Raw genomic sequence first — 72,089 nt, 5'->3', positions numbered from 1 at the left:
TATCCCAAAGAGGTTGACCTTAAGAAACGGATAAGAACATTAATAAGTGACCTAAATGTACAGAAATGTGATAAACTACACATGGTATACTGGGTACAAATCAGCGGTACAGGAGGAGGCCCATGTGCAAGGCCCCTCGTTCGGGCCCCCTCCCCTCCACCAGGGGCAGTGCCGCACTGCACAGTGCACTACAGTGCTCAGATTCTACTGCCCATGCGCAGACCTCCCAATAAATGGCGCGGCAGACAGTTTTCACAGTGATGCCTGCAGCGCTGATGTCCATCACTGGGCTCTGGAGGGTAAGCGTTAAAAAATGAGTGCAGTGTGTGAGGTGTGGGCCCCCCCGCGACTCAGGGGTAGGGTTACCACCTCATCCCTTTAATTCCAGACACATATTACGCATACCCTCCAACTGTACCGAATTTGCCAGTACAGTACCGTTTTTTTAACAGTCTGTACCGGCAAATTATAATTGTACAGAATGTACCGTTTTTTATACATTTATTTTCAGCTGAGCCGGCGTCACTGATTCTCACTCACTCTCATGTGCGCCGCGGCTCCTCCTGGCTCCCGGGCCCTGGCTCCGTGTCTGCTCATCATGCCTGTGGTGCGCGGCCGCCGGCTCCCCGGCTCTCCCCCACCCGTTCTCTATCATGCATTGCGCGGGCGACGGTGCCGTGCGTTATGATGTCACGCGCCGGCACCGCGCACACTGCGCAGTCACTCTGTAATGCTCAGCCCTCCATCAGTCAGTCCTGGCGCGAATCTGCCTGAGGGAGAGGGGTGCGGTGGCAGGCCAGCCCCGGCACGCGTGACTAGGGAGGGACATCATGGCAGCGGAGGAGGCTCCTGGCCCGGCCTGTGGCATCTGAAGTTCAGCACAGTCTGACTGTAAGTGTGGCTGCCCAGGCTACAGACTATATAAATCTCCACACAGTGCGTCTTGCCAAATTATATAAAATCAGTGTGACGCACCAGCTGTGTCTGGTTGCAGCTCATGGTGGCTTTGTGGGCTGCTAAACTATGCGCCGTGTTATATATGAAGGCTGCAGCTTTTTTTTGTCTTGTATTACTAAGAAATATACAGCCTATGGCTCTGCATTAAGTTTTTGGCTATTGACACTGTATGTAACAAAAAGGGTCCCCTCAGGGACTGGCTGGCAACTGGTGGGGGTCCTCTTAAAAAAAAAAGAAGCACAATACACATTCGGAAAGGGGGTGTGACCATGCCCACTTTAACTGTGACCATGCCCACTTCCCTAATGTGTACCGATTTCTGCCCTTCGGATGTTGGCGGGTATGATTACTGACACAGGTTCTGTGGCAGTTTAAAACCAGGTGAAATGGAGTCCTGAAGGCAGCCAGCCACAGAACCTGTGTAATTAATATGTGTCCGAAATTAAAGGGATGAGGTGGTCACCTTACTCAGGGGAACTGTGCCCATTGCACCCATTATAAAGCCGCCACTGGTACATGTATTTACAATGCAGAATCTGACTAGTATTAATAATGAAGTAAACCTACCACTTTACAATGTTCTCCATGACAGCCGTAGTGCAATACTACATGACACCCAATCACTGAGAGGTGGATATAGCAAGGAAAAGATTTATACATTAATATGATTAACATTCCTATCTATGCGCTTGTGTGACCTCCCCCTATACACACATCAACCGTAAATGCCACAACAAATTTGAAAATGCCATTAAAAATTGGTCAAACTTTTTAGTTTGCTAAACAACTGTAAAGTCTATATGGTGAGAGATAGAAACATCCAGCTCCTCAGTGACAAACCCGCAAACCTCCGCCCCCAAAATGTTGTTAACAAATTCCTAATTTTCCTCAAATTCTGTAATATTTGGACGTTACTGTAGCATTACAGAGATAATTATATTAAAAAGCAAAACATCCCTGGTTCTGGTTCTGTTCTTAATATTATTGTCAGCTAAATGCAGCTGCCGAAACCATGGCCACTAAAATGGCGCCAGCATCTCAGTTGTGGCGGCCATTCTAAGTGACGATACGATGAGGCAATGTTTGCGTGACCCGCGTCCGATCATGCGTCTGTGTACACAGTTGTGGACAGCTGCGATGGCTCCAGTCGGAGTCTTAATACAACTTCTGGTGGCTGATACATTAGTATATTTCCATGAATCCAGAGCTACAAAAATGGCTTCTGCCACAGCAACAGCGTGCTACTATGAATCAGTCCCCAGGTGCACAGTCCCTCATACTGGACCCGCAAAGCTTTCAGGTGATATTTCTTTATAAAGTACTTCTTTGTTATTATTCTATAATAGAATATTTTAGGCAAAAGGAGGCTTTGGAAACCCCGTCCTATCGCCGATAGGCCCGCCAGTCTCTTGCCACAGCACGGCTCACAGATGGGAGTTTGGATTTTGTCATATGCCGGCTGTCATCAAACCTAATGGGATATGTATCAAGACTAGCAGAAAAATAGAGAGAAGTAGTTGCCCAAAGCATCCAATCAGCTTCTGTCTTTTCAAAGGCTCTGCTCAATAAATAACATTAAGAAGCCGATTGGCTGCTTCGGGCAACTTTATCTGTCTCTATGGCTTGATACATCTGCTCCTAGTCTGCTGCTAAATCTTGTTCATTGAAAAAGCTGCATTTTTAGCGGCGAAACGCGTAGGTTCTTGCTACAGAAATAGCCACCCCTCCATCTCTAGGAAGCTATTGCCATTTGTTCCAGTGGAGGTTCATCATTGCATTACCATCTGGATAAAGACATACTTGTTTCTTCCTTCCACCGCGGCAAACAACTGGTTTGGAGGCACGCCACCTCCCTAAGGACCCGGTGACATTTCCGTAAAAAAAAGGAAGAAAACTTCTCCTCCTTACTCACTGGACATCAATCCTTCACCAAAACTATTTGGACTTCCCCAATACTGGCGGACATATAAAGGGTGGCTATTCGTGCGCTCGTGTCACTGTACTGAGCACACATATTTGTATGCGTTTTTTATTTCCTCCTCATATCAAGTGTTTGTTATGAGCATTTTTTATTGTATACATTGTCTATTTTGATGTCACTTTTACCAATTAAATGTCATTATTTTTAATTGATATGTTTCTAATGTATATTTAGCGCAGTTTTACCCTTCCTGACCTGTTCTTGTTTACGATTGGGAGTGACTACCCATTTATTTAAACTGCTGCTTGGCTAAAGGCACACTCATTTCAATTGTGTCTTCCCCTGATATCTTGATACCTATACTGCATACATCCGATCCTAGTCTGCAGCTAAATCTTAGTATTAGCATGTTACATTGAAAGCCCTGAACTGTGAGTCCTGGAGGATAGCCGGCTATAGCATGGGGCAGCATGGCAGGGGGTGGGGAATGGGAACCATGTGGTTCTACTTGTTGGGATGAGGGAGACATTTTGGGATGAGGGAGACATTTTGGAGACAAGAGATAGCTGTACAATCACACTGTAGTTGATCTCAAATGTGGAACTTTGTCACATGGAAAGGATACAAGTAGCAAATCCTAACAGCGCCAGCAAGCAGAAAGCGATCTTAAGGTAACTGACAAGTCTGCTGTTGTTGGGCACTCTGTAAAGGATTATAGCCAGGCAGATGTTATATAATAGCCCACAGCCAAATGTCAGCATTGCTCCTGTCAGATGCCAAATGGGATGGGGTCGTACCTGAAATGAAAATACAAACAGTATACATTATCTTATAATCCCCATACTGTAGTCATTGTACGTAGTTATCCTGTAATACATTACACAGGTCACCATAACATCTAATAATCTTCAATTGAACAGACTGTAAGTAAAACATTTCTGTGTAATATGCTGTGATGCAGTATAGCAGGGCTGGGCAACACCGGCCCTCCAGTTGTTGGTGAACAACACATCCCAGCATGCCTTGCATCAGTTTCAGCATGGCCACATAGCAAAACTAATGCAAAGCATCCTGGGCTGTGTTGTTCATTAACATCTGGAGGGCCGGTGTTGCCCAGCCCTGCAGTATAGAGATGTTCAGTAATATTCTCCCACGTTTTACACGTCACTGTTTCCTCTCTTTCATTGTTTGACACTTTTCCCTTAGGGCTAAGTTATCATGGATTGCACGTTGGATGCGATGTGGGTTGGCTCTTACCGCCCAGGATCACATTGCAATATGCCAGCAACGTGGCGGTAGCTGTGGGGAGCAATATTGGTAAATTGGGCTGCGTCATATTCCCAAAGAAACCTATGGGAAATGCGGCTGCAAGCGGAAATGCAAGGATCACAGCAGGTGCCGGCGGACAGGGCATGCGCACACCCAGACACACGTGCGCCCCATTTTCCACTATGGATGCTCGAGCATGAGATGCTTCTGATGCCCACCCTCTGCCAGCAGCTGCCAGATACTGGAATCTGGCATACACTGATACAGGGGCGGAATGGGACTGCAATCCAGCCCGGGAGAAGAACTCTTGCAGCAGTCCAGGGGGCGGGTGCTGGCGGCGGCAGCCGAGGGTTGGGGTGCTGGTGACGGCAGCCCGGGGGGGGTGTGTATGTGTGTGTGGGCTTGGTCGGGGTGCTGGCGGAGGCGCTGATGTAATGCCGGGGGGAGCTAGGCGACAGGCTGTGTTTGTTATGCGGTGCGGGGGGGGGGGGGCTCACCTGCTCTGCTGCCTCCAGGTGAGGAACGGGAGCAGTGGGAACCCACGCTGCTGCCGCACACAAAGTCCCATGGTGCTGTGCGCTATCGCGCATGCACAGCAGCCCTCCCGTGGCCATGTTGGATGTGGGCAAAGTGCCCAGACAGTCCAGTGGGAGCGCGCCCGGCCCGTTTTTACGGCGTTTTGGGCCGGCCCACCGGGAAATGGCCCGGTTTCCCGGTGGGCCAATCCGCCCCTGCACTTATACATACCTGAAATAAAGCAGAGATCATTATCCCCGAACATGATATCCATCCAATAAGCAGAAGGATCTTGTTGATGATTCGATGGATCCGTTTCAGGTCGCTGCTGCGGACTCCCATGTACTTATAGTAAATGTAGGTCGTTTCTGCCCCTGAAACAACAGCAATAACTTATATTAATTCATTAATTTTATACTCGACCATCAATACAAATACCATGTATGAAATAATATATAAATATGTGTACACAACTCCTGAGCACCTGCAGTAAGCTGTTATGTTACAGTGAGAGATACGGTATGGAGGGAGAGAGATAAAGTTCCAGCCAATCAGCTTATATTCACCATATTACAGGCAGTGTTTAAAAAAAATAAAAAAAATAACAGGAGCTGATTGGATGGTACGTTATCTCTCTACACTTTGTCTCTCTCTTAGACTTAGTAAATCTCCCCCGTTGATACGGGTTCTGGCATTCTGCATTTTCATAATAATAAATATTTCCTACACTACGTATATGAGACACTTACCGAGAAGCGCAGAAACGGAAAGCACCACTGTGAACACCGTAGACTCCGGAGTATTTGCTCCAGTACCACTGTGGAAAATAAATAACACATTACTGAATTCATCTGGCGCAAAATACTCCACATTTACATCTCTCCATTGACCAGGCCTAGCCAACCTTCCTGGTATAAGAACCCTATAGATATATATATATATATATATATATATATATATATATATATATATCTTACCTGATGTATGGTATAGTAGCCTTAACATGACCTTCAATAATGGTCATCGATAATGTGATGGCAACACCAACACAAGTCCATGCTACCCAGAGGCACGGTAAGAAAGCCAAGCCCTGGATTGCCATGATAAACGCAACGCAAAGAAAACACAACTTCTCTCATCCACTGTCACTCTACCCTCTCAGATCTGTATTCCCAGCACTAAGGCTCTCATCTGTGATGTCAGAAAGGCTCAGTGATGTCACTGGTTTGTTAAAGCCCTTTGAATTAAAGCCCTTTGAATAATTAAAGGCATATGGTAATTTGTAGTGACGTCTGAATACAAAATGAAATCTCTTGGTCCGCAGAGTTAAATTGGCTTTGCAATTGGTTGCTTTGTTTGAGTGTTATGTGACAAAACGTCTACCAGCCAATCACAATGCATCACCATTGAGCGCTTAAAAATGTGACAGTTGGTCAACATTCCCTTTGCACCTGCTGGGTAACCTGGATCATGTGAGCTGCCGGGTGGTTTGGAAACTGGGACAGTTATGTGTAGCCACCCATTAAGCAGGGCAATTAGGAAGGTGTCAAGTTGTTGGAATCTTAACATTTTGACATAAACTCATCTACATATGGACTGATTGTATCACTGTAATGTAATAGGGAAGTTTTTTTTTTAAAATATGTGATTGCAATTGAGGACTACTATATCGGAATCAGCATGCCGATACTGTCGTTTAACATGTAATCCAAAAATTGACATTATACTGATAATCTTCTATGGACTCAAAAATATTTATCAGAAAGACTGGGTGCACTCAGTGTACTCCTCCATGGGCCCTTCATGCTGCAGTCCAACACTGGTACCTGCATCATATTTACCTTATCAGTGCCCTAGAAGAATACCCACATATGTGACATCATAACATCAAAAACAGCATAGCAGCATATGTGACATCATAACATCAAAAACAGCATAGCCGCATATGTGACATCATAGCATCACAAACAGCATAGCCGCATATGTGACATCATAACATCACAAATAGCATAGCCGCATATGTGACATCATAACAACACAAACAGCATAGCCGCATATGTGACATCATAACATCACAAACAGCATAGCCGCATATGTGACATCACAAACAGCATAGCCGCATACAATATGTGACATCACAAACAGCATAGCCGCATATGTGACATCATAACATCAAAAACAGCATAGCCGCATATGTGACATCATAACATCACAAACAGCATAGCCGCATATGTGACATAACAACACAAACAGCATAGCCACATATGTGACATTATAACATCACAAACAGCATAGCCGCATATGTGACATCATAACATCACAAATAGCATAGCCGCATATGTGACATCATAACATCACAAACAGCATAGCCGCATATGTGACATCATAACATCACAAGCAACATAGCCTCATATGTGACATCATAACATCACAAAAAGCATAGCCGCATATGTGACATCATAACATCACAAACAGCATAGCCGCATATGTGACATCATAACATCACAAGCAGCATAGCCTCATATGTGACATCACAAACAGCATAGCCGCATACAGTATGTGACATCACAAACAGCATAGCCGCATATGTGACATCATAACATCACAAACAGCATAGCCGCATATGTGACATCACAAACAGCATAGCCGCATATGTGACATCATAACATCACAAACAGCATAGCCGCATATGTGACATCATAACATCACAAACAGCATAGCCGCATATGTGACATCACAAACAGCATAGCCGCATATGTGACATCATAACATCACAAACAGCATAGCCGCATATGTGACATCATAACATCACAAACAGCATAGCCGCATATGTGACATCACAAGCAGCATAGCCGCATATGTGACATCACAAACATCATAACATCACTGGCAGCCAGAAGGCGGTCACTGTGGTCTGCCCAGCGTTGAATGAACGTGCCCACAAAAATGGTGGGCGTGCCCGTAGAAACACTGGGCGTACCCCTGCGATCGCGGATCATGTCACATGACATCAGTGCCTGCCCCAATCTGGCCATCAGCGTGCAGTATATAAGTCCAGGCTTACTATCATCTTCCAAGAGAGGAAAAATTATTTGTTAATGAGCGACCATCTAATGATTTTTCCTCTGCGCGAGTTCAAGCCAGCGCTGTGTCAGTATACACAACCAATCACATCATAGTGAGGGGTGGCCGTGTGTACATCGGACAGAGTTTACCTGCTCACTCGGGTGCAAACATACGCAGTGTAGCTACCAGGACTGAATCAGGCCCATAATTTGTTCTCTCATACAGGTGGAGCAGTCCTCAGCCTTGCTGAGCGCTTGCCATATGCCCCTAGCTGGAGAGTGCTCGCTAGGGATGGCCATCGGCCATCGATGGCGATTCTGCACCCAGCCATCGATAGTGGCAAACTATTTTATGGATAACCATTGATAGTTTTTGCTATTGATGGTCAGCCATTATATGTGACTGAATGGCCCCTGGGCCAATCAGTACTCGTGGGCGGGACTTCCGGATGTGGGGGGCGGAGCTATGCTCCGTGATCCAGGCACCTTGAGAAAAAAAAAGAAGGAAACATCTTTTCTTCTTTGCCATCGATGCAGGGAAACTATCTGGTACTCCCACATCGATGGCAAAAGTATTCAACATCTGCCATATACCATCGATGAAAATCATCGATGGTCGATGGCCATAAATAGTGCTCGCAGAGGGCAGCTACGTGCCGGCTGATGGACGGGGACAAGCTCGCACGTTCCCATCAGTAAGGCGGCAGGGAGTGGGGGCAGAAGGCTTCCCTGCCCGTCTCCATTTCAGGGCAGACAGTGAGCAGAGCGGGCAGTGAGCGGGGAGAGGGGCAGAGGGCTGCAGGGCTTCCGAGAGAATGAGACGCGGCGAATGGCAATAGAATCACCAGGAGCCGCTGTAATGAGAGCGGCTTCATATGTATGATTGTGTTGGCTTGGGGTTCCTTTTATGTATAGCTTGGTGTTGGGTATAGAGACCCGCAGCCATCAACTAATGGAAGTATCCATCATTCACATCCCACGAGCTTTGATGTAGACTCGGGTAAAGGCACAGTGTCAGATTTCGGAGGTGTTTACCCTCCCCCACCTTATAATGTGAGTGTTCGGGGGTGTTACATTACTGTCCTATTTGGAAAGTGTCTTTCAACAATACGTAAAACGGTGCGTTCTGTTACTGAGAAAATACAGTCGTTAGTGAGCTGCCCAATGATCTGCGAGCGTGGCTGAACGGCTGAGGACCTGTCACCAGTCTGTCAATGATTTTTCATTTTCTATTTAAAAAAAAATGGATATTTTACCAACTTTATCATCTTTAAAAAGCCTCCAGTCCCTCCAGTTCTCCTAGGAGAAGGCCCAGAAATACTGTATGCCCGCTCAGTATGCTAATATCAGAACTAGGCCACTCTGCGCCTTCAGCATCCCCCCGCCAGCGTGTCAAAGGTCCATTGTTATATAGCTACAGTAGGTTTGCACTGTTTCTGGGAAGTGTGAACTAGTTCCTAATATATCAGTCAGGATTATCATTGTTTTAGTCATGCAAGCCATTGTTCCGTATTTCATTCATCATTCTTTGTAAAATATATCTTATGTACAAATTATGGGGGTTTTCCACCCCACATTTGTCTCTAGCCAACAGCCATGATAGGATTTCATTCATTTGTACTTATGTACGCAGCAGTTACAACAGTAATTGAGAAGCTCGTAGTTGTCAACATTCAAACATTTAAAAGTTGGTCTGTATAAGGTTACGCTCCTGATGTGCTCATCTATACCTGGAGTCAGTGGCACTGAGAGGGGGGGAGTAGGTACTTCTTTACCTGTGCCCAAATCAGCTAGAGGGGCCTGCGTCCCCTGTTGTAGAGTTGGGCAGTGGGAGAGAGAGGACAGGCTGATGCCAAGCACAGCCTCTCTCCTCAGCCTAACACACACTGCTCAGTGCTGTGCGCTGAGCTGCTTATAGAGGCAGCAACAGCCTGCCTCCCTTCCCTGTGCTGTACACTTTCCCCTGCCAGTCCTCTCTCCCTTGTGCTGCAGCCTGTCCTCTCTCCCTTGTGCTGCAGCCAGTCCTCTCTCCCTTGTGCTGCAGCCTGTCCTCTCTCCCTTGTGCTGCAGCCAGTCCTCTCTCCCTTGTGCTGCAGCCTGTCCTCTCTCCCTTGTGCTGCAGCCAGTCCTCTCTCCCTTGTGCTGCAGCCTGTCCTCTCTCCCTTGTGCTGCAGCCAGTCCTCTCTCCCTTGTGCTGCTGCCTGTCCTCTCTCCCTTGTGCTGCAGCCAGTCCTCTCTCCCTTGTGCTGCAGCCAGTCCTCTCTCCCTTGTGCTGCTGCCTGTCCTCTCTCCCTTGTGCTGCAGCCTGTCCTCTCTCCCTTGTGCTGCAGCCAGTCCTCTCTCCCTTGTGCTGCAGCCAGTCCTCTCTCCCTTGTGCTGCAGCCTGTCCTCTCTCCCTTGTGCTGCAGCCAGTCCTCTCTTCCTTGTGCTGCAGCCAGTCCTCTCTCCCTTGCGCTGCAGCCTGTCCTTTCCCCCTGCACCCCCACCCGGCAAAAACAAAGGATTTATATCTCCACAGGAGTGTGGTCACACCCCCTTCCCAGTAGGCATATGCTCCTCTAGTGGCCATGGCCCTTCATTTTACCGGGGCTTGGCTGATCTGTCGGCACCCCTGCCCAGAGTACACTTGCGGTAAATTTGTTACAATTACTATTGCTCACTGGTGCGCTTTTCATTTCTCTTTTTGCATATATATATATATTATATATATATATATCAAGCTTTTCAGCCTCTTTAATCATGCTGAAACAACACGTGCAGGTTGTGTAGACAGGTAAAGAGGGGGATAGAGAAAAGAGAAGGAGCGTAAGAGAAATGGGGGGCGGGGGGGGGGGGGGAGGGCAGGAGAGACAAAAAAGGGAGAAAATGAACAAAGAAGTAAATAAAAAAAGGGAGCAGCGAGGAAGAAAATGAGAGGGTGAGATAGATAGGGGAAGACGGAAATGGAAAGGGGGCAAAAAGAGATGGGAAAGAGGGAGAGGGCAATATGGAAATAAATAAAACAATAGAGAAGGGGATAGAGACAAAGGAAGATAGTGAGAGAGAGTAGAAAAGTGTGAGTCAGGGATGAGGGGGAGAGAGACGGCAAAGTGGCTGAGAGGGGGAAAGCCTGGCAACACAGCGAACAGTGACAGGTCTGTACAATATTTATTTTCCCTTTGGTTGGAATATTTGACCATTGCTCTATACATGATCCTTTCACATGTCCAGAAGAGCTGCCACATACCATCAGACCCCCTCCACGTGCCCCTTACATGCTCATGAGACCACCCACACATGTTACACAGAAGTTAGCCGCTGTCAGTCAGTATTATTCTGTTATGTAACAGAATATAGAATTAATATGAGCATTGGCTGTGTCCTCAGAGAGGATCATTGGCTAAGCCGGGTCTTGGATAAACCATGCAGATCGAAATCTGATCGGGATAGTACTCCAGTTGGCAGGCAATGGCTTCATGACCTTGGCCTTCCAGTTGTTCGGCTCGATCACCGAATAACCACATCCACACAATGTGTCCCATGTGTTTATTTGAAGTCAGTGACAGAGTTCCTCCTGACAGTACCAGATGCCCAATAACACATTGGTCCGCATTGGGAATGAATATCTGACCTTCCAATTCTAAGGCATCGATAAAAGTGGATGTGTCACTATGTTGAGAAATGGTGTGTGACCGGGTTGCAGTAATTAGCTGTAATTAGCCGTTAATGTCTACTAATGTCTTAAAGCCTAACCACAGAGTCGTAGGCACTACTCTACTCAGTGATGGATGAGCCTACCGAAGTTCTATCATTCCTTAGAACATTCATTTAGAATTCCCTAGGGCAGCATCGTCTCTAAATGCGGCTCAGTCTATTTCTAAGTGAGGCTTTTGTGTCACCTATAGGATACAATAAAGCGTGCAAATGCTATAGAAGCTCCTGTGGACAAGTACAAGGCTGGTGGAGTGAATTGTAGACCAGCCAGAGGTGCAACTCTTAAAGGCAATGGAGTCATCTGCCACCAGGCTACTGTTTCCAAGGGGGCACCTCTCCTCCCCTGGCAGTTTGCATCAGTTAATTTAAAGCCATCAATATCCCTTCTGTGGCTGACTCCGTTTCCTAACATCATTTTTGCCACTTTGTATTAGAACCCATGGCCTGTGCTACTGGAGACAGACACCTTACTGATCGAGCTATTTGAAGGCACCAGTGTTTATCATGCCTCCGGGCAACTGGGACGAACTTACGCCCCCGAGAGCAGCCTGACTGTCTTGTAAAAACAACATTTAACATTTTGTGCACATCAAAGAGCCATCGATTCACCATTCAATGCCAGCATAGACTTCCAGGTACCAGCATTTGCTAATTATGGCGCCAGGCAACAAAGCCATAAATGACTATAGGATATGGATCCCACCGCGCCTTTGATCAGTGATTCCTGTCCCAGACTCTCCAAATTAACATTTTCAGTATTTTCTTTTAAGCAAACCGGAGCTGCCCTTCTGGGGATCTGCTTATGCCAAGTCCGTGAACCCTCCCCTTATTTAATTACACGGTCCATTACCAAGTGGCTCCCGGCCAGTTCTGGCTGCCAGAAAACAAACACTTTTCAGTCTGTATTTGCAGATCCTTTCACTATAAACCTGGGGGGGGCATCAGGTAACTAGCTGACTGCAGTGCATCTCGCCTTCTGGACCTGCGAGGGTTAATGCGTTACAGTGTTCTGCGTTGTTTACTGTGGATGTGAGCACTGAGTGTGTGACACCAGGGTGAGCTCATCCGTAGTTATTTTTATCAGGGTCTTGGTGATGATTACTCATGAATATTTTTTATTTAGCCATACGAGCACAGCCAGATGTGGGTTTGGTTGGGGAGGATAACAGGCCTTTATTTAGCTTCCCAAACGCCAGCTACTGCAGTTATTTACAGCAGAGAGGACGAGACGGCAGCGGTGTTAGGGCTGGGGGGGGGGGGGGTAAAGAAGTTTATGTGTGTCTGTCATGCTGGAATAGGAAGGGTGTGCCCGCTGCAAGACCTAGGTGACACATGTGCAAAATAATTCCTGTGGTTTTGAGAGCAGTGTAGATGGAGACCCCAGAGGGTGGCTTAAATAACATCCCACCAGCGCCCTCCACCATTTTCGCCTATCTCCGTCCAGGATAAAATTTAGTATAGACTTTTATCTAGGAACAGAAAAAATCTTTCGACGGTCAGCGACCACCAACTGTTTTGTTCATCTGGTCGGCCGAAAGCGAGGGGGAAGTGTTAGGGAACAACCAATTAGCTCCTAACTGTCACGCCACAGGCTGGGTTTGGGAAATGACAGTTATGAGCCAATTGGCAGGTTGTTTCATCAATCTCCACTTTATCACTTTTTGAAGCTGGATACATCTGGCTCTTATGTATTAATACTTGGGGAGAGATAAGGGGTCTAGGTAATAAGGTTTGGAGTAAAATAAAGTGTATGGAGATAAAGTACCAGCCAGTATGCACCTAACTGGCATTTTTCAAACATGGCCTGTAACATTGCAGAGATGATTGGCTGGTACTTTATCTCTGTTCACTGTATCTCTCGCCAAGGCTTAGGAAACAGAACCCCGAAATCTGGAATGACAATACACCGTTATTTATATTTGTAAATATGCAGCAAATACTTGTTCTAGTGTCCAGCCAAATACTGGGTTCTAACAAATACTAATCCGGACCCAAACCTTAATGTGCTCATTCCATGTACCGGGAGCCGCCCCTCAGTGATAACACTTCAGCTGCGATATCATTCGCAGGAAGCCGTAACTATTCTGTACGTTCTATCCAGTAAAATCAGAGGGGAAATGGAAATCGGATCGCTTCTGCCAAATTCTACGTAAACGACCGTACCGACTCTGGCTAAACACCCCCAGCATTTGGCCAGACATTAATTATAACCTGGATTTATTGCTGTTTTCATTGTCATCATAATAAATTTGTTACTGTGTCATTAAATGTAATGAGGTCTATAAATACAAAGTACCTGGTGTATTCATATATTTAATTTTCATAAAGCCAGCCATACACTTGTGCGATTTTGGCCGATTTCACCCAATTCCGAAGCATCGGGCTGAGAAATAGAGTGAAAAGTTGCAAATCCCATGCGTTTTAAATCCGATCCGATGTGCGATTATGTGTGAATCAAATCTGAGCCGCTAGATTGCAGGTTCTGCACTGAGGATCTGTCAGATCGGAAAGCCTTTGGCAGCACTTGCTGGGATTGCAGGTGATACAACACATGCGATCCTGCCGTCTGGGAAGCTCCCGAGCGGTTCACGGGAAATCTTATGCGACTTCTCCCTCCGAGAAGTCACAGAAGTGTATGGCCAACTTCCATTCTATGTTTGTATTTTCCGTATTCCAATCATACACTGTACACTACCTCCAGTAGTCAGGGAGTGCCACCATATTTTCCGGAGCCTCCTGGCCGATGCGGGAGACTAGGCAAGTATGCAGGTGTTAGTATGCATGTGTACAGGTAGGCTAGATGGGCCAAGTGGTTTTTAGCTGCCGTCAAAATTCTGTGTTTCTATTTACTAATGAGACCACATTTAATTTCAATTAAGCTCACTGGTAAATATCCCTGAGTTTATTTGAGCGTACTGTTTATTGCAGACAGTGTCTCCGGATTTCAGGAATCTGATTTGGCTCAGTTCTATCTGACATTTGGCCGTTAATGTGTCTCCAACGGTCTGTCCTGCTCTCGTCCTGTCTGTAGCATCGCTGGAGAAGAAAGTCCTTCTGGCAGCCTGCGTGTAAAACAAGTGCTTTGCATTGCAGGTGTTAAAACTCCAAGGGCCCCTGTCAGATATCAGATGCAGAAATGGGGGAAAGGGAGAGTGAGTTCTTGCTCTGGATCCCCATGGTTATAAATCATGGCTTTTGTGATGCTGACAGATTGCAATACTAGATGCTTAGAGCCGGCGTAGAGACCACTGGGGGCTGCTTCTAACCCAAACACCGCTAATTGATGAACCAAACAAGATGTTATCAATGGAGGCTGTCAAGCACAGGGAGTGTCTGCTGTGATCTCTACTGTCTAATATGTATATAGACAAAGGTAGAATATACTGTAACAAAGAGGAGTCTGTATTCTGGCCCAGATTCACTCTGTAACGGTATAACCTAACAGCACAAGCTTATACCGGGCACTAAGAAAGAACATTGAAAAACAGATTTGTAGTAGTCGGACCGCATTACTGCATGGCATGCATGTCGGCATTTCCAGTTTCACTCATTGCAAAAAGTTTGCAAGGTTTCTACAAATTAATGAAAGTGCTAAATGTGCATTTTTTTCACCTGATGTTAGGACCAGGCAGGCACAGGTGTGACGTTAGGACCAGGCAGGCACAGGTGTGACGTTAGGACCAGGCAGGCACAGGTGTGACGTTAGGACCAGGCACGCACAGGTGTGACGTTAGGACCAGGCAGGCACAGGTGTGATGTTAGGACTAGGAACGCACAGGTGTGACGTTAGGACCAGGCAGGCACAGGTGTGATGTTAGGACCAGGCAGCACAGGTGTGACGTTAGGACCAGGCATGCACAGGTGTGACGTTAGGACCAGGCATGCACAGGTGTGATGTTAGGACCAGGCAGGCACAGATGTGCCTCGGGACCCAGGTAGCTGGCATTGGCACTTGCCGATGCTGGCAGTGACAGAGACTATGCTGCATTCATGGAGCAGGAGTATGTATCATCAATGACAGAGCATACACACTGGATGATATGTTTCAACCCATCAGAATCTGCAAAATCGTTCATAGTATCTTCTACCCAGCTTTACTGTAAATTACCCTTAAGACCCCCATACACAGCCCCCCATGTGATACTTCGGCAACTCCCCGCAGGGCCGGACTGGGACCAGAAATTGGCCCTGGCATTTTGAGCACACAGGCCTACCTGCAGGAGGTGGGACCCTTGCGTGGCGAAAAGGAAACACCCCGTAATGCCCATTACACATTATGGAACACACCGTAATGCCCGTTACACATTATGGAACACACCGTAATGCCCATTACACATTATGGAACACACCGTAATGCCCATTACACATTATGGAACACACCGTAATGCCCGTTACACATTATGGAACACACCGTAATGCCCGTTACACATTATGGAACACACCGTAATGCCCGTTACACATTATGGAACACACCGTAATGCCCGTTACACATTATGGAACACACCGTAATGCCCGTTACACATTATGGAACACACTGTAATGCCCGTTACACATTATGGAACACACCATAATGCCCGTTACACATTATGGAACACACCATTATGCCGATTACACATTATGGAACACACCATTATGCCGATTACACATTATGGAACACACCATTATGCCGATTACACATTATGGAACACACTGTAATACCCATCACACATTATGGAACACACCATAATGCCCATTACACATTATGGAACACACTGTAATTCCCATCACACATTATGGAACACACCGTTATGCCCGTTACACATTATGGAACACACCGTAATGCCCATTACACATTATGGAACACACCGTAATGCCCGTTACACATTATGGAACACACCATTATACCCATTACACATTATGGAACACACCATAATGCCCATTACACATGGAACACACCGTAATGCTCACTACACATTATGGAACACACTGTAATGCCCATTACACATTATGGAACACACCGTAATGCCCATTACACATTATGGAACACACCGTAATGCCCGTTACACATTATGGAACACACCATTATACCCATTACACATTATGGAACACACCATAATGCCCATTACACATGGAACACACCGTAATGCCCACTACACATTATGGAACACACTGTAATGCCCATTACACATTATGGAACACACCGTAATGCCCATTACACATTATAGAACACCCCGTAATGCCCATTACACATTATAGAACACACCGTAATGCCCATTACACATTATAGAACACACGTAATGCCCATTACACATTATAGAACACACCGTAATGCCCATTACACATTATAGAACACACCGTAATGCCCGTTACACACTATGTAACACACCGTAATGCCGATTACACATTATAGAACACACCGTAATGCCCGTTACACATTATAGAACACACCGTAATGCCCGTTACACATTATGGAACACACCGTAATGCCGATTACACATTATGGAACACACCGTAATGCCGATTACACATTATGGAACACACCGTAATGCCCATTACACATTATGGAACACACCGTAATGCCCATTACACATTATGGAACACACCGTAATGCCCATTACACATTATAGAACACACCGTAATGCCCATTACACATTATGGAACACACCGTAATGCCCATTACACATTATAGAACACACCGTAATGCCCATTACACATTATAGAACACACCATAATGCCCATTACACATTATGGAACACACCGTAATTCCCATCACACATTATGGAACACACCGTAATTCCCATCACACATTATGGAACACACCGTAATGCCCATTACACATTATGGAACACACCGTAATGCCCATTACACATTATGTAACACACCGTAATGCCCATTACACATTATGGAACACCCCGTAATGCCCATTACACATTATAGAACACACCGTAATGCCCATTACACATTATAGAACACACCGTAATGCCCATTACACATTATGGAACACACCGTAATGCCCATTACACATTATGAAACACACCGTAATTCCCATCACACATTATGGAACACACCGTAATGCCCATCACACATTATGGAACACACAGTAATGCCCATTACACATTATGGAACACACCGTAATGCCCATTACACATTATGGAACACACCGTAATGCCCATTACACATTAGGGAACACACCGTAATGCCCATTACACATTATGGAACACACCGTAATGCCCATTACACATTATGGAACACACCGTAATGCCCATTACACATTATGGAACACACCGTAATGCCCATTACACATTATGGAACACACCGTAATGCCCATTACACATTATGGAACACACCGTAATGCCCATTACACATTATGGAACACACCGTAATTCCCATTACACATTATGGAACACACCGTAATGCCCATTACACATTATGGAACACACGTAATGCCCATTACACATTATGGAACACACCATAATGCCCATTACACATTATGGAACACACGTAATGCCCATTACACATTATGGAACACACCATAATGCCCATTACACATTATGGAACACACCATTATGCCGATTACACATTATGGAACACACCGTAATGCTCGTTACACATTATGGAACACACCGTAATGCCCGTTACACATTATGGAACACACTTTAATGCCCGTTACACATTATGGAACACACCATAATGCCCATTACACATTATGGAACACACCGTAATGCCCATTACACATTATGGAACACACCGTAATGCCCATTACACATTATGGAACACACCGTAATGCCCATTACACATTATGGAACACACGTAATGCCCATTACACATTATGGAACACACCGTAATGCCCATTACACATTATGGAACACACCATTATGCCCATTACACATTATGTAACACACCGTAATGCCCATTACACATTATGGAACACACCATTATGCCCATTATAGAATATGACACAATCCATTATGCCCATGCTACACTAAACTTAACTTAACTTTAACACATTTAAAAATAGTGACTTATGTTATAAATGACAAGTTAAGAATAAAATGCTGGAAACAATATTAGGACACTATGCAAGGTGTGCTGGTACAGTATCTCACTCATACACATGAATATGTGTGTGAGAAGAGCATGGTGCATGAGAACAGCATGGCATCACTGGTTGCCATAGCAATTCTTGTATCCTCAATGTGGCATCAGAGTGGCAACATAGCTTTATAAGGGGGCGATAACTCACCTGTCCCGGTGCTCGCACGTCACCTGGTCTCTGGGAAACTCAGAACGAGCGTGCTGAGCCGCACCACTGCCTCCTGCAGTCCTGGCTAGATGTCGCACCGACCGCTCATGCGCCTGCTGGTCTTGGGACCGGGCCCTGTCTATCCACACCACGTCCTGCGTTGTGACGTCGGGCGGCCTACGTCCTGCGTCTTGACATGGCCGGCCCCACAGATGCCCCCACACATGCTGCTCAGACTGGAGAGGGTGGATCAGATGTGCGGCGGTCGTGTCATGATGTAAATATGCAAATAACACGGCCGCCTGGCGCAATGCAGAAGATCGGCCCACAAGGAGATCGGCCAGTCCGGCCCTGACTCCCCGCCTGTAATCCGGTATGCAGTCACTAGGTCCACAAGAGGAAGGTCGACAATCAACCAATGAAGGTCGACATGACTGAAGGTCAACATGGGGTTAGTTCGGCAAGGACATTAGGTCGACACAAGCATTAGGTCTACATGCACAAGTTCAACAGTCAAAAGGTCAACATGGGGTTTTTCACTTTTTTTATGAGTTGACATAAGCCGACGGGCGGTATTTCATGTGGGCCTTTACTCTAAATGACCCTTAGTCATGTTAAGAAAAAAAAAACTTCACTTTTTATTAAATCACTTCTGACCACACAGAGGCAGTTTCTGCAGATGTATATTAAGGCGCCTATTGAATTATTGCGATTAACATTTACCTTAACTTAACTCTGATTACCCCTAGAAATAAATCACACGGACACGTTATCCTAAAATAATCACACGGACAACAACTGCATAAGTTTAAAAGGTCAACAGTATTTATTGATGGTATGACCCTATTGAAAGGGATGGCCAGGAGAGCGCTTGGAGACCAGCTAAATCACAAATGTTAACAATGGCGGCGACTACAACGACCCCAACTTGTAACCAGGGCGATGAACCGCCCCCATTGAATTTAAGGCACAGCCCGCCCCTCCTATTGCATGGTGAGGACAGTTCAAGGAAGTGGCCATCGTCCTCCCTCGGGGGCAGGACTCACCAGCCGTCCTGGCAGAGGGTGGTAATACCGCACAGTGACCTCCTGTACCTCAAAATTGACCGCTGGTCGAGAGCGCCCTCCCGCCAATTAGAAATTAATTTTTTGTGGAGCCAAATTGTGTGAAGGCAGAAAAGGCCGGGTGGTAATTGAAGAAAGCAAGGGAGGGAAGGTGGGAATCCAGACTCAAAGAGGAAGAAGGATCACCTGTCTACCCTTTATATACCCCTGCATAAGCTACCACCCATTCTACACCTGATTGGCTGCACCTATCATCACTGAATTCTATGGGTAAGAAACTGTTCAAACAACTTTATTAGGACAATCACAAAAATTCCAAGGCTCTTAAATGCCCTCATGCCTATACAGCCCTTGCTTAATCTTATGGTAGTCATATTTGCATTCCAGCAACTGTTTCTGGACTTATTATGCCGTTATCATCACTGTTCAGTGGTCATTTTTGCATATTTGTCCCAATATTTGCTTTTATGCTTCTTCTTGCAGAACTTCCTGCGTCTGACAAGGCCCCAACAGCCACGCTCACAGAGGATCTTTCTACGCAGGTCTGTCCAATGCAATTTTCCCATACAATTACAATATTTGTCAATCATAAAAGCAGCTGAAGGTTTTTATCAGGCTCTGAGCAGTCTCTCCTCTGTCTAGATGTAGCTAGTGGAATGCAGGTGAAGTACAGCTCACAATGAGCCAGGTCCTGCTTTCATGGGTGAGGTTATGTGGCCTCATGACAAATAGATCAGGGTTGCCTACTTTTAAAGTCTCCTCTCTGGGAGAAGCCCGGACTTTGGGGGCTGGGCCTGATGTAGATGTCATCAAGCCCTGCCCCCCAATCCCGCAATGTGACAGTCTTCAAGGAGGGGCCGGATTAAGTGACGCAATTTGCATTTTTAACCCCTACCCCCAAAAACCCACTAATTGCGATAATTTACCGCTGCGGCCAGGGAGATTCGGGGGGTTTCGGCAGTATCCAGGAAGGCTGCCCACCTTTCCAGGGGGCTGGGAGGGTGATCCGATTTTTGGGAGCCTCCTGGCCATTCCGGGTGAGTAGGATCTTGAATCTTGATACATCTGGCCCACAATAACTGGAGTGTTACTTATAGATCAGCAATCTCCAGTACATGCGGTAGACATTAAAATAGACACAGCTGCAGTATTTTTGCCCATTATACAGTTGTAAAATTAAAATGGTGAGTACCGATAGGGCAATCACAGCAGCAGAGGAAAGTGATGCAACCCTATTAAAATACTATTTTTGCCATTATTTTGATGCAATTTATTTTTTGCTTATTTTAAACTATGTTAATTGTATGTATGCATTTATTTCATATTTATTTATTCATTCATTTATTGGTACTTGTGAGTTATCCGGGCTGCCGATTTTGTCCTTAAGTTTAGTTAACTTAAGGACACCCGACCGACGCGATGCCCGCGATTTAGCCCCAAATCGGGGGCATCACGTCGGTCGTGGCCATTATAAGGGACCGCGATGCGATGCCCGCGATTTCCCATAGACAGTAATGTTAAAAGACGCGATAGACCCAATTTCCCATAGACAGTAATGTTAAAAGACGCGATGGACCCGATTTCCCATAGACAGCAATGTTAAAATAAAATGACAATGTGAAATTGGCCAATATGGCCATTTCACATTGGAAATGTTTTAAAAAAAAAAGTTTCATGGCCCCCCACCACCGTTAACGCCACCCCGCTATTGACGCCAACCCGAAGCGTGGCGAGCGCAGCGAGCCCGCGAGGGGCGGCGGTACGCGTCCTCCGACCTTTTCATACCCCTACTATCCACTAGGGCGTGGAGTGAGAATAGAATAGTGTGGCGAGCGCAGCGAGCCACCGAGCCCGAAGCGTGGCGAGCGCAGCGAGCCCCGCGAGGGGACGCGGATACCTTCACAGGTATCCGCGTGCCCTTGCGGGCTTCACAGGTGTCCGCGTCCCCTCGCGGGGCTCGCTGCGCTCGCCACGCTTCGGGCTCGGTGGCTCGCTGCGCTCGCCACACTATTCTATTCTCACTCCACGCCCTAGTGGATAGTAGGGGTATGAAAAGGTCGGAGGACGCGTACCGCCGCCCCTCGCGGGCTCGCTGCGCTCGCCACGCTTCGGGTTGGCGTCAATAGCGGGGTGGCGTTAACGGTGGTGGGGGGCCATGAAACATTTTTTTTTTAAAACATATCCAATGTGAAATGCCCATATTGGCCAATTTCACATTGTCATTTTATTTTAACATTGTTGTCTATGGGAAATCGGGTCCATCGCGTCTTTTAACATTACTGTCTATGGGAAATCGGGTCGGAAATCGGGTCCATCGTGTCTTTTAACATTACTGTCTATGGGAAATCGCGGGCATCGCGTCGCGGCTCCTTATAACGGCCACGACCGACGCGATGCCCACGATTTCGGGCGCGATGAAAAAATCGGCAGCCCGGATAACTCACAAGTACCCATTTATTCATTCATTATCATTACTGATGAATTTGCTTTTTATTATGTGAGTCCTTGATAAGTCGGCGAGATGCAATAGTAACTGGCATGCCAACAATGACTTGATCCGGTTCATAGATCCACTGGATTTATGGTTCTGAAGCACAGCTATTACAATGGGGGGATTTCAATCAGTTAATTTACCGGATTTTTAAAAAAAGGGCGGCGTCCTTGAGTTTTAACGCCCGGGGCTATTCAATTAGAATCTCTTTTGATCACCGGGTGAATTACTGTACACTGATTTCGGGCATAAACACAAAAATGCTGGTAAGTTCCCAAGTTATGTGTTAACATGGCCGCGGCACCCGGAAATAGGGTATTTATCCAGGATTTCTTTTCAGGTCTGTTCAGACACTAAATAAATCCCTGTTAGCAGGAAAGGGTTACCAGGAACATTGGTGGAATGCTTTGGACAGGGAAGCAGCTGGTGGCGGCAGAGAGGATGGAGAAGGTGGCAGAGGTATGACTGCTGTAAGAAACCCATGCAGAGCCCCTGGGACATGACCTCCTACCAGGTCAGCGGGGCCATGGGAAGACAGGTGTAACATCGCTGTGTCACCGTCCCTAATGTACAGTGTCACAGACTCTATTCACAAACATGTGTGAGCGTCTGTAATGAGTTCCAGGCCCCTTACACACACTTTCTCCGATGGGGAGGAAGAAGAGGCTTTAATGATGTTGTTGTAAAATGATCTGCTTATTATTGAACTCTAACCCTAACGCTCTCGTGGCAGATAACTAGACCAGTAAGAGATGTGGGGCAAGGTGAAGAATCTCCTGGAGTGGACGAATAATCAGACGTGAACCTGAAAAGGAATACAGACATCAGTGTCTGCCTCTCCTCTGCTACAGTCATAGACCTGAAGGCACTTGCACTCTATTATTACAATCAATGTTGCCGAGAGAGGCGCGGGGGGGGGGGGGGGGGGGTACTAATTACCTAGGGCCCAGGTCTTATAGAGGAGCCCAGTGGGGCCCCATTAACTGACATCAGCAGCTTTTCTCAAACCAGCACATGCTTTTGTGTGCTGTGCAACATTGTGGCTATGAAGGAGCTTAAAGTGCTATTTTTCTCTGTATTTTATACTAAGGGTACATGGCCACACCTCCCACAATTAGGCCACACCCACTGAAAAGTACCCTGGCCCAGCCAGGCTCTCTACTGCTCCGATTACAATTAGCTAGTAGTGGACACCCAGGCATGCCAGTAATGACAAGAATGTACAGCTTAGTGTTGGTCGCACTTCCCTGAGAAATGACGATATGCTCAATCCAAATAGTGCCCTATGCACACTACAAGGCCCATGGCTCTGTACCTGTGTTCTGTGTCCCCTGATGGAAGTTTGGAACCGTCTTTATTTACCATGCACTTGTCTTAAATTGCCTTGAACTGTAATTCGTTATTTGTTAGTTTTTTGGGTTTATAAATAAATGATAATAATAATAATAAATAATGCTGCCTCCCCTGTGCCCTGGGGGACACCACCGAGATCTCATCGGGAGAGGATATAACAAACACCAATATGCATGCGATGAGTAGCCGGATGAATCACATACAAATTTCATGCATCCCGCCATTTATGGGGACAAAATAGAAATGCAATTTAAATAATCCTGGTTTGTGGTCGACCTTGTGGCCAGCTGGGTGGCTGGTCATCGTCATGCGTGTATGGGAATAACATGCAAATTTCCAATGTATTCTGGGATATATTAAGGCAGAGTCAATGAAATCAGTTTTGTTATATGATGACCAGATGAACAGATATACGGACAGTTGGTAGAACACTGAGGGTGGTATTCAATTGTCAAATCGCGTCCAATCTCCGGTCGGTAGATCGTAGGGCGATATTCAGTTGATCTTTTCTTTGCGCATATTGCAATCATTATGGTCAGGTTTAACCACACATCTGCGCATTTCAGCTCACCACCCCCGGGGGTAACAAGCTGAAATGCTGGTAAAAAACAATTGAATACCGCCCCAACTGTTGTGTGTCTATAGGCTGTAATTCAAGAAATCGGAACTTTGATGTACTGGTAGTAGTAGGCTATATTTCTTGTTTAACTGTAGGATGGGGTATGGGTAAGAGCAGGGCTGGGCAACACCGGCCCTCCAGATGTTAATGAACTACACATCCCAGGATACTTTGCATAAGTTTTGCTATGTGGCCATGCTGAAACTGATGCAAGGCATCCTGGGATGTGTAGTTCATTAACATCTGGAGGGCCGGTGTTGCACAGCCCTGGGTAAGAGGGTCGACAGAACTTAGGTCAATCGCTATAGGTTGCTTAGTAAAGTATGAAAAAACACCTTTTTAATAAATAATGCTCACGTTGACCTAATGACCCGGGTGCTGTCTTATGGCCCGGGATTACAGGTCGAGTATCCTGTATCCGAATATCCGTTATCCGAATTATTCCGAAAACCAGACATTCCAGAAAGTGAAAAAAAAAATTTTTTTTTGCTAAAAACTCACTGGGGACATATGTAACAGCATCACTGGGTACATGATATGTAACTGGCACTATATATGTGCAAGACAATGATTGCTTGGCATTCAAATTCAGTGCTGAGATAGTACACACATTTTGTTTCACGTTTTGAAACCTTGTTTTTTGAACAAATAAAATATATTTGTGTGTATTTTATGTGGTAATAAAATATATTTGTGTGTATATTATGTGTTTATACATCATAAGAGCAAGATACTTCAAAATACATCATTGAAATATTAAAATATTCCGAAATACGGAATAATCCGTTATCCAAAATTCTCCTGGTCCCGAGCATTTTGGATAAGGGATACTCAACCTGTATTAAAAGCAGCTGGTGATTACAGGTTGCCAGGAATAATATCTCCGTGCGCCCGTCATATCTGACTTGGTGGCTGGTTATAGAGCCCAGGGCCTGTTGGTCTCAGCAGTCCCCTCATCCTGTCGGTATTGTGGATATGAGGGTTGTAACTAACTCAAACATCTGAAGAAAATTATGTGAAACCAAAGTGTTTTCTTTCTTTTATACTTTAGTTCCCATTAATAAAATGTCCCCCGTAATAGAACAAACATGTGCGCTTGAGTGCTGTATATTTGTTCTCCCTGTTGCTTTGTTTTTCACTCCGCTGTCGACATTGTTCTGCCCTATAATAAATAAATGTTAGGTGACCTTTGTGCAACACAGCGCTTTCCTAAATGTATACACTCTCCTCATTTAATATTATGCTCTTTTTACAGTATATAAAGGAAAAACAGAAGTTAAAATAGTTCCGTGTGAACCCAAAAAAATTATCGTTTTTGGTACTCTTTACCTAGAAGGGCGCCCACGATTTTGATCTTGGGCATCGTAAGAAAAATAAATCGCGTCGGTCGCATCGCATGCGACCAAAAAATCGAATGTGATGCGACCGACGCGATTACCGCGATTTCCCATAGGGAACAATGTTAAATGTCCCAATTGACCCGATTTTCTATAGGGAACAATGTTAAATGACCCACAGAGGCCAAATAGGCACCCTGAAGTGTGAAATGGCCCCCCCAATTGTTAACGCCACCCCCAAGATCAACGTCAACCCGAAGCGTGGCGAGCACAGCGAGCCCGCGAGGGGCGGCGGTACGCGTCCTACGACCTTTTCATACCCCCACTATCCACGTCGGCGTGGAGTTGAGAATAGAAAGTGTGGCGAGCGCAGCGAGCCACCGAGCCCGAAGCGTAGCGAGCGCAGCGCGCCCCGCGAGGGGACGCGGACACCTTCACAGGTATACGCGTCCCCTCGCGGGCTTCACAGGTGTCCGCGTCCCCTCGCGGGGCTCGCTGCGCTCGCCACGCTTCGGGCTCGGTGGCTCGCTGCGCTCGACACACTTTCTATTCTCAACTCCACGCCGACGTGGATAGTGGGGGTATGAAAAGGTCGTACGACGCGTACCGCCACCGCTCGCCACGCTTCGGGTTGACGTTGATCGTGGGGTGGCGTTAACAATTGGGGGGGCCATTTCACACTTCAGGGTGGCTATTTGGCCTCTGTGGGCCTTTTAACATTATTCCCGATGGAAAATCGGGTCAATTGGGACTTTTAACATTGTTCCCTATGGGAAATCGCGGTAATCGCGTCGGTCGCATCGCATGTGATTTTTTGGTACATGCGATGCCCGCGATGGCCGCGATGGGCGCCCTTCTAGGTAAAGAGTACCTAGTTTTTTATTGACTTTTAAATATCAGCTAGGTCCACATTCAAGTGGGCTAAAGGACCTGCCCACGTGATGGGAGGAGAGAGGGAGGAGCAAGGTCGGAACAAGGGACCCAAACGGACCCTCGGCGGCTCGCTTCGGGCATGCCCTGCTTCGCTCGCCACCTGGTTACTAAAGGCAACCAGGGCTCCAGGGGGGGGGTAGTGCAGTGCAATGCTGGCCGCCGCCGCGACACTCCCCAGGGAGGGGAGACTTGCCGGGTACAGCGATGCTGGCGGCCGCAAAGCTCCCCAGGGAGGGGGGGGGGGGGAGCTTGCCGGGTGATGCGGGTAGCCGTGCCACGATGCTCCCCAGGGATGGGGCTGCTTGCTGGGTGATGCGACGTGGGGGGGACCAGCTCCAAACTGCCGCCCTCCAGCCGCCAGCGCCCTAGGCAAATGCATAAGGCTGCCTAGTGGTGGCGCCGGCCCTGAAGGCAACCATTGGTGGCATGGCTAGTGAAGCTGCACCCCCCCCGGCCTTGCTCCTCCCCCTGGGCGTAAAATGTCCTTTAGCTCACTAGGATTTAGCAACTTCCTTTAAATATCCCTCAGATCTGCGACCCCCCCCCCCCCCCACACACACTTTTTTCTTATTTAAAAGTGTACTTTTCTTTAACAGAGCAATAACATTGGGGAACTGTAGCTTAGCAAAGCTGTTTCCCAGGTGGGCGCGTGACAAAAGATTTATTAATTATGCGCCGTCAACGCTTCTCATGAACATTCAGTCGACGAGTTCACTAGAGTTCGCCAACATCGGACGCTGATGCTTGTTTCAATGGAAGTGGTACACAGCATTCATTAATAATGTAAATGAGCACTTAGCCTCCCACTGTCATCATTGCGGACTAAGGGCCTGATTCAGACCGGATCACGAGGCTGCATATGTTCGCCTCACCAAATGCCCAAGGAGGAGAAGTCAGTACTTATGTATTATCTGGGCTCCCATGTTAAATGCACCCCATTTTTTCGTACCCCTACTATCCAACTTCGCATGGAGTTGATTTTATATAGTGTGGCGAGCGCAGCGAGCCACCGTGCCCGAAGCGTGGCGAGCGGACGCTGTCTCATAAGAAAAACAGAAGCCCAGATATTACATAAGTACCGAGAAGTCATTCAGTGGTCGCTCAGGAATGATATCTCATTCTCTGCCTTCACTAACAAAAGTCGGCCTGGACTGACATCATGTGAACGAATTTAGCCCGATACGCGCGATCCTGAATTGGCCCCTTACATTACCACCCAGGGCTTGCACCAGGGCTCCATCACTGGTACCTAGAACTGTGTTGATGTGTGTACTGTAGCTGCTGCGGCACCTCTTTCCTGGTGACTGTGGCTGGTCCCCTCTGAGAACTTGCTTAGGATCAGGACTGGCAGGTAGCAGGCAAAGCTTTGACTGAGGGTGCTGGGTTCAACACAGGACAAGCAGAGAATGGATTAGAGCAGGGCTGGGCAACACCGGCCCTCCAGATGTTAATGAACTACACATCCCAGCATGCCTTGCATCAGTTTCAGCATGGCCACATAGCAAAACTAATGCAAAGCATCCTGGGATGTGTAGTTCATTAACATCTGGAGGGCCGGTGTTGCCCAGCCCTGGATTAGAGGGTTCTCTGTTATCTGTAGGTCAGCAGATAGGAACGGCGCAGGATTACAGGGAGAGTTATGTCCATTGCTCACTGAGATAGAATGCAGAAATATACACACAGATTATACATTATCAACATGTGTTCTTCATACAGAGATCCCTGAAGGGCCTGGATGCAAGGAATGCTGGCAGTTGTAGTTTTGCTAGTGCCAAATGGGTGTAGATCAGTGGTGGATGGTACCTTTTTGCAGGAGGGGGCTGCCGCTGGTCACGATGCCGGCACATCCCCCCCCCTGCTGCTGCCTCCGCCGCTCCTCCTGCCTCTTTGCATTTCCGGCGCCTGTACTATGATGACAGGTGCCGGGCTGGGCAACAGCCCATAGAAGGGAAATCACTGTCCCGGCACCTGAACAGGCTCTGGGAGCAGCACATACGCAGCACAGACTGCGGCTGCCCGGACTCCGGATTTTATGGGCTGCCGCAATGCATCCCGGAGGGAGGGATCACCTCCCATTGGGACTGCCTTGGTGACTGGCAGGTCGGACTTCCAATAGGAAGTCACTTCCAGTCATAGTGAAGCCAGAGCAGTCTCACAGGCTGCATCTGGCTTCACTACAGTGGCGGATTTTAACTGGGGGGGGGGGGGGGGGGCTGCAGCCCATACGTAAAAACCGCCACTGGTGTAGATTATTACAGTAAGTCGACAATCTCTAGATCGACAGTCAGTAGGTCGATCACTATTGGTCAACACGCAATAGGTCATCACATTGACAAAAGGTCTACACAAGCAAAAGGTCCATACGGAAATAGTCAATCTATCATATGTTTTGGGAAGGCACTGACTGGTCAGTCTGCTATCCAGGGGGCAGGAGTCTGTGATAGTGTCTCCCCCAGGCTGCTCGGCCCTGTGCGATGTTACCACGTGCCCTAGTTATTACCATGGTCCCAGAGTTCCCTCACGCTGATAAGTCATACCGCTTTCAGATCGTCAAATGCAGGGTCGCACTGGGACTTGGAAACAGTTCACTTCCGAAGCGACCCTGCATTTTGCTTCTGTGGCCCCTTCAGCAACCTGGATATATTGCCGGTTCCCTGACATACTGTGTGGCAGGGCGGAGCATCATCGGGGGCGGGGGAGGAGGCAGCCCTTGGAGCTGTTGCTGCTCCAAGTACTGCCTCCTCAATCAGTGTGAACGGGGACCTGATTAACCCATACCCTTCAACATCTGGAAATTGGTGCACATGCGGAAAGGGGGCGTGGCCAAGTGGGCATGTTCAGCAGGAAAGGGGGTGTGGCCAAGTCCCCTTTCCGAATGTGTGTTGGCATCAATTCACACATCATATACCCGGGGCCCCAGGATGACCCTGGTATCCTGTTAGCAGCACTCACCCGCTTCCTGTGCCCCCGGGGGCCTCCACAGCTTAATCCTGTGGTGTGCACTAGCTTTGCCCTCGCCTGGGAATGGAGACGAGTTGCAGGGATTCCAGGGAGAAATCACTAGCAAGGGGAGGATGGCCGTCCCACTGAGTCCCCCTACAGTGCAACCCAGGAAATGTAGTTTTGGCGGGCCACTCACACTCCCCAAAGAGCACCCGGCAGTGCAACAGAGGAAAACTAAAATTCCCAGAGGGAGGAGCCATCTATCAAAAAATCGGTACAATCGGTACAGTTAGATTTAGCCGGTACAGACCATTAAAAAATGGTATTAGATTTAGCCGGTACAGTTGGAGGGTATGTTAACTTGTTCACACTGCACAACAACCCGGCAATGGATGGGGAAGCCCCTGCTTTTTTTACCGGTTCATAATGCTGAGTTGCCGGGTATAAATGATAGGGGTGTTTCTGAATGGTAGGAAGTTGTACTGTGCCGTGATGCTAACACTTTTGTACAATGCAACTAATCAGATCATCCTTACTCTCTGTACACCGGGCACCAGTTCCAGACAGCGGCGGTGCCTACCGACAGCAGAGATGAGATGGGCACCTCCGTGTACCGTAAAGCACATGGTTCGGATCTCTGCGCCTCCTTCATCCCACGATATTCACCTTGCCTATCCTGTGCATTGTCATAGGTGACAGCTTTATAGCCATCCCTGTCCTTAGTATTACGGTGTCAGGACGTGACTCTATTACATGTGACAGAAGACCTCCCATGTGCAAGGACCTTATACCACCAACATGACGAATGATTTCTTTACGAGTACAGGCGCAGCTGTTACCGAGAATGAACTGTTGTCTTTTTATGACTTAAACCCTTTTGCAGCCATTATTGTAGACAGGTCGCTTAATAAATGCACTGCAGATGGCTCTGTATTCTGCAGCTATGCCTGTATATTCTTCACACAGGATTTAAAGGGTAATCTACAGCCTGGAATGTGGGCACATAGCTTATGCAGCCTGTTCTTTCCGACAGAGCTGGAAACTTGCGCGTTTCTGAGAACTCTCATGTGGGAGATGTATCAAGCCTTGGCAACCAATCAGCTTCTAACTGCCATTTCATAGGCTAAATCAGAGGTTCTCAAATCAGCAGCAAAGTTCACAAACTTCTCACAAGTTGGTACAGCATTCCAATGGCCCCTACCGTAGCTCACTGCCCCAGCCTATCGCCTGGGCAGCTAGTCCACCACCAGGAGCTCTGGACTGGTCTCCAGAAACCATTTTTAAAGGCAGCTCACAGGTGCAACTCATCGGCTTGGTAAAGTTGATTTCTGAGCTGCAACCAAAACCTTCACTGGATCCCTGTTTAACTGCTGTAGACATGAAGAAACCGTATTCCCTTTTGCCACACCCCCATGTGCCGAACAGGCAGCCACCTCCCAGAAGAGGGGCAGAAAACTAGGTACAGTAACTACAGTATGGTGCAGTCATTATTCATGGACACATTTAAAAGTAAAAGAGTAAATTATATCACTTGTGATTCTGGCCCTTATTCTGATCGGTGCGGCCGGATCCGATTATGCGGCCAGGACCGTGCGTGCGAAACCCCGCCTTCCATACGGATCGCCAACTCCGTCCGTACGCGGTAAGAAGCTGGCCGAACGGACCGCACGTGTATTTTTCACGGAATACGCCTCCTCCATCTAAGGGAACCTCCCCCATCATTCGATGGTCGCAGACCATCGAATGCTTGACCGAGTGCTCCACCAGCTCCCGCAACCTCAGACCACACGGACATTTTTCCGTGCAAAAGCAGGGATCTGGGCGGGCAGCTGACATCCGGCGATGTCATATGTCCGCCCCCTACACGTGCGTCATGGCCGCATTACCATACGTACGCCCAGCGTTTGCATGGGAACGCCCATGAAACGCGGGGCGTATGCATATGGTAATGAGCCCAAATAGCCCTTCACGCCCCTCTCCACCCCCTGTTCGGAGTGTTCACATATCATGCGGGATTTGGCTGTACGCCCCGCTCGCACATGCGCAGAGACGCCTCTGCACATGCGCAGACACAAAACATCGGCGGCCCGAACGCACGCGGATATATCCACACCGACCAGAATAAGGGCCTCTATGAGGAGACCTGAAAAACATGAACTATATGAGAGAGCCTCTCTGGCCCCAAGTGATGCTGTGTACAAAGCAGGAGGGGGCAGCAGGACCTGGGTCCCCTCCAACAAAGAGTACCCCCCTCTGCGCCACTGCCCTTCTCAAGAAATGTCACGATCTGCCCATCAGCCACATGTGCTATGTCTCCAACATCATCAGTTATGAAATTCAATATTTTCCTATCAATTTCCCCATAAGAAAGAGAACCGAGGGCTGATTAAGCTAGAGGTGCCATAAACTGCTGAAGGAATCCCAGATGCCTGCACTTTAAGTTGTGTTTGTTAAGGGGGCTATGATGCTGCAGCAAGTAGCCAATTAGGGAGCAGGGGAGGAGTTACTGCAGTTAGGAATAGCCAGAGGGTCAGGTGATCTGCCTCTCTGGTCCGAATTTCCTGGCTGCAAGGTGTGTTCAGAACCCCCTCCTGTACAACTACTTTGATTCTGTTTGATTTCCTTATATCCCTCATAATCCTCACATCTCCTCTTTCTTTATATATCTTTCTCCTCTCTCTCCCCTATCTCGCTCTTTTCCGGGGTTCTGACAGCCTTCTCTGTCCCTGCAGCGTGCTCCTCAGCAGTACGGCCTAGTTATGCCGCGCCCACGTAGATCGCGCAACCCACCCGCCCGTTACCTGGATCAGGGCTCCCCCTCTGATCCTGCCCCGGCTGGCGGCGAGTCGGCTGGGCGGGGAGGCAGAGCGGCGGTGAGACCGGGTGCGCGGCGGGGCGCAAGGGGGGCCGCGTCATCGGCTGATGACGCGGTCACCCGCGGCGTTAGGCCGCGACCGCGCAGGGTGGTTAGTGCGCCCGCCGGGGGTAGCGGAGGCTCCCCTGGGGGCAGCGCGGGTCCCAGGAGAGGCACCAGGTCGAGGGGGAGTTCAGCAGGGCACGCGATAGGCGCTCCCACAGTGCGGCAAGATGGCCGCCGGGCTACAGCAGCGCGCAGCGTTCCACAGCAGGCCCAGAGTGCTCGCACTCCCCCAGCATCCAGGAGACCGGCGGGGAGGGGGGCGCAGGGAGCTCCTGCCATTATCAGCGTAGCGCTTGATGGAGCTACAGCTCCACTGCCAGCAACCCCACGGCGCCTGCCGGCGGGGCCCCCCATGACTCCCCTGCAGAGAGCTAGAAGAAGGTGGCTCAGCAGGGCCCGCCTGTTGCCACAGGGCCATAGGCCATCACAGGGTGTGGAGTCTAACATCGGTGCTCCAGCCCCTCCCCCTGCGCAGACGTCTTCACCGGCTGTTGACATGGCTGTGGTGCGACAGCTAGTGGCTATGCTGACACCGCAGGCGGGTCAGCTGCCGGCACCACCCACCGGGACAGGACCGGGGTCCCTTCCCCCCGCTATCCCTTCTGCTGGTAGTATGGCTGACGGAGGGCCTGCGGCTCACGTGATGGCCGCCCTTGGTTTTTCACCCGCGGCAACGGGTTCCATTCCTTCCGCGGTCCCGGGCCCAGCAGTGACACCGCAACGGCTGGCGGGTGTCGAGGCAGCAGGGCCGACAGAGGTGGCCGGTCCTTCGGGGTCCACAGGAGCGTCCACAGCAGGAGCTGTTCCAGGTGGGTCCTCTAGCACACACAAAAAGCGCAGGCGTAGACGTTCCCATACCTCCTCGTCATCGGGGTCCGAATCAGTGACGTCCGGTGAGGAAGGGGGTCATAGGTCCAGACGCAGGCACCGCCGTTCTGGGAGACGCCGCAGGCGATCCCAGTCCTCTAGCGGTGACTCAGGCTCCCCGCTGTTCCCCAAGGGGCAGGTAGTACATTGCGAAAATACCGCGGTGCTGAGAGGCCTGCGGCGTAGCGTCAGGGACCGCATCAGGGAGGGCAAGTACGTGAGCTTTTTCACCATGACTGCCCAAGATGAGAAAGATTATCGCGCAGCGAAGCGCAGAGGGGGCATAGGGGAGGCTGCTTATTGCACATACCAGAGGTGGCAAGTGGGACTATTCATGTTCGCGGCTTGCTATTTGGAAACCAGGCCCCAGGAACATATGAATGTGATAAGGTACATTCACATGATGCATGCCATGTACATGGATGATGGCGAGAGCGTATGGCGGGCCTATGATGAGCAATTCCGGCGAAAGCAGTCGGGTTGCGAGATCATGGCTCTCGGGGCCAAGGATGTCGAGATCTGGATGGGTAAGAAGCCATCGGCTTCGACCACCGCGACTGCTGCATCCGCGGCCCCGGCAGCGCCGGCGGTCCCGCGCAGGGGCCCTTCGTCCTTTCGCGGGGGCGCAGGTGGAGGGCAGGCAGCGGGGAGATGCTTTGCTTTTAATGGGGCAGGATGCGCGGCGGGTGCTCGCTGCAGATTTAAACATCAATGCTCCAAGTGCTGGGGAGGGCACTCGGTCAAGGACTGCCCACGCTCCAAGCAAGCAGGCGGGGCTGCCAGGAATAATGCCGGAGCAGCCCCGGCTCCAGCCCCTCCTCAGTAAGGCTCCTTCTCCGGTGAGGGGTGACCGCCTGGCCGCTTGGCTGGAGCGGTACCCCCTCAGGGAGGAGGCACAGTTTCTGGCCACAGGTTTCTCGCAAGGATTCCGTCTCCCCATCCGTGGAGAGGTGGCATCTGGGTGTCCTAGAAACCTGAAATCTGCCATCGATATGCCCCACGTAGTCCTAGAGAAGGTGGCAAAGGAAGTAAGCCTAGGGAGGATGGTGGGCCCATTTCCTGAACCCCCGGTTCAGAATTTGGTCCTGTCCCCGGTGGGGGTGGTGCCCAAGAAAGAGCAGGGCAAGTTCCGTCTGATACAACACCTATCCCACCCCCCGGGGCTATCAGTGAATGACGCAATTCCGGCGGAGTTGTGTCATGTACGATACCAATCCTTTGAAGAGGCTTTGACGATAGTGCGCAGCTTTGGGAAACGGGCGCTGCTGGCCAAGGTGGACGTGGAGTCAGCTTTTAGATTACTCCCCCTGCACCCCGACTCCTTTCGGTTCATGGGGTTCAAGCTGCCTTCCGGGTTTTACGTGGATCGTTGCTTGCCCATGGGCTGTTCAGTGTCCTGCGCCTACTTCGAATGCTTTAGCAGCTTCCTGCATTGGTGTGTCACGGAGAGCTCGGGCGAGACAGGGGTCGCCCATTATCTGGACGACTTCCTGTGCGTTGGCCCGGCTGATTCCCCACGTTGCGGGGCTCTCCTGAACGCAATGCAACAGCTGTTTGGCTACTTCGGAGTCCCCATCGCGGCAGGCAAGACAGAGGGGCCGACTACGTGCCTGTCTTTCCTGGGTATTGAGATTGACACGCAGGCCGGGTGCTGCAGGTTGCCCTCCGATAAGCTTGCACGGCTGCGGGGGGCGATCTCCCAGTCCCTGGCCTCTGGCAAGCTCAGGGTGCGCCAGCTCCAGTCCCTACTGGGACTGTTCCACTTCGCGTGCCGGGTTATCCCCATGGGCCGGGTCTTCTGCCAAAAACTAGAACTCGCCATGTCCGGCCCCAATAGGCCCCAGTTCTTTGTACGCCTGAACGCAGAGCTCAAAAGAGACCTTAGAGTGTGGGAAGTTTTCCTGCGCAAATTCAACGGGGTACTGTTGTGGCCTAGCCCTGCAAGCAACAGTAGGGATTTGCAGCTATACACCGATGCCGCGGGGGGTATTGGTTTCGGCGCGTTCCTGCATGGATCCTGGTGCGCTGCGACATGGCCGGACGAATGGGCGGAGGAAGGGCTCACCAGGAACATGCTACTGCTGGAACTGTTCCCAATAGTGGTGGCCTTAGAACTTTGGGGCTACCGCTTGCGCGATGCCTGCATCACTTTCTGGTGTGATAACCTGGGGGTGGTGCAGGCCATCAATAAGCAGAGCTCGTCTTCGCTGCCGGTAGTACGTTTGTTGGCCCGCCTTGTTTTTGAAATGTTTGCAGATTAACTTGCATTTTGTTGCCAGGCACGTGCCAGGGGTGGACAACTCGATTGCCGATGCCCTGTCCAGACGTGACTGGGCTAGGTTTTGGTCCCTGGCGCCAGGGGCCGAATTGATTGGTGAGCTCTGTCCTCCTTATGTTTGGCAGGTCATCAGGCAGGCATGGAGGAACTAGCCATGCGGGCTATTGCCCCCAGGACGCTGCGTTGTTACCAAGCTGGCTGGCTGGAATGGGAACAATTCAGACTGTCCGCATCCCAAGCAGGTAAGGCCCCGAGTGATGCCATGACGGCTTTTGTGTGGAGTTTGTACTCCGGGGGGCAGTCTGTGTCGGCCGTGAGACGGCTGTTGGCCGGTGTGTCGTTCTTCTCATCGCTGTATGGGAGATCGGACCCCGGCCGGTCTTTTGTGGTGTCTAGAGCCTTGAGGGGCTGGCGCCGCGCTTGCCCTGTGGCTCCGGATAGCAGGCGGCCCATAGACGTGTCCCTGCTGCCTCCTTTATTGGGAGCGGTGAGGGATATCTGTCATTCCGATTATGAGGTCCAGCTGTTTCGCCTGGCATATGCTATGGCTTTCCACGGAGCTTTCAGGGTTGGCGAGCTGGTAGCCCCGTCAAGGCAGCGGCCTTCGCCTCTGTCGATAGAGGACGTGGTGATTCAGGTCGACTTGGTTTGGTGCCGGGTCCGGCGTTCCAAGACGGACCAGGCTGGGAGAGGTCAATGGCTGTCATTGCAGCCGTGCCCGGTGGAAGGGATATGCCCAGTGGCGATGGCAAGTTCCTACGCCCTGTTGCGGCCCGACTGCCCGGGGGCGTGGCTAATGCACTTGGATGGTTCCTCATTGACCAAATACCAGTTCTGCCACGTTTTGGGGCGTGCCCTGGTCTCGCTTGGCCTTGATCCGAGGGAGTTTGGAACACACTCTTTTCGGATTGGGGCGGCCACATCTGCCGCTGCTGGGGGTCAATCCGACGCAGAGATACAGTCTCTGGGTCGATGGCGTTCGGCAGCATTCCGCAGATACATTCGGCCTGGTCTATCTGTCCAACTGCCTGACTGTAGCCGACTGGACGCATAAGTACTCGTCTCACTTTAGCGGGAGTCTTGAGGTGGTCCACTTTCCCCCGGGGGCACAATTCGGCTGAATTACAATTTGACATGGCGTCCTGGATAGTTTACTCCGGGGGTTTTCTGTGCAGTGTGCCTCAAGGTCTGGTCGGCTACGGTTTCTTTCTCTTCTCTCCCTCTCCAGTGTGTTTGATTTGTTGAGAGCGGCGAGATGTGATGGCATGCGTCCTAACCTGTTTACATCTTGCAGGTCGCAGAGACGTCAAGACGGTGTGGGTGATGGGACACTCGTTTGTCCACTGGGCATCGAAAGCGTGTGAAAGTTTGAGTGGGGGTATGCGTGCAAAAGCTCGAATGGTTCGATGGTTGGGAGTGCGTGGCATGCTTTGGGGAGCGTTGCAGGGCCTATTGCTAAGGTCAGTGAGGGACTTTGGAGTCCCTGAGGTGCTAATTTTGCACCTGGGCGGAAACGATCTAGGCCGATGCACTGCCTTAGAGTTGCGGTCAATTATTATCAGGGACCTGCACATTATAGCCCAGACGCTCCCCTGCTGCCGCCTGGTCTGGTCCTCCATGATCCCCAGGCGGGTCTGGAGGACAGCCAGGTCAGGGCCCCGCTTGGATGGCGCACGGAGAAAGGTCAATGCTGCGGTGCAGCGATACCTGTTGGCGAATAGCGGTGGTGTCATCAGGCATGACTCCATCGTCTATAAGCGGGGTTCCCTGTATAGGCCGGACGGTGTCCATTTGAGTCCCGAAGGAATGGAGATATTCCTGGACGACCTGTTTAGAGGTTTTTAGTGAAGTTCTGGTTGTTAGGTAGAAGTGCTGAGCGTTAGGGTGGCGGTGCTGCAGCCTAAGGCTTGGCTTGTGGCGGTAAAGAACGGTCCTTGTTCAAATGCTGATATGAGGATAGTGGGGTGCGCTCTCCCCTCAATGATACGCCACGAGCCCATGCCCCTTGGACAGGGGATGGGCTGCACCATCCGCACGGGTGGGTTGCGTGGGAGAGTTGAACACCAACGCTGTGTGAATGGTGTGATGTCATCTTACCCTTCTTTTCTCTATGACCGTTCTTTAGGGCCGCCACCCTCTTTTATATAAGATCAATATATATAAATAGTTGTCAATAATAAATTTGACATTCATATTGAAACGCCAGCACTTGTGTCTGTCTCTTTATTTTAGTATAAGTTAGTTAAGTTTAGATAAGTTATTAAAGTGGCGGGGCATAAGGATTACCGATGGCAAGTTTAAGAGAACCGAGGGCTGATTAAGCTAGAGGTGCCATAAACTGCTGAAGGAATCCCAGATGCCTGCACTTTAAGTTGTGTTTGTTAAGGGGGCTATGATGCTGCAGCAAGTAGCCAATTAGGGAGCAGGGGAGGAGTTACTGCAGTTAGGAATAGCCAGAGGGTCAGGTGATCTGCCTCTCTGGTCCGAATTTCCCCACCCTCCCTCCCTATTTTTCTATCCTTCTTGGCGGCGGTAAAGAACGGTCCTTGTTCAAATGCTGATATGAGGATAGTGGGGTGCGCTCTCCCCTCAATGATACGCCACGAGCCCATGCCCCTTGGACAGGGGATGGGCTGCACCATCCGCACGGGTGGGTTGCGTGGGAGAGTTGAACACCAACGCTGTGTGAATGGTGTGATGTCATCTTACCCTTCTTTTCTCTATGACCGTTCTTTAGGGCCGCCACCCTCTTTTATATAAGATCAATATATATAAATAGTTGTCAATAATAAATTTGACATTCATATTGAAACGCCAGCACTTGTGTCTGTCTCTTTATTTTAGTATAAGTTAGTTAAGTTTAGATAAGTTATTAAAGTGGCGGGGCATAAGGATTACCGATGGCAAGTTTATAAACTGGAATGCATAACTCCCAAACAACAGGAGTCACAGACCCCAGGACATTCAGTAGGGATCGTCATGTACGTTAAATATGTTTTTTTAATCGAAGCAGTCATTACAAATGTCAGATTGTAGCCTCTGCTGTCATAACTGTGTTGAGGCTGCTAAAGTGTTCAGATTACCACACATCATCGTATCCTTTGCCAGGGAAAAGTAAATGTGTAGCAACGTATTTGTACCGTAAAGGAAGCAAATACATTACAGTCCAGCCAAAGAAATGACAATGATTGCAAAAATATTTAGAATTCCTGATTATTTGATACGTACAAAACTTTTATATGAAAGATTAATAAAAGTTATCTTGAATTCTCTAGTTTTGAGTAAGCGAGCCACACACATAATAAATTGGTTTGAGGGCTGTCACATTCTTGTGATATTAAAAAAACAGAGATTAAGTGTATCCCAGATGCTGCGTTGTAGGGCGAGCGGAGTCATATGTACCACATAGAGCAGGGCGTTTCTCTAATGGGATAATATGTTTTTGGCAGTCGGTGCAGATATTTCCTGCCAGCAACGGCTGCAAATACCCTTTCTAAACTGGAAATAAAAAAGTGTAGGGATGTAGAAAACTGCACTTTGCAACTGCAACAGAAGGGGGGGGGGGGGTTGGACCCTGTTATGGTTATGGGGTAAGAATGGGCAGGATTCCTAATCTCTCTCTCTCTCACGATTAATGTAGTGAGTGTTTGAAGCAGTCCGAGAGGTGAGGAGAGATGGAAGACTCCTCAGTTCATTCTGTTTAGTCTATAACTTCATTTTTAAATGTGGGATTTAACTTGTTAAGAGCCAATTCGTAATAATTCAGATCATCAGATGACAGAATATAACATGGTTTTGAAATGGAGACTACTGATCCCTAATGTTTCACGTCTGCTTCTCCTTGCGCTACACGGGAGCCTCTGGCAGGTTTGTAACACAGAGATGGCTACATAATCTCAGCCGGTAATCAGAATAACTTCTTGCCTTCATGTTACCATCTCCAATGCTATTTAAATTAGAGTTGAGCGGTTCGGATTTATAGAAATCCGAACTTGCCCAAACTTAGGGAATCTGAGATGATCCGTACCGTGGCTCCGGTCTCCCTATCTGCCCCGGATCCCTATTGAGATGCTATTGTCAATGGGCGACTGCCAATGAGTGGTTCACTATAGACATCATCCAACCTGCATTGTATTCCGCACTGTTACCAACGCACACTGATCCCACCCACATTTCTGTGTTCTATTGGTCAATTATTTATTTATATTAATATTTGGCCCTAGTAAACTATTTCCGATTGTATGCTGGACATGAAGCCAAACAAATGTACCTATCTACGAGCATGGAGCACATACAGTATAGTCACACAGCACAGTACATCGCACTGCACTCGTGTTCACTTTACCTCTGACTATATGTGCTCCATGCTCGTAGATAGGTACATTTGTTTGGCATATGTATGCTGTACCATCCTTCATGTCCAGCATACAATCGGAAATAGTTTACTAGGCCAAATATTAAAATAAATAAATAAATGACTAAGCTGATACTTTGAAAATATTAAATAACTAATCTACTAGAAAGACGTATGGACCAGGTTAAAGATACCGGGTTCCCAGCATCCTCCAGCATTCAGACACCCCCAGGAGTTGGGCTGAGCTTGGTACCTCTTGTCCTTGTGGGGGTCACCCTGTCTCCTGTTTCCCAGCATCCTACAGCATTCAGATATATCCCCAGGAGTTGGCTGAGCTTAGTGCCCCTTCTCCTACCCGGGGTCGCTCTGCTTCAAAGTATTCTGCATTCAGATACCCCCAGGAGTTGGCTGAGCTTGGTGCCCCTTCTCCTAGCGGGGGTCGCCCTGCCTCCTGCTTCCCAGTTGTCTGCTGCATTCAGATACCCCCAGGAGTTGGTTGAGCTTAGTGCCTGTTCTCTTAGTGGGGGTCGCCCTGCCTCCTGCATTCAGATACCCCCCAAGAAGTTGTCTGAGCTTGGTGCCCGTTCTCCTAGCCGGGGTCAACCTGCCTCCTGCTTCCCAGCATCCCTCTGCATTCAGATACCCCCAGGAGCTTGCTGAGCTTGGTGCCCCTTCTCTTAGCGGGGGTCACCCTGCCTCCTGCTTCCTTGCATCCTCCTGCATTCAGATACCCCCAAAGCCCCCCCCCCAGGAGTTGTCTGAGCTTGGTGCCCCTTCTCCTAGCGGGGGGTTTCCCTGCCTCCTGCATTCAGATACCCCCAGGAGTTGTCTGAGCTTGGTCCCTCTTCTCCTAGCGGGGGGTTTCCCTGCCTCCTGCATTCAGATACCCCCAGGAGTTGTCTGAGCTTGGTCCCTCTTCTCCTAGCGGGGGGTTTCCCTGCCTCCTGCATTCAGATACACCCAGGAGTTGTCTGAGCTTGGTGCCCCTTCTCCTAGCGGGGGTCGCCCTGCCTCCTGCATTCAGATACCCCCAGGAGTTGTCTGAGCTTGGTGCCCCTTCTCCTAGCGGGGGTCGCCCTGCCTCCTGCATTCAGATACCCCCAGGAGTTGTCTGAGCTTGGTGCCCCTTCTCCTAGCGGGGGGGTTTCCCTGCCTCCTGCATTCAGATACCCCCAGGAGTTGTCTGAGCTTGGTCCCCCTTCTCCTAGTGGGGGGTTTCCCTGCCTCCTGCATTCAGATATCCCCAGGAGTTGTCTGAGCTTGGTGCCCCTTCTCCTAGCGGGGGTCGCCCTGCCTCCTGCTGCTTAACAAATATTTCTGGAGTTTGTAGAAGTAAACACCGTGAATAATAATAATAGGATAAAAAATTCCTGGAATGATTCCACTGATTGGGAAATAGCATGGTTACTGCTGTAAATTACAGAGCTGGTTATATCATCTCAGGGCATGTCTCATGTAACATCTGCCGATGGGACAATTGTGTTCCATTCTCCACATTATAGTCTCCAATTTCTTTTGAAATATGCAGAAGCTGAAACTGGTTCCTTGTAAAATGCATTTACTCAAAACAAGCTCACAGTAGTCATCACATTGTTATCCATGTAGGCAGGGCCGACTCTACCATTAGGCAGCTGCCTAGGGCGCCAGGATCTGGGGGGGGGGGGCACCATGTCCAGAGGCGTAGGGAGGGCGGAGCCACCGGAGCTCATGCTCCGGGCGCCGATTGGTGGAATGGCGCCGCTGGCCCGCCCCCCCCCTCCGCAAATGATCCCTGCAATTATATCATATTCTGCTGACCAATGACCTGCAGTGGAAGGCTGCTTCCGGTCTCTGTAGTCTGCGCAGAGACTGGAACACGAGCAGCAGTGTCAGGGACTGAGGAGGGGGACAGAGGAGGGGGACTGACTGCCTGGCAGGGAGATCGTCACACAGAGGACGAGACTGCAGCATCACAGCTAATGCGCCTCCTTCCACCGCCAGGGCAGTCCGTCTGATACTGCCGACTGCAAAGTGAAGTGCTTCCTGCCCTGAAAGGGTTAAGGTACTGCCTCCCTCCCTCCTCTCTCCTTATCTGTACACCTCTCCTCAGCCCTTGTTTTATGCTTTATTGGGTTCTAGAGGTCGGGGGTTATGTGTCCAGGAGATCTGCTGCTGTACGGCAAGTTATTTATGAATACCTCTGTGCCTGTAGCCATCTCCCAGACAACTACACATACGTAGCTCCTGCACAAGCCAGGCACAGAGGGAGTGGGGTCTGAGAGTTTACATAACAGATCTGCTAAACTGCAGCCTGATCTTTGCAGAGTTAAGAAAATTTACTAGCAGCCAGCAGCACTTGTCAGTGTGATGTCCTCTCTCTTCCCCTTGGAACACTATACCCTCTCTCTGTAAGTAACTTGCTACACTCCCTCCTCCCTGGCTGCAGCAGCGCTCCGTCCCAAGCGCTGGCTGTACTCAGCCTGGGGAGGAGGCTGACTGCTGCTGGCTGCCGCCCTGCTGTGCCTCCTGCCCTCCTCAGTTTGTCACACATGACATCAAGGTGGATTTTAGTTTTTAAGTAAAGTCTTATGGAGCACTTTTTTTTCTTGATTTGGGTGATGAAGCTGGCACCTCTGGAGGGGAAGGGGAGAATGTGTGTTCCTGCCCTATGTTCCCTCCTTCTAAGGGTGGTTGTGCTGTCTCTACCCTATTCTCCCCCCTTCTAAGGGGAGTTGTTATGTTACTGCCCTCTACATCACCCCCTTCCCCCTGTGTAGACTGTCTAGAAGATTCCTGCAGCTGTACACATGGCAGTAGTACAGCTGTTGGAGCCGGCTGCATCAGGATTTTGCTCTCCCCCTGGCAATGAGCAATTTCAGTCCCCCTTGGCATGGAACATGAAGCCCCCCCCCATGGGATCAAGCATGGAGACCCTTGGCATTGAGCATGTAGCTAAGTGGCACTTATGTGTCAAATGTGTAATGGGCATTATGGTTTGTTATATAATATGTAATGTGGCCTTATGTGTAATTGGCATTACGGCATGTGGCTTTATATGTTATGGGTATTACAAAGTTCCCAAAAATATGCAATGCAAATACGGCGTGTGGTATGATAGGCCGTGCCCCCTTTTCACCACGCAAGAGCCCCGCCTACTATAAATTGGGGGGGGGTGCAAAACATGCCCTTGCTCCGGGCACCATGGCACCTAGCTACACCACTGACCATGTCTGCCCATCAAATAATCAAGGATGTCTATGAAGATCCTTGTTGTACATAATGCAGGTGGCTGCTGTGGAACTTCTAAGACCTCACCTCCATACTTTCCCTTGAGGCCATGGAACGCCAATGAAATGCTGGGCGTTCCCATATGGTAATGGGACTGCCCGGCGCCCCCGCCCTTCTTTGCCCCTGCACGCCATGTAGGGTGCCTGCACCCGGCGAACCAAATGTTCACTCTGTGTCTACATATGTGAAGAAACACGCATGCACAGATGCACAACATCAGTCCTCCGTGCGCATGCACGGAGGACCGACGGAATATGAACAAGGCCCTTAGTCCCAAATGTTACAGACTGCAATTTGTGTAACCTGCGCAATTTCACCGATATTGGTGCTAGATTTAAATCGGCAGATAGCTGTTACACAAAACCTGGGTCTGCCTTAAAACTAAGGGGCAGATATGTAACTCAGCGATCACTCACTCCGACCGATAAATCCTGCTCGATCCAATCAGCTCCTGACTGTCCTTTTTCAAATGCATGACAGTTAGGAGCTGATTGACTGGAGCACCATTTATCATTTGTGATGAGTAAGAACAAGATTATCACTTGTTGATAAACCTGCCCCTAAATGCTTACTTAACCCGTCGAGTGTCAACATCTCTGTGAGAGATGTTCAAAATATCCACAACAAATGCCAGCGTCGCTCACATTTGTTATATAAATTTAAATGAAAAAACGGCGGAGGAGGAGGCCATAAGCCCACCAGCGGAGTGCAGGACCGCTCGAGAAGAGAGAAGAGGACGGCGACAGCGAGGAGAACAGCTCTGGCGGCTGCAGAAGAGGCCAGAAGACGCCAGAGTCAAAGAAGGAGACCTCCGACGTCATCTGGCTGAGGAAGAGACGGGCCAGCGGCAGAAGAAAGGAGATGGCGGCCACCAACGGAGAGGCCAGCGAGGGTGGGAAGCATTAGAGCTGAAGAAGCTTCCCCCCCCCACGGCCTCTCCCAACAGCAGGTAGGCGGCCCTTGGGCCCCCTTACCTCCCTCCCTAGACCACGGGGTGTTGGGCACTAGGCCCGTGGGCAAAGTCAGGCTTGTGGGCATTTTAGTCTGGCAATCTGGGTGTTTTAGTGGGCCCTCTTGGCCCCAAGGCCCCATTGTAGGTCGGGCATTAGGCCCGTTAATTAATTAAAGGTCCCCCACTTTCGGGCGCTAGGCCTGGGGGCTAGATAGGTCAGGCCTCTAGGCCTGTGCAGCCGTTTTAGGCCTCCTTAAGGCCCATCAATCATTGTAGGCCTCATAAGCCTCTCAGCCATTTAAGGGTTTGTACGCTTCATTTAGGCCTCTTAGCTCCTGATTTGCTGCTAGGCGGCCAATGGAATCATCCGGAGGAGAGACGCGGAAGATGAACATCTCTGCGCCTCTCCAGTCCGTGAGCGGGTACCAGCCGGGAGCAGCGCGTCTGCCGGAGAAGATGCCAGGGTCGTCGCCGGGGACCAGGTGAGTAGGATTTCCTTCCTCAGGTACCCCTTTTGGATTACTTCGGATCCTGGACCCCGGAGACATCAGCCCTGGAGCCCAGGACCCTGGACCAGCCCCGGAACCAGGACCAAGGCCCCGGAACCGGACTCTTCAGCCCAGGAGCCCCGGATCCAGGGACCGACCTACGGGCTCAAGGTAGGTAAGTATCAGTATGTGTGGGCTGTGGATGTATTAAACTTTTATTTTTCTGGGTGTCAGTGTGTGCTTTATTTAACTATTTTTTGTACTGTGGAACTACAAGAGCCAGCGGGCCCTTTAATGCCCCGCATGCTGGGACTTGTGGTTCTCCAAGTCCCAGCATGCGGGGTAGGCTTGCTGGGACTCATAGTTCTACAGTATAAGACAATAGTTTTTATTATTTTTTTTTACACTTTTCATCAGCCCAATGCCCACCGCCCAGGGGCATCGGGGACAGCCCCGGACTTTCAGCATGGGCTGGTAAGTCCTGGAGGGGGGGACCCCTTCATTGCCATGCGATGCAACGCGATGTTTGCCCCCTATGCGATGAAAGATCGTATAAGCACCATAAAGGGTGCTTTTAAGCACCCTAATGGGTGCTTACAATGTGAAATGCACCCCCACGCCACCCCCCCACTATAAACGTGAACCCGAAGCGTGGCGAGTGAAGCGTGGCGAGTGTAGCGAGCCCGCGAGGGGCGGCGGTACGCGTCCTCCGACCTTTTCATACCCCCACTATCCACATCGGCGTGGAGTTGAGAATAGAAAGTGTGGCGAGCGCAGCGAGCCACCGAGCCCGAAGCGTGGCGAGCGCAGCGAGCCCCGCAAGGGGACGCGGATATCCCCTCGCGGGCTTCACAGGTATCCGCGTCCGCTCGCCACGCTTCGGGCTCGGTGGCTCGCTGCGCTCGCCACACTTTCTATTCTCAACTCCACGCCGACGTGGATAGTGGGGGTATGAAAAGGTCGGAGGACGCGTACCGCCGCCCCTCGCGGGCTCGCTGCGCTCGCCACGCTTCGGGTTGACGTTTATAGTGGGGGGGTGGCGTGGGGGTTCATTTCACATTGTAGGCACCCATTAGTGTGCTTATACAATGTTTCATCGCATCGCATTGTATGGCATTGTATGCCATGTACAATGTCATACAATTAAAAAATTGTATGACATTGTACAGTATAGCGCGATATCGCGTCGCATCGCATACCATCGCATGCCTTATGGTATGCGATGCGATGGGCGCCGCCAAAATACACAAGTACCTTTTTTTTTTTTTTACAATTTTTTTACAACAGAACCATGCACAGATCTCAATGATCTGTGCATGTTTCTGACAAAATCGCCAGTCAGAACCTGGTCTATTTTTTTTGCGATTTTTAGTAACCTTTACTAAAAATCGCAATCCATTAAATATGCGAGTTCTATACTTTTTAATGGGAAAACATCTGGATGCGATTTTTAGTCTAAAAACGTCCGTTTTTGCGAAAAAAATCGCAAATATAAAAAAACCGCACCCTATTAAATTTCGCCCAATGTGTCTATAGGTGTGTGATTTGAACCCACCCCTCCCGCAGCCTAACCCCCACTGACTGCACATCATCTACCCTCCTGCCCCACTAGCTACAAATCATCTACCCTCCTGCCCCACTAGCTACAAATCATCTACCCTCCTACCCCACTAGCTACAAATCATCTACCCTCCTGCCACATTGACTGCACATCATCTACCCTCCTGCCACACTGACTGCACATCATCTACCCTCCTGCCACACTGACTGCACATCATCTACCCTCCTGCCCCACTGACTGCACATCATCTACCCTTCTGCCCCACTGACTGCACATCATCTACCCTCCTGCCCCATTGACTGCACATCATCTACCCTCCTGCCACACTGAATGCACATCATCTACCCTCCTGTCCCACTTACTACACATCATCCTCCCTTCACTGCACCCTGCTCACAGCCAGCCTACAGGCTGCCCTCAGGAAAAAAGCACGGCAACGTCACCCGCCACTCCCCTACCACAGTATGGACCTCCACAACCCACCAAAGCGGCCCTCAACACCCACACTACCCTCGCACACGCCCCTACCTCATCCGACACTCCCACACCCAGGGCAGCCGAGAGGAATGCCGGGCCCCGGTAAAATATTGGGGGTGTGGTCTAAGAGTGGGGGTGTGGCCACCTCCCACACTTAGGCCACGCCCCAAAATGTTAAGAGGAGGGTGAAAGAAAACTCTAAACTAAGCAGCAGCAGCAGCACACACCTACAGCATGTGCAGTGCTGACAGTAGGCTCAGCATGACCCTCACGCTGTCAGTGAGATGCTCATGCTGAGCCTGCTATCAGCATACCTCCCAACTGTCACGATTTTAGAGGGACAGTCCCGATTTTCGGGTCCTGTCCCGCTGTCCCACCCGCGGCAGGCATTGTCCCGCTGCGGGGGGTGGCAGTTGGGAGACCCCCCAATGTAGTAGAATAGACGCTGTGCGCATGCGCACAGCGTCTAATCTCGTATGAAAATGAGGTCGCGCCGCGCGAGTGTCCCTATTTCCTCCGGACAGAAGTTGGGAGGTATGTATCAGCACAGCACATGCTGTAGAAGTGTGTGCTGCTGTTGATACCTGGAAGGGACGGAGGGGGACCTGGGAGGGTCAGACCAGGGCCCCTGCAGGGCCCCTCCAGCAAGCCTGGGCCCGGGTAATTAGTACCCGCCCCCCCCCCCTCTCGGCTGCCCTGCCCACACCAACAGCACCCCCATCAGCACCCCTACCCCACCCGCAGCACACTCGCACAGCCTCTCCCACCACTTGCGCCTACCCTGCACCTTAGCCAAACACAACTGCAGTACCCCCGCACACAACACTTCCCCACCCATGCCATCCCTGCACACACCAGCCACACACCCGCTCCTCCCCAACCTCCCTAACACTGCACCGCAAACACACCTACTGTGCACGCAGTACGCCCACACCCACCCACTAATCAAACACACATGACACTCACCCACCTGCAGTACCCCTGCAACCACCCCTCGCCCACCCACAACACCACCACACCAGCCCCAGCCACAGCACCCCCGCAAGTGCTACTCCACCACCCGCAGCACACCCGCACCCACCCCTCCCACACCCACAACATCAACGTACACTCTCCAACACCTGCGCCAACCCCGCACCCACCGCTCTCCCACCCACCCTATTAATGCACCCACAGCACCCCCGCACCCGGACCTCCTCAACTCACAGTACCCCCCAACCCAGCCAAACCAACACCGCACCCACACATTCGCAGTACACACGCACCCATATCTACCACACCACTGTTGTTACCGCACCAAAAGTACCCCCTCAACTGCCCCTCACTCAACCGGTGCACCCCACCAACCCACACCACCCACACGAGGCACCCCCGCAACTCCTCCACACGTAGCATCCCTGCATCCGCCATTCCGCCACCCACGCCACCCACGCCACCGCTAATCAACCTTTTTCTTGTGTTGACCTTTTCACTTTCAACCTAATACTGTCGAAATAATAATCCACATACGGGGTAGGCAGAGAGATCTGAGCTGAGGAACGGATAGCCTCCAATCCCAGAAATTCGGGTGGGTTTGGTTTCCTTGGAAAGCGAACTGCTCAGGCCTGGCTAGTACACAGGTGGGGGAATAGATTGCCAACCACTGCCCTACAGCTGGGTAATAATGATCCATGTAAATACATTGCACCTCAGTACAAATACAATGACATTACAGAAGCGTGCGAAGCTATGCACTAGGAGTCCTGTAATTAGGCCGTTGTGATGGCTTGTCCTGCTGGTAACTGTATAGGGCAGGAGGGGCGCAGTGCAGATGGTACATTATTATTAGGACATAACCAGATGTGACACTTAGACAACAGGATGTGGGATGACTCTGTTACTGTGACATATGAATCACAGACAGTCAGGAGACTCTTCTGTAAGGTACAGTAGTCTGTTGTATCCAACCAGAGGATGAGCTATGTTGTGTTCGGACCTTGTGTTTACTGTGTTATACAGATGTGGTTATAGTATTTACAGCACTCTATGTACTGTACATCTGCTTCTATGTCGTGTTTATATATAATGAGTATACAGTATAAGAGACTGATATGTTACCTAAGGTTAGGAGAGCTTATTCATTTATCTTGGAGGTTAGTTATTGTTCAATTAAATAAATCTGTAATTGGAAACTTTTGTTTTTAAGCAACAAGGGTCTATGTAAAGGCTGATTTTCCACAAGGCAACCTAGGCACCTGCATAGGGCCCTGCAGGACACAAGGGGCCCCAAAAAGATATCCCAGCCATCCAAAACGCTCCCAGAGGAGCATTGCGCAACTACCGCGTGACATCATGACATCACAAAGACCTGCTCACACTACCGATGTCCCTTTGATGCTATTTCATAAGATAAAAAGTATCTGCACACACAAAACAATCTCACCCACTGTATGTGGGGATTCAGTATTGAATCCCGGGGGTCGGGATCCCGGCGTTCAGAAGGATTGGTGGAGGTAAGAGGGCCCCAAACAGTATCTTGCCCCATGATGTCTAAATCCGCCTCTGGGTCCAATTATTAAGCCTTGGAGAGAGATAAGATGGAGAGAGATAAAGTCAATCAGCCCCTGACTGTCACTTTACAGTCTGTGTTTGAAAAAATGACAGTTATGGGCTGTTTGGTAGTACATTATCTCCAACCACTATCTCTCACTCCATCTCTTACTATATAGACCCCTTGGTCACAATACAACAATAACCTGCGCACAGTATATGCCTACTCCAATTATATATATATCACTTGGTCCAAGGCTGTGGAAGGTAAATGCTACCCCTCCCCCCCCCCCAACTGTTCCTATTTTTTGGGGGGGGGGGGGGGGGGCCTGTCCCACCTGCGGGCAGCTGTCTTCTGCGGTGGGAGGGCAGTTGGGAGAACTGCCTCCATTTCTGCCACAGCTCCTATTTACCACCACCATACAGTACATCGCTTTGCAAATAAACCCGGTCTGCAACTGCCAGCACAAGGATAGTGAGAACAGCATTGATGTTTTATGCCGGGACTGGTTATTATAAATGTCATACCATAGTCCTGCCATTTACAAGTTCACAGCTAATATAAAATGTGACATCACCCCACTCCTCGGCGCAGGGACGGCAGACAACGGGGAAGTCACTGAAACCACATCAAAGCTTTACGTATATAGAATTTTCTGGATTTATTGTTCTGAAATAAACCCTTTTGCAGACAGTGAAGTGTCTTTAGCAATTGCATACCCTCCAACATGACCCATTCCATTAGGTACAAAATGCTCTATTCCTGGACTTCCCTGCCAGTGGCAGTTACAGAGGTTGGACTCCAGCACAGTCAAAAAATCAAAGAGGGGGGTCACATCAACTGCCAGTAAGTCCAGGACAGTGATGTTTGGAGTGGCATTAGGTGTGGCTCCCCTTTTTGAATATTGGACTGTGCTGCAGCCTGACAGCTGCAACTGCCACTGGCAGGGAAGTCCAGAAACAGAGCATTTTGTACCTAATGGAATGGGTCATGTTGGAGGGTATGCAATTGTTTGCATTGGTGTAAGGTCAGCAGAGCAAATGACACCCAGCCGAGGGCGCCTCATTCACACCGGACGACCAACCCGTCAGTAATAAACGTTCCTAGTCGGTATTGCCGCAGATATACATAGAGCCGCATAAACATCCTCGTAGGACTAGAGTCACCTCAGTGTTTGGTAATGGGAGGAATCCTGAGGGAAAAGTGACTGCATTCTTCTAGAACGTGACCACATGTGGGGCGGCGCATAACACATGCCAAAGGTCAACATTCATTATGGAAGACCTAGGGCCGGCAGGTTTTGGAATTAGTCAAGCTCAGTGTACATGAACTGACGATTAATATACTTGGTGTAATGACTGGATCTGCCTATTAGTTACAGCTGGGAATCATATTGGAGAATGAAATATATCTTACCAGTTGTCTCCCATTGTCCATACACTCTCATTTATTTTTCTATGGTTGGTGAGGGTTGAATACAAAGTTGTATATTCAATGCTGATCAGACGAGCTGTGGCTATTGCTCGCCGCCATAGCCGCCCTCAGTATTCAACTGACCTCTTGCACTCGCCGTTTCCACCTAGCTATTTCTAAAAGGCGAGGTGAAAACGGCGTGTGCGGGCGCCAAAATGGCGAGGTTTGCAGCTATATGCAGCGGGCGCCGCTTCCGGATAGAAGAGGAGTCAGTCATGCTGGTGGCATGGCCTGCAGGACTACCTCTGATCCGGATCAAGTAGGGAAATTGACGAGGAGTGACTTGCTGGTGTGGTTTTCAGGCGCTTGGATACAACAGGATCAGGGGATTTAGGTGTCCCTGGACTGCTTACGGGCCTAGCCACAGTTTCTGAACTAAACTTATGAATGAACTTCAGATGACATATAAGGGAGGATGTCCCTAGGTGGCCAACAGCTTTACACCTGCTTATTGCAGCTTTACATAGGCTACATATGGCGAGACAATTGTTGTCCGGATCTGGATAAAAATAATTACAGACCAAAGAGGTGGATTTTTTGGTCTTCTGCCCAGGCATGGCGACGGCCTTTTGCATCCCACGGACAACAACTGCCTCGCCCGGTGCCTCATTTAGGCATCAGCAGCATCCTCCTCCTCGTCAACTTCCCCCTCAGCTCCAGCTACATCAATATCCTCCTCCTGGTGTACAACATTGACACCTTCATTATCAAAATCAGGAACATGACTGTGGGTGCAACTTCCAGCATATGCAGAGGGCGTGCTGTAAATGGTGGAAGGAGCCACCTCTTCCCGTACATTGATGGGAAGGTCAGGCATCACAACCACCAACACCCTTGGACTCTCCTTGGGGATTTGTGATACCGTGTCTTTAGAAGGCTGAGTTGTTTGCTGGGTTTTTCATGACAGCTTAACTCTCTTAAATTTTCTAGTGTGGGAGAGGAGGAGGACTTAGATCATCGTGTGAAGCTGAACTACTAGTCATGAACATAGGCCAGGCCCTTAGCCGTTCCTTGCCACTCCGTGTCATAAATGGCATACTGGCAAGCTTACGTTTCTGCTCAAATGATTTACATTTATTGTTTTGCTTCGTGTTTCTGAACTTTGGCATTTTGGATTGTACATGCCATCTACCATGACATTGGGCATCAGCCTTGGCAGACGAAGTTGATGGCATTTCCTGTTCCTATGTCATGACTAGTGGCAGCAACTTTCTGCCACTAGGAGGACGTGGTTCTTGTTCTTTCACTATTTTATCCTCCAAATTTTTGTTCTCCGTTATCTTTCTGGAGTTATAATAATATGCGGCACAGGAGAGTGTATTTATTTATTTACAGCGTCTTATATAGCGCAGCAGATTCCGTTACAGTGTCTTATATAGCGCAGCAGATTCCATTACAGTGTCTTATATAGCGCAGCAGTTTCCGTTACAGTGTCTTATATAGCGCAGCAGTTTCCGTTACAGTGTCTTATATAGCGCAGCAGATTCCATTACAGTGTCTTATATAGCGCAGCAGATTCCATTACAGTGTCTTATATAGCGCAGCAGTTTCCGTTACAGTGTCTTATATAGCGCAGCAGATTCCGTTACAGTGTCTTATATAGCGCAGCAGATTCCGGTACAGTGTGTTATATAGCGCAGCAGATTCCGTTACAGTGTCTTATATAGCGCAGCAGATTCCGTTACAGTTTCTTATATAGCGCAGCAGATTCCGTTACAGTGTCTTATATAGCGCAGCAGATTACGTTACAGTGTCTTATATAGTGCAGCAGATTCCGTTACAGTGTCTTATATAGCGCAGCAGATTCCGTTACAGTGTCTTATATAGCGCAGTAGATACCATTACAGTGTCTTATATAGCGCAGCAGATTCCGTTACAGTGTCTTATATAGCGCAGTAGATACCATTACCAGGGGCGTAACTAACTATTTAGCGCCCCCCCCCCCCTGCCGCACGTTTATTCGGCGCCCCACCCCCCCACAACCTAACCTGCCCCCCCTTCTTACCCGCGGTCTGCGTCTCGCCCGGCTCTCTGTCGGGACCTTCCTGACGTCACGGTCCCGGCCGGCTCCTGCTGCTACAATGAAAATGGACTCTTAGAAAATGGCTGCCCCCATACTGCAGACAGAAAACTGTCTGCAGTATGGGGGCAGCCATTTTGTAATTGTCAGTTTTCATTGCAGCAGGAGCCGGCCGGGACCATGACGGTCAGGCAGGTCCCGGCAGAGAGCGGGGCGAGACGCAGACCGCAGGTAACTATAGCCCCGCAGCCCCCCCGGCGGTGCCCCCAATTTCTCTGCGCCCCCCCCCGTCACCGCGGGGGCTGCGGAGCTATAGTTATGCCACTGACCATTACAGTGTCTTATATAGCGCAGCAGATTCCGTTACAGTGTCTTATATAGCGCAGTAGATACCATTACAGTGTCTTATATAGCGCAGCAGATTCCGTTACAGTGTCTTATATAGCGCAGTAGATACCATTACAGTGTCTTATATAGCGCAGCAAATTCCGTTACAGTTTCTTATATAGCGCAGCAGATTCCGTTACAGTGTCTTATATAGTGCAGCAGATTCCGTTACAGTTTCTTATATAGCGTGGCAGATTCCGTTACAGTGTTTTATGTAGCGCAGAAGATTCCGTTACAGTGTCTTATATAGCGCAGCAGATTCCGTTAGTGTCTTATATAGAGTGACAGATTCCGTTACAGTGTCTTATATAGCGCAGCAGATTCCGTTACAGTGTCTTATATAGCGCAGCAGATTCCGTTAAGTGTCTTATATAGCGCAGCAGATTCCATTACAGTGTCTTATATAGCGCAGCAGATTCCGTTACAGCGTCTTATATAGCGCAGCAGATTCCGTTACAGTGTCTTATATAGCGCAGCAGATTCCATTACAGTGTCTTATATAGTGCAGCAGATTCCGTTACAGTGTCTTATATAGCGCAGCAGATTCCGTTACAGCATCTTATATTGCGCAGCAGATTCCGTTACAGTGTCTTATATAGAGCGGCAGATTCCGTTACAGTGTCTTATATAGCGCAGCAGATTCCGTTACAGTGTCTTATATAGCACAGCAGATTCAGTTACAGCGTCTTATATAGCGCAGCAGATTCCGTTACAGTGTCTTATGTAGCGCAGCAGATTCCGTTACAGTGTCTTATATAGCGCAGCAGATTCCGTTACAGTGTCTTATATAGCGCAGCAGATTTCGTTACAGTGTCTTATATAGCGCAGTAGATACCATTACAGTGTCTTATATAGCGCAGCAGATTCCGTTACAGTGTCTTATATAGCGCAGTAGATACCATTACAGTGTCTTATATAGCGCAGCAGATTCCGTTACAGTGTCTTATATAGCGCAGTAGATACCATTACAGTGTCTTATATAGCGCAGCAAATTCCGTTACAGTTTCTTATCTAGCGCAGCAGATTCCGTTACAGTGTCTTATATAGTGCAGCAGATTCCGTTACAGTTTCTTATATAGCGTGGCAGATTCCGTTACAGTGTTTTATGTAGCGCAGAAGATTCCGTTACAGTGTCTTATATAGCGCAGCAGATTCCATTACAGTGTCTTATATAGAGTGGCAGATTCCGTTACAGTGTCTTATATAGAGCGGCAGATTCCGTTGTCTTATATAGCGCAGCAGATTCCGTTACAGTGTCTTATATAGCACAGCAGATTCAGTTACAGCGTCTTATATAGCGCAGCAGATTCCGTTACAGTGTCTTATGTAGCGCAGCAGATTCCGTTACAGTGTCTTATATAGCGCAGCAGATTCCGTTACAGTGTCTTATATAGCGCAGCAGATTCCGTTACAGTGTCTTATATAGCGCAGCAGATTCCGTTACAGTGTCTTATATAGCGCAGCAGATTCCGTTACAGTGTCTTATATAGCGCAGCAGATTCCGTTACAGTGTCTTATGTAGCGCAGCAGATTCCGTTACAGTGTCTTATATAGCGCAGCAGATTCCGTTACAGTGTCTTATATAGCGCAGCAGATTCCGTTACAGTGTCTTATATAGCGCAGCAGATTCCGTTACAGTGTCTTATATAGCGCAGCAGATTCCGTTACAGTGTCTTATATAGCGCAGCAGATTCCGTTACAGTGTCTTATATAGCGCAGCAGATTCCGTTACAGTGTCTTATATAGCGCAGCAGATTCCGTTACAGTGTCTTATATAGCGCAGCAGATTCCGTTACAGCGTCTTATATAGCGCAGCAGTTTCCGTTTTGAGGTTATTTATTATATGTGGGTGGCACAGGAGAGTGTACCACACACACACACACACACACACAGCAAAGCCTGAACAAATTAGCCGGATTGAAATAACCCTTCTTTTTATAGTATACACTGGGCTGTCACTGGACTTATATGGCTGTACCACTGGACTTAACAGCAGTACTGGACTTAACGGCAGTATCACTGGACTTCACAGCAGTAGCACTGGACTAGCAGTACCACTGGAATTAACAGCAGTAATACTGGATTTAACAGCAGCACTAGACAGCACAGCACCACTGCATTGGACTTATACAGCAGCACAGGACACCAGCACTAGACAGCACAGGACACCAGCACCGGCCGCAGACTGCACAGTACAAGAGGACTGGACTGCACAGGACACCACAGGACACCACCACTGTGATCAGGTTGCCACCCCACACCAGCCTCCCAGAGATACACAGAGACACAACCTCCCTTAACCCTCTCCAATGCCAGAGTGAAGATGGCGGTGGTTGTGGGGGACTAATATATATGGATCTCGCATGAATCCGACGCTGGGATGATGATGTTTTGCCTCATTCTGCGAGCCGAGCTTGGTGGGAAATACCAAATCGGTGCTAGGATCGCAGTTTGGATCCCTGCCGTTCGGTGTCGTTCCGATTTCAGAAATCCGGACACGCTCATCCCCAATTAGAACATTGTTGTTGTTATGTCACGAGTTTCAGCTGTGCAATAGTGCCACCACAGTCTAAGTGGTGACTTGGGGCAGTCAGAGTCCTGGGGGCGGAGACTCACTGCAGATTCTCTGCGGTCTGGCTGTCTGCATGCTGAAAATGGCCTTCCAAAAAATGTCCGCTGCCTTGGAGGAGACAAATGCTAGAGGTCAACCTGGACTTCTAGCAATTGCCAGAGGAGTAAAACATGTACTTTGCTACCTGGAAGTGCTAGATTTTGGGAGCACTGCCACACGGTGAGCACTAAACCCCTGGCAACAAGCAAGAAACCCCTGGCAGCGAGCATGAAACCCCTAGTAAGAAACAAGAAATTCCTGGCAATGAGCATGTAATCCCTGGCAATGAGTATGTAATCCCTGGCAACAAGCATGTAACCCCTGGTAACAAACAAGTAACTCTTGGCAATGAGCATGTAACTCCCTGGCGAACACATGCCAACAAGTGTGAAACATCTGGCAACAAGCACAAAACCCATGGAAATTAGCATGTAACCGCAGGCAACGAGCAAAAAAAACTGGCTAACGAGCATGTAACCCATTGTAACAAGCAAGATACCTCTGACAATGAGCATGTAGGTAAAACAATAATAATGTATAGGGGGGAGGGATTTTTGCAGGTGCCTTTTCACCAATGCAGGGAAATACCACTAATGATTCCATTTAAATGTACCTAACTCTGATTTATTTTTTCCCAAAAGGTAACAGTTTCTTAATGTGGGGAGATTTATACATGCTTCAGGGAGTCAGGGAGATTGCTGGTATTTCAAGGAGTCTCCTGCACTATGCAGGAGGGTAGGCAACTATGGGATGAGGCCCCAAAGGAATAACTAAGGAGCTGGCGTTGTGCATGTCAGGTCTGTCAGAGGTGGATTTCCCCTTACACCTCCAGTTTCTTGCCACCCATGAAGCTTAAAACTATTTTTGTTATATTTATGTTTCCAATAAGTCCTCGGAGTAAGCGAACGGCGCTGAGCTTATACAATCAAATCCCCTTTGTCACCTGTATGGTACGTAACATAACCAAATGATGTTCTTGCAGCTCAGCAAGGGACAGAAAATCTGAGGGCCTCCTGAGACAGGGACGCACAATGTAAGCACAATACGTGACAGATGACATCCTGCATTGAATACAATCACACAGAATGAATGGAATCTCCAACTCATTTCTTTCTGGAAACAAAGAAGTGATGTTTTCCATTTATGGTTAATTAAATCTACTTAATGCAGTTAATTGCCTCGGTTTCATGCCAACATGTGCAGGTGTTCCTGCTCATGTTTGGGTGGTCACGCAGGGGGAAGAAGGGGGAGGAAGACAAACATTGCGCTGTCCTTTCACGAGACGGGAGACAGTGACTTGTTGAGGAAGTTGTTAACGGTAGGAAGCTGCAGTCAGAGTCAGGGGACTTCTCACACTCTTCCTAATGCTCAGGAGGGGCCGGCACACTTCATCAGGGGCAAAGTGATCACTTGTGACCCAGGGGGTTATTCTGGTTGGTTTGCAAAAGCAAATTTCTTCTTTAATGGACAAAACCATGGGCATTATTCTAGTTCACTCTTTCTGACAAAATCCTTCTTAGATTATTATTATTATTATTATTATTATAATTTTATTTATAAGGCGCCACAAGTGTTTCGCAGCGCCGTACAAAGGAACAATACAGGCAGTAGCGCACGCAGGGGGGGTTTCTGAGTACCCAGAAACCCCCCCAGGAGTCTAAGGACCCTAGCCTGAAAGCTGAAGGTCCCCTCTTTCCATGGGTACAAGAATTTTAAAAATCAGCCCTTGGGAACTGGAGATATCTGACTTCAAAGCAGTGGTCCCCATCCAAGCCTGTTAATTGCTCTTCCCAGTGAGATATTTCAGGTTCTGTCTGACATAGAGTTTTTCTGAGGGTATATTCCAAAAGCTGGGACTCTCCCCCTTTGAGGGACACTAGTAGCTTGTCTCTACTGTTCCCAGAACCAGAGATATCAGCCTTCCAGCAGCTGGTTACTGCTCCAGCTCCTCACACCTGGTATGTAGTTTTATATACTCATTGGCAGATTGCTCTGCCTCCTGAACTCTGATCCCCTAGTCCCCAGTATCATTCGGTAGGTGGGATTCTCTAGTTGTTAATTCCATTAAAATCTTAGAAATCTATTTCTGGGAACTGGAGATATCTGCAGTCAAGCAAGCTGTCCTCCCACCAGAAAATTATGAATAATAAGCCCACTCCACTATACACCCCTCCTCTGCATATTAAACATCCTCTACCACCCTGGAAGTTATGTATCAGGGCCCCTTCATTCAGCCCAATGCCCCCTTCTCCCACCTCATCTCCCACCATCTGTCCAGTAAAGGGGTAATTAGTGGAAATTACTGATCCAGGCCCTACATGCTGTGCGATTGATATAATACCCCCTACCACCCGTGGTACATTAAAGCTTCCCCCACCCCTACCGCTGGAGGATCGGTAGGTGCCCCAATACATTGTTATGCCCAGGGGTCTGCACTGTTGTTGACGCCCCTGTATGTATATATATATATATGTATGTATGTGTACATATATATATATTTTATTATTATTATTTATATACATTTGGTCTATCTATAATACTTTAACTGAACCGGCATATACTGGGTCACCTAAGTGTCCATCTCCGTGCTTTGCTCCGCCCCTCTGGAAACCCCCTTCTGAAAATCCTGCGTTTGCCACTGACAGGGGCCCTTATTCTGATCGGTGCGGATATTCCCGCTTGCGTACGGGCCGCCGATGTTTATCGTCTGCGCATGTGCAGAGGTCACTCTGCGCATGTGCAGGCGATTTCGCCGCACGGATTCTTTATACGCCGCACAGGGGGCGTAGAGGGGCGTGAGGGGCTACTTATCCTCATTACCCTATGCATACGCCCCCCGTTTCATGGGCGTTCCCATGCAAACGCGGGGCGTATGCATGGTAATGAGGCCGTGACGCGTGGGTACGGGGCGGGCATCTGACATCGCCGGATGTCAGCTGCCCGCCCCCATACAAGATTTCACACGGACAAGTGTCCGTGTGGTCTTGTGTTGCGGGACCTGGTGGAGCGTGCGGCCCTGCATTCGATGTTCGGCGACCATCGAATGCAGGGGCTGCTCCCACCATGGAGGAGGCGTATCCCCGTCCACATTCATGCAGACCGCCACATATCCGCATACGGACGGAGGTGGCGATCCGTATGGAAGGCGGGGATTCGCCAAGACGGACATCACCGCATATTTCTGATCGGGCCGCACCGATCAGAATAAGGGCCTGGGAGACAAAACTTGGCATAACATTGAATAAATAACAAAAATACAGTACAAATAAAGAGCACCACAGTTCAATACACATTACAGCTTAAATGTAAGTAGTGAGGACCCAATCAAACTAGAGGCTTGAGCAGAGGCGTAACTAGACCTTTGTGGGCCCCATAGCAAAATTCTGAATGGGGCCCCCCTGTGCTTCGCGATAGTGGGGAGGAGTGGGGATTGAGGTGATGGGTGTCAGAACAGCATATAGGGGGTGAGGCGTGACAGGGGAGGGTGAACATGGAGGTGTCATGTATACAGTTACTAATATTTATATTTGTGTGTACACACTACACACTACATAGGGGCAATAATAGCAATAGTAATAGGGGCAGTGACAGAGGTACTGTAGTGATGGTAGCAATGATAGCAGCAGTGATAGTGGAAGTAATTGTGGTAGTGATGGTGTTGTGACAGCGTTAGTGATGGTGACAGTAATGGGGGTAGTAATAGTGGCAGTGATGGCAGCAGTGACAACGGCTGTGATAGGGTTAGTGATGGAGGTAGTGATAGTGGCAGTGATAGTGACTGTGATGGGGAATAGTAATAGGGGCATTGATGGTTGTAGTAACAGGGGTAGTAATAGTGGCAGTGATGGGGGTAGTAATAGTGGCAGTGATGGGGGATAGTAATAGTGGCAGTGATGGGGGCAGTAATAGCGGCAGTGATGGGGATAGTAATAGTGGCAGTGACGGGGCTAGTGATGGGGGTAGTAATAGCGGCACTGATGGGGGTAGTAATAGTGGCAGTGATGGGGCAGTAATAGCAGCAGTGATGGGGTAATAATAGCAGCAGTGATGGGGATAGTAATAGTGGCAGTGATGGGGATAGTAATAGTGGCAGTGACGGGGCTAGTGATGGGGGTAGTAATAGCGGCAGCAATGGGGGTAGTAATAGCGGCAGTTATGGGGGATAGTAATAGTGGCAGTGATGGAGCAGTAATAGCAGCAGTGATGGGGGTAGTAATAGTGACAGTAATGGGGATAGTAATAGTGGCAATGACGGGTCTAGTGATGGGGCAGTAATAGCAGCGGTGATGGGGTAATGATAGGAGTTATTGGGGTAGTGAAAGCGGCAGTGATGGGCAGTGGCATAATAATAGAGGGTGCGACTTGGGGGGGGGGGGGGTGAGGCTCCAGCAGCCTATCCCCTGCACCCTCTAATTAAATATTTTACTCACTTTTTATTTGTAATAATCCCCGGATTTACGTCCCACACAGCCGCACTGTACTTACATGGAGGTAGAAGACAGGAGGAAGCAGCATCAAGAACGTCTGCTTTGTGTAATGCACAGGGCTGGCTACACGGTGACGGCAGTGTACGGGGAAGGAGGCAGGAGCAGGGAGCCGCGTCTTCTGCAGATTCTGTCAGTGTAGCTGAGCCTGCGGTAGCGGAGCCAGGGCTGCTTGGATGACGGACACTGACTAATACAGTGGCAGCCCCGGCTCCGCTACTCCAGGCTCAGCTACACACACTGACTGAATCTGCAGCAGAAGACGGTTCCCTCCTCCCCTCTCCCTCCGTGTAAGTGCGGCTGTGCGCGACGTAAATCTAGGTGATTATTAGAAATAAAAAATTAGGAAAACATTTTTAGAGGGTGCAGGGGATAGCTTGCTGGGGCCTCGGGCCCCCAAAGCGACCGGGCCCCATAGCAGCTGCATCCCCTGCACCCTCTATAGTTACGCCACTGGGCTTGAGGCCAATGATGGAGATGAGTATGAAGATGGTCACTGAGTGTTGGAGTAAAGGAGAGCTGTGAGTGAAATGTGAAGAGAAGTGGGCTTTGACAACAGGAAGGAAGAGGGCCCTACTCGGAGGAGTTTAAAATCTAGTAGGAAGGGGAGACAGCCAGATTACAAGAGGTGCAAGCAAGTGGGTGGTGGTTAGATAGCAGGATGTAAACAGGCAAGGGGTCGGAGAACCAGCTGGTTTATGCAGTGGAAGGGTACGCTTTGATGAATAGGTGAGTTTTCAGTGCCCGTTTGAAGCTTTGCAAGGTCGGGGAGAGTCTAATGGAGCGAGGGAGTGCGTTCCACTGAAGGGGTGCAGCACGGGCAAAGTCCTGTACTCTAGCATGGGAAGCAGTGATCAGGGTGGAGGAGAGACGACAGTCATCAGCTGACCGTAGAGGGCGGGAGGGTGTATGAATGGATGGACAAAACCGTGTGCACTGCAGGGGGGTAGATGTAAAATGTGCAGAGAGAATTAGATTTGGGTGCGTTATTTTGTTTCAGTGCAGGGAAAATACTGACTGCTTTATTTTTACACTGCAATATAGCAGGGTTGCCGACCCTCCCGGAATTTCCGGGAGTCTCCCGAAAATCGGGGCTCCCTCCCGGCCCCCCGGAAGGGTGGGCAACCCTCCCGGATTCAGGGGGGACCCCCGCTGTACCCCGGATCGCGGCATTAAAATGCCGCAATCCTCGGGTCTCAGAGGAGGGGGCGGAGCTAAAATGACACAATCGCGTCATTTTAGCCCCGCCCCCTCCACGGAGATCACTACATTAGCTGGTTTAACAGCATGGGGCGGGGCTTAGTGATGTCACGCTTAAGCCCCGCCCCCTGAGCGGCTACTGAATCTCTCCTCTCCGGGCTTCTCCCGGAGAGGAGAAGAAGAAAGTCGGCAACCCTGCAATATAGATCTCACTTTGAAGTAAAACCCCACCCAAATCTAATTCTCTCTGCACAAGTAACATCTGCCCCACCTGCAGTGCACATGGTTTTGTCCATCTAAGAAGGATTTTGTCAGAAAGAGTGAACTAGAATAAGGCCCCATGTGCACTGCAGGTGGGGCAGAGAAAGTCACATTTGGGTGAGTTATTTTTTTTCTGTGCACGGTAAATACTGGCGGCTTTATTCTTACACTCAGGGCTATTTTTCAGCAGGCTCCAGCAGGAACTGAGGCCCTTATTCTAGTTCACTCTTTCTGACAAAATATTTCTTAGATGGACAAAACCATGTGCACTGTAGGTGAGGCAGGTGTTACTTGTGCAGAGATAAATAGATTTGGGTGGGGTTTTACACCTGCCTTACCTGCAGTGCACATGGTTTTGACCATCTAAGAAATATTTTGTAAGAAAGAGTGAACTAGAATAAGGGCCTCAGTTCCTGCTGGAGCCTACTGAAAAATAGCCCTGCTTACACTGCAATTGAGATTTCAGTTTGAACACACCCCACCCAAATGTAACTCTCTCTGCACGTGTTACATCTGCCCCACCTGTAGTGCACATGGTTTCGTGTATTTGAGAAGGAATTTGCCCTTGCGAGTGAACCAGAATAAGGTCCAAGATGTACTAAAAAGAATGAATGATAACTGCGCTAAAATGGAGGTGTTATAACACAAATATACTGTACTGCTAGATCTGAGAGGAATCTTTTAAAATGACTTATATCCAAATGTAGATGAGCCCCAAAGCAGTTAGTAAGAGCTACTATACTTGGTAAAGTGCTGGGAAATGGTGCTGATGGTTCAATGTAACTGTATCTATCTCTCATTCCTTTTTTCCCAAAACAATTTAACAGTATAATGTGGGCTAGGTGAAATGAGGGAGATTGGTAGCAGGGGTTAAAGTGAGGGGGAATGGGGTGGAACTGAGGGCTTTATTCTAGTTCACTCTTTCTGACAAAATCCTTCTTAGATGGACAAAACCATGTGCACTGCAGGTGGGGCAGATGTAACATGTGCAGAGAGATTTAGATTTGGTTGTTATTTTGTTTCTGTGCAGGGTAAATACTGAATGCTTTATTTCTGCACTGCAATATAGATCTCACTTTGAAGTAAAACCCCACCCAAATCTAATTCTCTCTGCACAAGTTGCATCTGCCCCCCAGCAGTGCACATGGTTTTGTCCATTTGAGAAGGAATTTGCCTTTGTGAGTGAACCTGAATAAGGGCCTTACTCCAATGCGCTGCAGAGTGAGAGATGTTGGATTACATTTGGAAACCTACCTCTAAAATTCCTATGTTTGCCACTGATGGTATAATGGATAGTCTCTAGAGGCTGGTCTGGTCACACGGGGTCCACCAACATGTTTCGCTATGGTAGCAGCTTTTTCAAGGTGTGAAAAAGCTTGAAAAATCTGCTACCAGATAAAACGTAAAACGTGTGAGTGTGGCTCTAGAGGGGTGCCGCGCTGGGGAGGAGGGGGAGGATGCTTATCTCCATTTCTCCCCGGCTGGCAACCCTTCCGTTTGACGGTGGCGTCAGCTTGTGCGATGGCAGCAGGGCCCCGGCATGGAGGAACTTGCATCCAAGAGGATTCAAGTTCCTCCAATAGGCTTTCAGCCTTTTGACTAGAGCGCCCAGCGTGAGCCAATCAGTGCTCACGGCTGGGCGGCCAATCAGGAGAGGCCTCGGCGAGCCAGTCAGGGCTCGCCACATGATAGCTCCACCCGCCCCCAGCATCTTATAATAGACACTGCGGAGTTGCGGAGCATAGTCTGGCGGTGGCAAGGGAACGAGGCCCTGGGCCTGTGCAGCCATTTCAGGCATGTGCACCCATTTTAGTTCTTAGGTCTGGCAGCCATCTTAGTCTCTTAAAGTCTGTGTCCACCATTTTAAGCCTCATAAGGCTCATGCCCCATAACTAGGTTTCCTAAGGCCGAGGTTCTTGTTTAGGTTTGTGGTTTAATCCGATAAAGGAAAGTCCGCACTCCTGAAGAGTCCTGGGCTTTGCGGCAGGTCTTCCTTGGTCTATCGAGTATGGAAAGAAGGAACGGTAGTTTCCTCTATGTGTTCACCGCAAGAGGGTGTGGTATCAAAGTAGTCTTTCCCCCACAGATTTTTGACACAGGGATAGATGGCTGTCTACCCAGGTATTGTGTCCACCCCAAAGGTATTCCCCACTGGCGTTTGCGCATTTGTTAAATAGGGCATTGGCTTCACACACACCTGTGTAATTTGCTAAGGTATTTTTTTTGCTGTTGTATGATCGTCCTGTTGTTACAGTTTAGGGACAGTTTTTGATTTGTAGAGAGGCTGTTGTGTTTCTTGCGGCCGTAGGAGAGACTCCATTAAAACCCCTTCATGCAATAATGCGAGTAGGTGAAGTTTTGGTGGCTGAGGCCTCGTGTCAATGATGATTTTCATCTAACCGGTGAAGATCGCAGCCACCTGTGGGTGCTCACCGCACTCACCCGTATTTAGGCGCGAACAGCTTGTGGTTTACAGGTTTTATTTCCTTTCTTTTGCAGTCATACCCACAGTGTGTTGACGTGTCCCAGAGGTGATCCAATCTGTGTCCATCGGCTCTCGTGGTTTGTGCCTAATGGTGTAAGTCTATTTTCTGTGCTTTCACAGTTGGTGGACCATTTAAAGGTGATAACTACAGTTTTTTTTTTAATTTTATTGAAAAATACATTTAGCTCATACTAAAAAAAAGTCACGGCCCGGTAATTGTAATCCACTGCTTTGAAATCCCTGTGTATGACTACCATAAATGGGTCCTGATTCAGACCTGCAATTTTTGCAGATGAGCAAAACCATGCTGCACTGCAGGTGGGGCAGATGTAACAAGTGAAGAGAGAGTTAGATTTGGATGGGGTGTGTTCAAACTAAAATCTAAATATCAGTGTAAGAATAAAGCAGCCAGTATTTACCCGGCACAGAAATAAACTAACTCCCCGAATCTAAAGCTGCGTACACACTGGCTGATATATCGTCCATTCGATTGAATGGGCAATATCGATGCACATCGCCCAATGTGTACAAGCGATATATATATATCTGTGAACTGCGTCGTTCACATATATATTGCGTCGGCTGTGCACCACAGTCGGTGCCCGATAAATCTATAGATATATCGGTGCATCTGTGTTTTGTCTACGGGCGATCTGCCGACTGCTCGTACAGCCGCTCCGGGAACCACCGGTGATTGACATCTCAGTGGGTGGGCGCATGCAAAATTTTTCAATAAATATTTATGAATTAAAATGATAAGTAGAGCTTTAATAAAATTTGCAATTATAAGAATAAAACCATTTAGAAAAAATGTTTTTGTTCTGATATTGCTTCATTAGAATGAATGATTAATTAACGCTTACTTAGATGCTGTTACAAGAATAGGTTCCCTCTAGCACAAAAGGGCAATGAATACATAACATATTAATAAGGCTTCTTACGATTTGAGTATTTAATATGACTTAAACAACGGTAAGAAAAGGCTTTTCGCTGGCTCGGCCCAGGAGACTGCAGTTATAAAGCAAGTGTGCGAGGCAGTAGCAGCGCCTTATCTATCAGTGATGGGGAATTGTTGGCAGCTTAAGCCGCTGTCTGTGTGGACAGCAGACACGACACCTGGAGGCGCCTCAGTGATGCGCTTGCTATTTTTTAGTGTCTCGTTACAAAGCGCTTGTCAGAATAAGCAAATAATATATTTGTCATAATTTAAGTCATTAAAGAAGACTAATTAGTTCAAATCTGAATCAAGGTACCAGATTCTATCTATTATCTTCTAGAAGGTGCTATATAAACAAGAAGTAGATTCTGATTGGTTGCTGTGGGCAACATCCTAACTTCGATAGAACTCCCATGTTAGTAAATACCCCCCTGCCCCCGCCCCTCCTGTGTCTGCACTGACATTTTGGCTTGAGTCCACAGGAGCCAGACTTTTCCAAATCCGTACCTGACATACCCTAACTTATCCCAACAGCTCATTCATCTAGGGCTCATGGATTACACAGGTCTGCGGCTGATAAGAAGCAGGTGATGGACTGCAGGCTGGAAGTCGGCCAGACACAGAACATGTGTAATTCAGGAAAAGTCAGTTGATGTTATTTATCAAGTTATCAACAGTCCATCGCAGACTAAAGCCCTGTACACATGCATCGATTTTTCCAGATTTTCGATTCGATTTTGCTTATAGAAGCAAAATCGAATCCCAAACGAAATCGAATGATTTTTGTGTCACTTTTGATCTACATATCTACATCTACATATCTACCATGTGTTTCATGCCCAGAGTTAGACCGGCCGGGCCGCGGGCAGGTGAAAGAGCTGCAGCTGTTGCTGCCAGGGCTGAGTTCCCGGACATTGTATAGTCCGGGACAGCCACCCGTCCGGACGCCGGTCTAAATTATCGGACTGTCCGGAGTAATCCCGGGCCGGGTGGTAACACTACCCCCGCCCCTAGTGGTCCTTGGGGATGCCTCCATAGAACAGCCAGTATAGCCAGCCACCGCCCGTCACTGCCACCGCCCGTCACTGCCTCCAAGGAGGTGGTACAAGACCTTAAAGGGTTATAGATAAAAGGGTTGACAGTGTCTACCTAGTTACTCAATAGGTCAACACAATAAGGTCAACATGCACAAGGTCAACAGTAACAAAAGGTCAACACAAGCAAAAGAATGACGAGGGGTCAATGTCGACCTATTGATGGTCAGTAATTAGTAACGCTGTCCTGACCATACTTTTTAAATTGTAATGATAATTGCTATTTATCAATAAGTATGTATACTTATGTATCAATACCTATTTCCCTATAGATTGTAAGCTTGCGAGCAGGGCCCTCCTACCTTTTGACTCTCTGTAAATACTCTGTTTGTTGTATCACTGTCTCCTTTGTAAAGCGCAACGGAATCTGCTGCGCTACATAAGTAACTGTTAATAAATAAATAAGTAGGAATAGGGGAATATTACTGTTCAGTGAATTTCTTTCACAATGTTAAAAAATAAACCCCTAAGTCAGCTGAGCGTGAACTGTTGGGGGTATGTTTGGGAGACCTTCTCCTAATACCCCCTTGCTGTTTTGCTGATGCCCTGCCACAAACAGGTTGCTCATAGCATTCCGTTACCGGCATAGGCAAATGCAAGGGTCGGGGGGGTGTTTCTGGTTGCCCGGAAACCCCGCTCCTCTTGGGAAGTGCCTTAAATGATGACAACAATAGCACTGTATATACAGTATACGGTATACACAGTAATATGATCAGTTTAGCTGCCACCACATCATGCAGTGTAAGGGGCAGAGCTGCTGCACAGGCCCAGTGTACCAGCTTCTTCTACCACATTTACTGTATGTGTGGCTCTGAGCCCTCAAACATCGCAATGGACCAGAGAGCAGCTTCCAGGAGGAAGAGACAGGAGCCTTACCATGAAGAGGGAGATTGTGAGCTTAGAAAGTGCAGCACTGGCTCTATTATGTTTGTTTATGCATTTATTATATTTTTAACCTTTTTCTGATCACTTATCTTATTTAAATGATTGAAACAGCCTATACTATAGACCAGGCATGTCCAAACATGTTGCCCTCCAACCCTTGTGAAACTACAAGTCCCATCATGCCTTGCCACCGTTTTGCTATTAGGTAATGCTAAAACTATGGCAAGGCATGCTGGGATGTATAGTTTCACAACAGCTGGAGGGCCACAGTTTGGACATGCCCGCTATAGACCATCTGTACTGTTAAATATTAATACTGTATTCCATACAGTATCCAGTGTATACTGTAAAAAAGACCAATTTTACCAATTTTCAGGGCTGTTACCACTCCCACAGGCTCCTGGGCTTACTCCAATGCCCTGCATAGTGGGAGATTTTGGATTATATTTGGAAACCCCCTCTAAAAATCCTACGTTTGCCACTGACCGGGCTCTTATGTTTCTGTTTTGGTAATAAGGTGACCTCTTAGTCACATGGGTGACATAGGCCAATCAGCAGCTGTAGCATCATACGAATGTTCCATAGCCAGCAACACTGAACTCCCGCAGACGTCCCTGCTGCATCACTTTCCCTAATAACAAGCAGCAGCAGTAATTCACACATTAATAACTTGCAGCTGGAGCAGATCTACACATAACCTCAGTGCACTCTCATTAGAACAGGCTGGGTGTCTCTTCAGCTCCTCTCAGGCAGAAAGAGCAAGTAATACAGGAGTATTATTTAGCAATTATGGGCCTCTCATAGTCATTAAGGGAGGGCCGCACTACACTACTTCCACAGAGAAAGACCTTGAGCGTAGGGCATGACAGATGTGACAGCTACACCATATGTCTTTTCAGTGCAACCAGAATTTTCCGCTCCGGTGATATTTACAAGCATGAAGCTGATGTCTGCAACAGGTAATAGAAGCGTTCTACCCAGAAGCCTTTGCAGGAGGCAGCGGTTGTTGTGTATGGAGAAAACACAGCTGTATAACTAGATCTTTTTATTAGGGATGGCCATCGGTGCAGTCACCATCGATGGCGATACTGCAACCAACCATCGATAGTAATAAACTATTTGTGATGGATGACCATCAATAGTTTTTACCTATCAATGGTCATCCATTTTCAGGAGAGCAGGCAAGTATGAGTTACTGTAAACTATGACAGTGAAGCTTCTTCACACTTGCTTCAGTATACCCAGAAAAAGGGACAGACCCCCAAACTCCGCGTGCTGCTGTCTGGGAGCATCTGGCAACATGCAGCAGATGCGTTATGATGTCATGTTATCATGTTTGGCAGGACAACAGCTTTACACATGAAAGTAATGGCGTGGCGAGCGGACTCGGATACCTTCACAGTTATACGCGTCCCCTCGCGGGCTTCACAGGTGTCCGTGGCGACGCGCTTACCTGTGAAGCCCGCGAGGGGACGCGCTTACCTTCGGGGCTCGGTGGCTCGCTACGCTCGCCACACTATTCTATTCTCAACTCCACGCCGACGTGGATAGTGGGGGTATGAAAAGGTCGGAGGACACGTACCGCCGCCCCTCGCGGGCTCGCTGCGCTCGCCAAGCTTCGGGTTGACGTTGATCGTGGGGTGCCGTTAAAAATTGTGGGGGCCATTTCAGACTTCAGGGGGACTATTAGGGCTCTGTGGCCCATTTAACATTGTTTCCTATGGAAAAATCGCGGGCATTGAGGCATTTAGCACTAAAATCGCATCCAATCTGACTTTTAACATTGGTCCCTATGGGAAATCGCGGGCATCGCATCGCACCCGTTTTTTAGTGCATGCGATGGTCGCGATGGGCGCCGTTCTAAGTAAAGAGTACCCTATAATCATATAGGATATAAGTGATTGTTTTTTTCTTGGCAATATGAAAAGACTCTTCCATGACAACAACATTTGTGGGTGGCTGAGCCACCCGGTGTCTTGCCCTTGGACATTGCTTACGGTGGACTAGTACTTACATTTCTTCTACCGCGCCTGTGAATTTGTTCTGCGGTTCCGTATGAACAGAATTGAAGGGCCTGAGTTCCACCACCTCTAACGGTAGAGAGTACTAGTTCCCCCTCCACCACAGCGCTGCACAGTAATTTAGACTTGCCTGTTACCACAGTTATCCAAGTAACGGGGTCGAGCGATCAAAGGAACCATAACTGATTTAATGAGCCATTCGCAGTTTTACTGTACCGGCCGTGTGTACTTACACGTGCATGGCTTAATCTTTGAGACAAGCATATGCTACTGGCAGGATCAACCAGGTAGCTCTCGGGTCCCGACAATCAATACCCCAGACAGTCCAGACAGTCAAAACCCCGATACTCGGGGTCCCGACAGCCACCAGCTATTCTTCCTCGTGGGGGCCCATAGAGGGAGAATAAAATAGGGTAAGCGCAGCGAGCCCGCAAGGGGCTTTGTTGCACTTGGCCCACTGTCTGAGTCCGGCCAGTCGGGATCCTGATGTCGGGCTAATGACTGCCCATATACCACACCCCTTACCACCACCCACACACCAAAATGGCCTTTCCAGAATTTTAGATGAACATGTGGAGGTGATGTCATAGAACATGCATGTCTAAACTGTGGCCCTCCAGCTGTTGTCAAAATACACATCCCAGCATGCCTTGCCATAGTTTTAGCATTCCTAATAGCAAAACTGTGGCAAGGCATGATGGGACTTGTAGTTTCACAACAGCTGGAGGGCCATACTTTGGACATACCTTTCTTAGGAGTTCAAAACCTGCCGTTTGCTTTCCACAAGGATGTCTCACTGAGTCACCCCTAATTTCGTGATATTTCGATATTGAGGCACCTAGGCATGATGTAGCCCCCTTACAACCACCTTATAATGCCACCTGCACATTACAGCTTGATGCAATGGCGTAAGTTCGCTCCAGTTGCCCGGAGGCAAGATATATATTGTGCCCGCTCCTCCTCCCCCACAACCTAATATATGTCTGTCCTGAAATTTATACTTTATGTGTTCAATATATATCTATATCGCTTTCTATATATGTCTGTATCTATATATATAGAGAGAGAGAGAGAGAACACACATATTTCTCAGAACTCGGCCACAGAAGTGATATCATTGGCTTTCAATTAACTTATTTAACCTTGCAGGGGAGGAGAGGTGCCCCCTTGAGAGCAAGAGCCCGGTCGGCAGATGACTCCATTGCCTCCCAGAGTTCTGCCTCTGGCTTGATGTTGTGTGATCTCTGCTTCTCCCTTACTGCCCAGTTAGGATGTATGTCCTGTTTTATGTTGTTATATATGACAGGAATAAGACTCACGAGCGTGGGAAGGAGAAACTGTGGCGCACAGACAGAGCGCACTACCACTGACGGTGAGACAGTGAAGCGCCTTTTGAAGAGGAACCCTCCAAAGAAATAGAGGCCACCCATTGTCTGTGGCTGAGACACATGAGCATGGTTAGAGTGCTTTCGGCGTGGAAAAGAGACAGAAACATATAGGAGACCAAGTGTGGACGGAGACTGTCTTTCCAACACAATGAGCCACTAAGTTTTTTCTTCTTTATTCCTTATATTTTTTACCAGTTGACTTTTGTCAGACAGTTTGGAGGCTGTGATGACCTGGAAACAGTTTTATGATTTATCTGATTGATTACTTTTGTCTTGCACTCAACCTCGCAGAACAATGGGCAACAAGTTCCATTTCCGCCTCTCCGCCGATATTGTCCACTTCCTCAGCCAAACGATGAAGGATTCCCAGGCGAGGAGCTGCGAGGGTCTCATTTGCCGGCCTGGAACACTTCATAACTCAGGGCGGAAAGAGAAGTCTTTTGAGGTTTTATACAATAAAGAGCGAAGCGTGTTTATAGAGGGACAGCTGGCAGCCCTGCCATCACACTGACACCCAGTCTGTGGGGCGCTATCTAAGGACCTTCTACTTACTGTACATGTTTTGTTCAATGGGAGAAGATGATTAATGAACATTTTCTTTTGTGATAGCTGGTGCCACGGGCGTACATGACATATGCTGTTATTTACAAGTTCTAAAAACAAACTTACTGGGCCCTGTGTCAGCAACGGGGGGAGAGCTGCACCAATCACAGAGCCAGTAAGACGTTTCCCCAGTTTATTTTTAGTTTTATGAGAAATGTGGTTCTTCATCTTGCAGAAATTTATGTGCAATCTCTGCTTAGAGCTGTTAATAGATTTTACTATGATCCGTTATTTTTGGCCCATCGACAAGTAGTCTGATGTGAAGTGGCTTTAATGTGTTTTAAAAATATATTTTAACATTGCCCTCTACCCTACTCCATGTATTGTTTGCCACTAGCCCTCTCGCACATCACCATTCCCCACGTCATCATATCACATTTGTTACATGTGTGTGTGCTGAAACTGAAATCTAAATTGCAGTGTAAAAATAATGCAGCCAGTATTTACCTTGCACAGAAACAAAATAACTCACACAAATCTAACTCTATTTTCACAGGTTACATCTGCCCCCCCTGCAGTGCACATGGTTTTGCCCATTTTCCGAACAAATTTGTACTGAGCTCAGATCTGAATAAGGCCCAAAGAGAGGATTGCGGTGGTACTTGTAAATAAGCAGCTGTCTCCCAGCGCAGGCTACTGGTACTGAGAGCACATGGCAGCCATTGGGAGAAGCAGACACTGTACTGGACTAACCACACTACAGTATATAACAGGAGCGTACTACGACTGTATATGATTCCTTTCTAAAGCTAAATACCAGCTGTTGGTTTATATGACATTTAGAGATTGTATGCAGATGTCTGTTTGAGTCAGTATTCATCATCAACATCTATTCATTCATTATATTGGTTGCATTATAGGACTGATTCAGGCCTGCTTACTAGGCTGCATATATTCGCATTTGCTGCCTGTCGAGGTAGGTAACCGTTGCCCCATCGAGCACCCCCGCGTGCGTGCGCGCCGGGCGAGTCCTCGCATGCGGATGTGTACACTAGCACATCCTCTCACATGCGGTCATAAGAAAGAAAAAAGTTTTGCACATGCGCATTTATTTGCGCATGTGCAAACCCACACCATCAGCCGGGTCAGCGAATTCGACCAAGGTCTGAACCACCCACCCTCTGTTTCCGGACCCCGCTTTTGTTCTTACCTAGTATTGTTTA

General features: G+C 48.7%; 1 protein-coding gene and 1 long non-coding RNA gene across 3 annotated transcripts in view; one reads left to right on the top strand and one right to left on the bottom strand.

Moving 5' to 3' along the window:
• LOC146021312 (DNA damage-regulated autophagy modulator protein 1-like) overlaps positions 1-5,687 on the bottom strand; it is an 11,590-nt gene extending 5,903 nt beyond the window's left edge. The window contains exons 1-6 of the mRNA XM_083155105.1: positions 5,641-5,687; positions 5,413-5,480; positions 4,895-5,037; positions 3,504-3,675; positions 1,525-1,580; positions 1-18 (exon numbers count right to left, since the gene is read on the bottom strand). The exon at positions 1-18 is cut by the window's left edge and continues 66 nt beyond it. Coding sequence (XP_083011231.1) covers positions 1-18; positions 1,525-1,580; positions 3,504-3,675; positions 4,895-5,037; positions 5,413-5,480; positions 5,641-5,687 — 504 coding nt within the window. The remainder of the gene's footprint in view (positions 19-1,524; positions 1,581-3,503; positions 3,676-4,894; positions 5,038-5,412; positions 5,481-5,640) is intronic.
• Positions 5,688-41,566: 35,879 nt separating this feature from the next.
• On the top strand, positions 41,567-71,094 carry LOC146019648 (uncharacterized). 2 transcript variants are annotated; one of them, XR_014450634.1, is made up of 4 exons: positions 41,567-41,843; positions 64,013-64,091; positions 67,814-67,873; positions 70,242-71,094. It is a non-coding gene; the product is annotated as an uncharacterized LOC146019648 (long non-coding RNA). The 2 variants fall into 2 exon arrangements; XR_014450635.1 differs by lacking the exon at positions 64,013-64,091.
• Positions 71,095-72,089: the final 995 nt, after the last annotated feature.

The sequence above is a fragment of the Crinia signifera genome, chromosome 7 (genome assembly GCF_055691185.1).
Source record: "Crinia signifera chromosome 7, ASM5569118v1, whole genome shotgun sequence".
Lineage (NCBI taxonomy): Eukaryota > Metazoa > Chordata > Amphibia > Anura > Myobatrachidae > Crinia > Crinia signifera.
The sequence above is the reverse complement of the archived record's forward strand: the minus strand, read 5'-3'. Positions and strand labels throughout refer to the sequence as shown.